This window comes from Camellia sinensis, chromosome 9 (assembly GCF_055761805.1).
Source record: "Camellia sinensis isolate YWXY chromosome 9, ASM5576180v1, whole genome shotgun sequence".
In the NCBI taxonomy this organism is placed as follows: domain Eukaryota; kingdom Viridiplantae; phylum Streptophyta; class Magnoliopsida; order Ericales; family Theaceae; genus Camellia; species Camellia sinensis.
The window spans coordinates 16,846,584-16,918,672 of record NC_138969.1 but is presented as its reverse complement, the minus strand read 5'-3'; the positions used below and the strand labels follow the sequence as shown (position 1 = coordinate 16,918,672).

At 40.6% G+C, this 72,089-nt stretch overlaps 3 protein-coding genes across 3 annotated transcripts in view; 1 reads left to right on the top strand and 2 right to left on the bottom strand.

The window, feature by feature from the left end:
- LOC145799259 (V-type proton ATPase subunit F-like) overlaps positions 1-1,052 on the top strand; it is a 2,554-nt gene extending 1,502 nt beyond the window's left edge. Inside the window, exons 5-6 of the mRNA XM_082888804.1 lie at positions 263-378; positions 606-1,052. Coding sequence (XP_082744930.1) covers positions 263-378; positions 606-612 — 123 coding nt within the window. The 3' untranslated portion in view covers positions 613-1,052. The remainder of the gene's footprint in view (positions 1-262; positions 379-605) is intronic.
- Positions 1,053-47,311: 46,259 nt separating this feature from the next.
- Positions 47,312-48,756, bottom strand: LOC145798497 (uncharacterized). Its single transcript, XM_082886247.1, has 3 exons — positions 48,410-48,756; positions 47,651-47,840; positions 47,312-47,535 (listed from the first exon to the last, which is right to left on the bottom strand). Exons 1-3 carry the CDS (start codon positions 48,635-48,637, stop codon positions 47,501-47,503), a joined length of 453 nt encoding a protein of 150 aa, XP_082742373.1. The 5' UTR covers positions 48,638-48,756; the 3' UTR covers positions 47,312-47,500.
- Positions 48,757-48,791: 35 nt separating this feature from the next.
- Positions 48,792-49,592, bottom strand: LOC145798496 (uncharacterized). The gene is made up of 2 exons (XM_082886246.1): positions 49,453-49,592; positions 48,792-49,315 (listed from the first exon to the last, which is right to left on the bottom strand). Exons 1-2 carry the CDS (start codon positions 49,523-49,525, stop codon positions 48,792-48,794), a joined length of 597 nt encoding a protein of 198 aa, XP_082742372.1. The 5' UTR covers positions 49,526-49,592.
- Positions 49,593-72,089: the final 22,497 nt, after the last annotated feature.

Genomic DNA, 72,089 nt, shown 5'->3' with positions numbered 1-72,089 from the left:
ATGAGTATGGGTCGTGTCACAGATTTAGCATGTTACATTAATGTTTTAGTCAATGGAAGTTTGGTGCTGAATTTACTAATGCTTCCTAAACTTCAAGTTAAACCTTTATTGCAACATTCATATAAATCACAATGTTCCACAATTATTATAGTCTGGTAGTAAGAGACGAATAAGTACATTGATTTTGTGGTGGTGTGATTTTTCATTTGTCATTTGATTTTGTGGATAAAACATTGTCTAATGTAACAATGTTCATCTTCAGGTTGCAAACGTGATAAAGTTTTTAGCAGATAGCTACAACAATCTAATTCCAGCAATTTTGGAGATTCCTTCCAAGGACCATCCTTACGATCCAACACATGATTCTGTTCTTTCAAAGTGAAGTACCTTTTCTTTGATTTTCCCATTTTACGTGTTGTATGCTTGAATGTTCTTTCTTTCTTTATTTATTTCTAATTTGGATTTGCAGATTCTAACAGTTTAGGCGTCACATGACCATTAATTTGTTATTAATGTAACATTTTTCAGGTTTTTATTTTTTTGGTCAAATTGATGAAATGAAATATTTGAAGCTTGACACTTCATCTGTCGATTTTGTGTTTCAGATGCTAGTTGATGATATTGGTGATGTAACAATTACTAATGATGGTGCTATAATACTCAAGATGTTAGATGTTGAGCATCCTGCTGTAAAGGTGGAATAATAAAGCATCCATTTGGCTGAGCTTCAAGACCGAGAAGTTGGAAATGGGGCAACTTCTGTGGTTATTATATCAGTCAAGTGATCCAGTAGATAATGATGCATGGAAAGATAGTGACCGAGAAGCTTGACACTTTTTTTTTTTCTCCCTAGCCCAGTTGAATGGCTCTGAAGAACATTAAGAGTTTCAAGCACAAGAAATGACAAAACAAATTAGAAATTCCTTCGTTAAGTTTATTTTTTAGTTTCTTGTTGATAATTCACTTGGATTTAATTTGTTCAATGTAGGCAGATTTTTTGAAAGATCATAAATCATAACGATGCACTATTTATAAATGTCATTGAAAACTATTTGCGACAGTAATAAGATGGTCGCTAATACATTGTAGGTAATTTTTGTCTTTCTTTTTTTGCGACGGCAAAACATCAGTTGCTATAAGTAGGTTAGGTGGTTGCAAATAATATGCGACTGCTGTTTTGCGGCCGCAAAAAGTATTTGCCACCCCCACATTTGCGACCCACATTTGCCGTCGCATGGGCCGTCGCAAAAAGTCTTTTGCGACTGTATTTTTATTATTTGCGACGGTTTGTAATGGTCGCAAAAAGTACCTTTTTTAGTAATGATATGACACGTTAACAAGACAAACTGAATATGACAGTTACAACACGATCACGATCACAACCAATATGATCCGATTTTCCCTTAACTGTAAAGTAAGACAGGAACAACAAATACGGTATAATGGTCGGACTTGGTTATAACCATAATACCGTTAGGCTTGAAAATGTGGATAATTCAGACTTCTTATTCAAGATGGGTCTGAAACATAACGACTGATTCTATCAACCCCACCAAGGGCATAGCAGGAAGAAGTCAGTGATGGATTAATCGATATGAATCTCCCTCTCCTAGTAAAGCCTAGTTAGACTTATACCCATTACATCCTACCCACCTCAAAAAAAAAAAAAAAACAAAAACAAAAAGCCCAAGGTGATAAACTCTATGACACACGACCACTACCCACGGATGGGAATGACAGAGACTTGACATAGGTATGATATAACGAAGAACAATGAAGATGAAGAAGATAATTATACTACAAATCATCCAATGGGACTCCAAATTTTGTGCGGTGCAAGTTGTTCAGTGGAATGGATCAATTTTTTGCCTATGCAACAATTCAAGATCTTTGTCATTTTACTTTTTAGGCGTAATCCATACTTGAATTTAGAAACTTGAAAGGGTGTAATGCAAATCTGACAAACTTGTTTTGGTTGATCGTCGTCGGAAACAGTCAAAAGATAAAAGTACCCTTCCCCGAAATCAGCCAAGTAGGCAAATGTTACATCAAGTGGGATTTCCAAGCCTTCCAACACTTGGGTATCCATTACCTTCCCACCAACCAATTTATAAGCAACAACCCCTTCAGATGGAACCAAGAAAATCAAAACATCCCCATCATACATTACAGCACCACCATCAAAATCGAATGGAAAACCACAACCTTGTCTGTCTTTTTCATTATTTAGAGGATATTTCATCCACTCAAAGTGAGTAGGGTATCGAATATCAATCCATGGACAACGACGAAGCTCTAGATGATGATCATCTTCATCAAACAAAGTGCAAGGTGTCCATTTCTTTGTTGCCGTATCAAAAGTAAAGGAAGAGCTAGAAGTCGATACCTGAATCTTATTACCAATGACAACATAGGCTCGGAATTGAGGGTCTTGGAAGAACTTAGAGTCGGGTCTAAGAAAAGGTGGACGAGGAAGTTTTTCCCAAGAGTTTGCTTTGGCAGCATAGAGACTGGTGTTGCAGCAAGGACATATAGCTTTCCTTCCACCACAATGATCAATGGAGAAGCCATCCCTGAAAGCATTTCACCAACTTGAGATGCCACATTGGTTTCAGAATTTGCAAGGTCAAGCGTGAAGACCTTTGGGTTGTAGTCATATAGACTATACCTGAAGAAATTATTCATTGTGTCAAATAATAAATGATTGGTGTATTGCTCCATAAATTATGGGATATGATTGAATTTGTGGATATTATTTTTGTTATTCAGTAGTGGCCGAGTATTGTGTATAGAAAATTTTACCTAACTTGTCTTTATTAAATACGTGAGAGACAATGTATGACCCATATAACGTATTTTGCAGTTCCTTATTTGTAGCATTACATAAACATTGTGAGTAGTAATTTGAGACTATATACTGATTTTTCTTCATCCTATAAATATTGGTGTTATTGATGTAAATAAATTATGTGTTAATTACACTTTTCTGCCCTATTTTTTTGTTTTTTAAATTCAATTCACTTTGGTCCCTATTATTTAATTTGAACAATTTGGTCCCTGGACTGTAAATCCAATTTCAATTTGGTTTTTCTTTCTAAATTTTTGTTAATTTTGCCTATGTATATACGTTAGAAAATTGAGAAATGTTCCAAAATGGCCTTGTTTGATTTGTGTTTCTCAAAAAATTTTGGGAAAAATTCTCTACAAATATGTTTTCAAAAGTAATCAAATCAAACAAATTTTCTCAAATTTTTTTTCCAAAACTTGTTCAATTTAAAATTATAAAGGCTAAAGTGCAATTTAAATAAAACTACAACCATCAAAAGGGTAACTTACTCTTTTTTTTTTTAATCAGCGAAAGTCAGTTGTTAGTTGCTAGATTTGTACATATGAGAGTTGGTATCCCTAAAGAGTGTTTGCTCCCTTAATTCAACTCCCCTACGTAGAGTTGAACCCACGACCTCCCCGTAAACAAGCACTTAAAAAAGTCTTGGTGATTAATTAGATTAGGCCTAGTTGGTCATACATTCTTTTTTTTTTTTAATTCTAAAATCTAGCACAATATAAGAAATTCCACTTAATAGACCGTATAAAACATTGCTTATAAGTTATAGGCTAAATTTCACTGACACCCCTTGAGGTTTATATTTATTACAGTTTCCCCCCTCACTTTTTGAAAATTACATCTCTCTCCCTGAGATTTAAAGTTTCACTACAGATTCCCCCCTTCAGCAATTTAATTTTTTTAAATACCAATTTTGCCGTCACTGGGTAAATTACATTGACACCCCTCACATTTCAAAAATTACAATCCCCTCCCTAAGGTTTAAAGTAGCATTACCAATTGTCCCCTCGGTTAGTATTAGTTGGAAAAAAAATCATTGGAAAAAAAAATTGATTAGAAAAAAAATTATTTGAAAAAAAAATTAATTGAAACAAAAATTTGTTAGTAAAATTTTAAAATTTCTGTTTAAAAATCAAAGTAAACTCATTTTTTGAATTTACGTTTTTTCCTCAAATTTATAAACTGAGACAACCATTTATAAACCAAAAAAATTATCAAACAAGTTTTTATGACAGTTTTTAAAACTTTTGTAAATATAAATTGAAAACTGAAAACGAAATAGTTACCAAACAGGCTTCAGATGGCAAAAACGTCGTAAAATTACAAATAATTAAATAAGTTACCAACGTAAAAAATAACTTATCAAAATATTCATAAGCTATGTATGGTTTGATTTTTAGAAATTTTTTTCAAAATTAAAAATTAATTTGGATAAGAAATAAAAAATAAAAAATAATTATCATTTTTATATAATTTTTATCTTTCGAGTGGCTAGAAATAATTTTTTACAAATTAAATTGAAATAGCCATACGTATGCATATAACCTGCCCAAAAGTTTAAATGATAATTATTTTTTACTCTTAAATGATAGTTATTTTTTATTTTTTATTTCTTAACCAAATTTATTTTTTATTTTTTTTTTAAATTCTAAAAATCAAACCATACATAACCTAAGAATCTTTTGATAAGCCATTTTTTACGCTAGTAACTTATTTAATTATTTGTTAATTTTATGACATTTTTACCATCTGAGGCCTGTTTGGTAACTATTTCGTTTTCAGTTTTCAATATTTACAAAAATTTAAAAAACTGTCATAAAAAGTTGTTTGATAATTTTTTTGGTTTATAAATTATTGTCTCAGTTTATAAATTTGAGGAAAAAACGTAAATTCAAAAACTGACTCTATGTTGGTTTTCAAACTGAAATTTAAAAATTTTACTAACAAAAAATTTTTTCAATTAATTTTTTTTCCAACTAATACTAACCGAGGAGGGCAATTGGTAATGCTACTTTAAACCTTGGGGAGGGGATTGTAATTTCTAAAATGTGAGGGGTGTCAATGTAATTTACCCAATGAGGGCAAAATTGGTATTTAAAAAAATTAAATTGCTGAGGAGGGAATCTGTAATGGAACTTTAAACCTCAGGGAGGGAGATGTAATTTTCAAAATGTGAGGGGAAAAACTGTAATAAATATAAACCTCAGGAGGTGTCTGTGTAATTTACCCTAAGTTATAACAACTAATAATTTTTATAAATATTTACTTAATAAGAAATTTCACTTAATAAACAGTATAAAACATTGCTTATAAGTTATAACAATCGAATAATAAGAAATTTATTTAATTCCGATTTCATATATAAATATTTATAAAAGAATATTAACATATATTGTTATAATCTCACAACTGTTGTCATCACTGTCACTGCAACCACTATCATCGCCATTACTACCTCAACCACCACCATCCACCACCCTTCCACGACCACCATCTTTATCACCATTGTCATTATTACACTTGGGTTTGATTTTTTTTAAAGCCATGCATTCTTAAATCCTTTCAACTATATATAGTTTTTCAAAATGAACTTTATAGTTTATCAAATTAAAGAAAAAAAAACTAGCCATCTTTTATGGTTTTACTTTTTTTTCAAATACTATTTTCATAATGTTAAGAACAAAAAAAAAATGTGATTTTAAATTCTAATGTTTTAGCAAATTAATTTCCACTGAGATTCTATATTGAAAAATATTTTGAACCAATTATTTACTAGCTATTTCCATGTAATGTTTTAGTATCTATTTTAATGATTTATATAAGGGAAAATTATTGATAAATCCCATTTAGAAGTGTTTTAACCCAAGAAGTCCATGAAGGAATTTTTTGACCCATTTAGTCCCATGTATGTATAGTTTTATTTCATAAAGTCTTTTTTCTTGATTTACACTATTTTCTTGGACACTTATGCCCTTATATTTAATTTTGACACCCTTATAAATATGTTTTAAACGGTTAGCAATTTTATGATGTGAACATTCATATTTTAAAATTCACATTGGTAGGAATATAAAATTGGTCCGTAGGCGGCCCGAACCCGCCTGCGAGCCGGGGCGGGCTCGACCCGTTGACAATGTGAATATTCACATTGACATGTTAAAATTCACATTAATAGGAATGTAAAATTGGCCTGCGTCCCGTGACGGAGCGAAACCCGCCCGCGACCCATGGGCGGCCCGGGACGGGCCCGGTTCGGGCCGTTAACAATGTGAATATTCACGTTGACATGTTAACATTCACATTAATAAGAGTATAAAATTGGTCGGCGGCCCATGGACGGCCAAAAGCCCGCCCGCCGCCCGGGGCGAGCCCGGTCCGGCCCGTTGACAATGTGAATATTCACATTGACATGTTAACATTCACATCGATAAAAGTATAAAATTGGCCAGCGTCCCGTGGGCGGGCCCGACCCGGCCCGTTGACAATGCGAATATTCACATTCACATATTAACATTCACATTGATAGGAGTGTAAAATTAGCCCGTGCCCCGTGGCTGCCTGAAACCCGCCTGCGGCCCGAGGCGGGCCCGGCCCGTTGACAATGTGAATTCTCAGTACCAATATTCACAGTAGTGATTTCATCCATTAATGGTTTAACAAATCTTTCCTGCTCTTGATCAATTAATCGTTGCAAAACTGGGGGAATTTCTTCCTCGCTGTTTTCATCAAAATTTTGAAAATCCTGATTTAAGCAATAAATCAAAGGCACAGAAAAATACTCGGAAACCACATCCACCTCATTCTCATTAAGTACTTCCAAGCCGTCAGATTCCTCTGTTACAACAGACTCAAAAGAAAAGGAAAAAGACGACCTAGACAGGACTGTGGTATCCGGGTTATCACCCCCAGGAATACCGGACTCAGACTCAGTCGAGCTGGAATCTGATTCTACCGCAGAAGATTCGGAAGAATCAGATTCCGGCTCACTACCTGACCCGGAACTGCTAGATAAAAAGCCTTCTTCATATTGCCAGATGAGAGAAGGTGCGATAGATGCATCCAAGATCGGCGCTGGAAAGCCCGCAGCTATTTCATCTCCAATCACAGAAACCGAAGAGTTATCCCCCAAGCACTCTTGGCCGATCGGAGGATCTGATAGTAGACTCGCCAGTGCTACCCCCATTTCCAACTCTGTGCTCTCAGGATCCACTGCTTCACATTGCTCAACCTCAGTTGGTGGGTCCGTCTGCGCTTCGGCAACGTCATCCCCAGATAATTGTATGTCGAAAAAGATTTCAAAACCAGGCACACGCCTCCCCTCCACGTTTAGCCATGGCTCCGGGAAGCCGCAGAATGGAAAATCTTCTCCCTCCCGGACGAAGCGTCCGTTTAGGGTACCCCAGATGGGCCTGTGCATTAAATCAAATGGCTTCCCGGCCTTCTTTGCCCTGGCCCTTCCGGCCATTTCCTTTCCTTTCCTCACCCAATCCTCTTTGGTGGGCAGATAGCCCAGTCCAAAGGCGTTGGGGGTTGTGTGGCACTTCGGCCAATACTGAGACGCCCTTCCGGCCACTTCTCCCTAATCCCATCCCAGGGGTATGTTTTAGCTTGTTCATGAGGTATATAGATTGAGCACTAACGTACATACCCTCATTCGCAGCCATGACATTCTGCACCACTTGAGCCTCGGCCAAAGTGAATCCCGACAAAAACACATCCTCCGTGCCGTGCTCGATCTCCAAGACAGGTGTGGACACTTCCGGCGGCGGATGGATTGATGAATTCCCAAAAACGATCGCTACCCCCTTCCCGTGAGGGTACTTTAGCATCTGATGAAGAGTGAAAGAGACTGCTTTGACCTGGTGCAACCACGGTCGCCCCAAAAGCAAGTTAAAGGTTGCGGGAACGTCCAAGATATGAAATTCGACATTGTGTTGTCCTGGACCAACCTTGGTTTGAATTTTAACAGTCCCCATCACTTCTCTGCTGGTATTGTCATATGCTCTGATCACTTGGGTGGTTGGGACGAAGTCCGCGGGTTTCAACCCGATTGCATATGTCGTTCTGGTTGGGCAGACATTAATCGCAGACCCGGTATCAACAAGTACCACCGGTATCCACTTATCTCTACATTCGACAGAGATATAGAGAGGTTTGTTATGACCTGTGCCCTCAGGCGGTAGCTCCTTGTCCGAAAAGGTTAATGCCGGGGAACCTCCTCCCGGAAAAACCAGCCCAACCAGCTGTTCAGGCGTGGTGTCTATGGAGAGTTTAGACTTGTCCATAGCAGATAGGACAGCTTCTCTGTGCACTCGTGATGCCATTAGCAGTCCCCAGATGGAGATGTCTGCCTGTATTTTCTTCAACTGTTTCAGCACAGCTTCATCTTCAATCTGCTTCTCCTTCTGTCTTTCTACTTCTCTGTCCTTCCCGGATGCCTCGGGTTGGTCCAGGTGTGGGGGCTTGAAGTACCGCCCACTTCTTGTCATATGGTCAACCTCATCAAGATACCAAGTATCATCCGGCTGGTTATTCCCCCAGTCTTCATCGGTGTGGGCAAGACACAAGTCGTCATCTTCCCACCACATTCCACTGGCAGCCAACAGACACCTGTCTGGCTCCGGTCCACTCGCACTCTCAGCGCTCTCTGTCCATATGCTCGCAGCATTGTCTGTTTTCGTGCACACAGCACTTTCGGTCCCCTCAGGGCCCTTTGCCTTTCTGGCTCTCTCAGTAGCCTCAAATTTTTCCTGTTCCAACTGCATCGGTACAACTGTTTGCTCAATAGTTCCTGTATCCCTAATGCCCGTGTCCTGAGCGGAATTCTTTACACCGGCGCTCTCCGGCGGTACAACTTGATCTTCGGCCGTTCCGGCCACAACTGATATTTCTGCCCCTGCCGGGCTCTGTTCTGATTGGGTTTCCCCCACTGCATCCGGTTGATCTTCGAGCCATCCCGTGGCCTCCTCTGATTCCTCATAGTCATACCAATTAACCGACGTATCCCCCAGTTCCTGGTCCTCGAGAAATTGTAAGTTAGCAAAGTCTTCTTCTACGGTTGTCGGCTCATCTGCCCATAGCCCAGATCTATCCCCCCGGATCATGCATAGTTCTCCTGTCTCTGGCAATTCTACACTTAGCCCAATTCGGCTCGTTGATAGGATGTACTTGCTTGGATCATAGGCTCCCTCAGCAAAATTCTGCCCAATCCCAGATTCAACAGACTCAGTCTCTCCCAAAATCTGCCCTGCCCTGTCTTCGACAGTCACCACCATCGGTTCCGGTTGGGTTTTGGAGATGTCCACCATGCACAAGAAATCAGTGCAATCGGGGAGGAGCACCTCCGGCTTGGGTAGGTGGGTGGGAGTGATATAGATGCTGGGATCGTAAGATGCGACCCCAGTCTGGATAAAGTTAATTCTTTTGGGAGGAGGAGCTTGGTTATGTGGTGGGAGAGGGTTGGTTGTGACATTGGGTTTATCAGGGGGCGCGATCACCTGTTTGTCAATAAGATCTTGAATCTCATGACGCAATCTATAACAACGGTCGGTGTCATGACCGTGTTGTTGGTGGTATGCGCAGTATCTTGACGGGTCGTAAGAGGGGGGGGAGTGGATTTGGTAATGGCTTTGGCTCTAGGGGTTTTAAATGATTTTTCCTGATCAATATTCCCAGAACTTTGGTCAGAGGCATATATAGTGGAGTAAAGGTTCTTTGGCCTCGGGGTTGGAATCGGCTGTTTTGGGAGTTGCTTCCGGACGCGCCGGAGAATGGTGTGGCAGTCATGGGCCTTGGAGGGGGAGGGGGAGTGGTGGTGACCATACTAACTTCCGAGGCCCTTGTATTTGCAGCGCCGCTCGGGCCTGCATTGTTGTTGCGATTGAAGGTCCTTCTCGGTTGTTCTCTGTCCTGGTCCAACAGACCTTGTCTCATAGCATCTTCTATTTGCACCCCCATATCATGTAGATCTGCGAAAGTAGGGAAGGGGACCACAATCATCCTTTGCATTAGCTTTGGGTGGAGATTGCGCACAATCATCCGAATTTGATCTCTGTCAGTGGGCCTTAAAGTCATCGTCGACGCCTTGGCCCTCCATCGGATCACAAAATCCGAGAAAGATTCTTTAGGCTCTTGCCTTGTCGTTTCAAGATCACGAGTTGTGATCTCGATCTGAGTGTTATACGAATATTGTGTGACAAAGGCCTCAGCCATCTCATCCCAATTCTTCTTCACTTCATCTGATAATCTTGCGTACCAATGGGAGGCCACACCCGACAAGGTTCGGCCGAATAATGAAAGCTTCTGTTGTCGTGTTAGGCCCATTGGCCGTAAAACATCTGCAAACAGTCGGATATGGACCATGGGGTCGCCGGTCCCGTCAAAACGGTCGATTTGTGGCATTTTGAACCTATCGGGGAGTGTTACGGCCTCCTCGGTATATCCATCTCCGATATCCGGCATAGCCTTGGCCCCTTGGGATTTTTTGAAAAGCTTCTCCAGTTTGTTCAATTTCAGAGTTGTTTGATCAACCTCGACCTCGGATGGAGAGTCCGGGTGATCGGGTGTATGGACTTTGGACAGTTGTGGTGGAATCGGGGGCGGAGCTGGCCCCGTTGGGAGACTTGTGTCCTCTTGCAGATTTTGGATAGTCGGTACAGTAGTCTGGGTGTTTGGAGGGACATCCTGAATAGCAGGAGCCTTCTCAGGTAATGGGGCTCCGGCCGGAGGGGGAATTGGGTGTGAAGCAGATGCTGTGCTCTGTTGTTGCAGTCGGGTGATAAGCTCAGCCTGTTGGGTCATAATCTCGGCTTGTTGCTTAGCAAGCTCATCCCGGCGGACAGCATCTTGCTGCATGGCCCGCATAGTTTCCTGCATTTGGCGTATCATTTCCTCAACTCCTGTCGGTGCTGTCATACTGTTCCAATTTGTCTCAACTACTGGCAGATTTGTCTCAATGGGGATCTCAGTCCAACTGTCCACTGGTGGGGGATACCACTGTTCTGGTGCTCTCAATTCAGATGTACTGCGCTTTCTTTGCTTCCTTCTTGTAACAGGGGGTAGAGAATGGAACACTGGCTGTCCGTCGATTAGATCCTCAGATCGATGGAGTCGACGACCTCGTGTCCAAGGTGCTTGGGGAATGCCTGTTGGGTCGGAAGCAATCGTGCTAAAACTGACCTAGCAAAAGATAAATAAAGCGAAAAGGAAATAAATAAACAGATAAACGGACAGCACAACAGCTTAAAATAAAATGCAAGACACACAGTCGGGCATAATCAACACATAATCAATAAGCTGAAATACACACTGCCCTCAAACACTGATTATTATCCCTGTATCACTATTCCCCAAAACAGAATCTGATATCCACGGATAGCTGATCCTCAAATACTGGCTGATGCCCGCAGGCCTGATACCCATAAGACTGTAACAAGCCCGCGGGGGACCTCGCTACAGCTCGGACTCTCGATGTTGTCACGGTTCTGAGTCTGAACCAAAGAGTCCAAATCTGGAAAATCGTGTTGAGAAACAGATTTTTGAAAAAGTAGTGCCAAACATGGACTGCTTTGCCAGATACAGAGTCGCCACCTAAATATTTTATTTTGGGAAATTTAGGAAACCCTGACTCGGTGCCAAAAGGCCACGTGTCCGTCATCACCAAAGTTGCCTCGGCTCGGGAACTTGGGTACGATTGGGGAAGGTCACTTCGTGAGCACCCCCGCTCGCCCGGTCATAGACCGGCCTCTACTAACCATGATATCAATTTTTGAAAACATTGCGAGTTCTTATTCCGGTTTATTAGCCTAGGTTACTATGTGGTGTCCACAGCACACAAGTATAGACTGGGTCGCCCAAATTGGAACAAAACATTTCACACTTGTTTTTGAAAACGGTTTGCTACCCGCAGGTAGGCTTTGAAACATTTGATGATTTATTCCAATTTAGATAACCCAACCTTCACCCACAGGCATTCAGGCAGTTATATCAGATAAGCACATAGCCTCATGGTAAGCATGCTATTCATGGCAGCACTCACACGCATGCAAGGATGCTAAAGCATAAAAACTTACCGGGTACTCCAAGCCAAAACAGAAAATATATTAGAAACCATGCATGATCCTAAGTATACAGAAATGCCTAATGCAACACATGCAAAATGCAACTATAGCAGGCTCGGCTATTCTAAGATGGTATATGAGATGCTACAACTACCATGTATTCAACTTGGAATTGAAAGTACGATGCAGTTAGTATGGTGCGCCGAGCCCGGTGCATGTAATACAGATGAATGATGCAAACATGCTGTCATACTGTATGCTAATTTAAATATGCCCTAATCTAACCATTATAAGCGGATAAATAAAAGGGAGAAAGACGTGGGGTTGGAAGACATACATCACACTCTCCCACACTTATTACAGTTGTGTCCTCACTCGGAGGGTCCGAATAAATATACAGTCCAAATATTACAGCCCAGAATGAAAGAATATTACAGTCCGAAATATTACAAAATTCTAATTAATAAATTAACTATGAAGGCAAATGAAACTGGCGTGCAAGCCAGGGACCGTCTTGCTTCTGATGGATGATGCATGTCCGGATTGTCTTGCGCGGAAATCCACCGGAATGCCCCAATTAGCCTCTGTTTACACCTGTTCTTGAAATTCGTGCCAAGTCTTGAAAAGTTACTGATCCTTCGTTTTGCTGCAACAGAGAGCAGGAAAGGGGCATAGCAATGTATTTGCACAAATATATGCATGTCTCGATCCTCGTGCCACCAATCACGCATACCGAGGCGTGGTGGCCGAGGAGTCGAAATGCACAACTCAATATGGGATGAATGCATATGAAACTACAGCTAAAACCTAACTCCATCATGGATAATCTGGAGTGTCGGTGACTGGGGAATTGAGACACATTCCGTCACTCGGAGTACGAAATGTACCTCGTTTCCCGTGCCCGGACTAACTCCTATTCCGGACACGATGCAATATGCATGATATGCATGAAGTGCAACTAAGATACAATCCTAATATACGCAATGCTATGAAATGAGATGCCTCGAAATGCGTACAAGCGGGCACGCAAATCGAGGCGATGATATGTGTCTCGAAATACGTGCACGCGGGCACGCAAACCGAGGAGATGATATGTGTCTCGGAATACGTGCACGCGGGCACGCAAACCGAGGCAATGATATGTGTCTTGAAATAGGTGCACGCGGGCACGCAAACCGAGGCGATGATATGTGTATCGAAATACATGCACGCGGGCACGCAAACTGAGGCGATGATATGCGTCTCGAAATACGTGTACGCGGGCACGCAAATCGAGGCGATGATATGAAATGGCATGGAAATGACAAATGGGCTTATACCAATATGAGTGAGCCTCAGCTACACTCACATCGGATGCCGGCGGATAAAAATGGAGTGCCTCGAAATGCGTGCACACGGGCACGCAAACCGAGGCAATGATGAAATGACATGAAATGACATGGAAATGACAAATGGGCTTATACCAACATGAGTGAGCCTCAGCCACACTCACATCGGATGCCGGCGGATAAAAATGGAGTGCCTCGAAATGCGTGCACACGGGCACGCAAACCGAGGCAATGATGAAATGACATGAAACATGGCAAAAATGATATGCAAGTATGCCAATGGAATTTCAGCAACAAAATATGAGGGAAAACAGTCCCGAAATGAAGCGAAATGACATGAAATGCAAGGAAATGTCCCGAAATGCAACATTAGGCACCCGAAATGGCCTATAGCCATGCTAAACATGCACAACATGGACATGCAATGCAAAGACAGAAGCTAGACAGTCCCAAAATAAGCACTTTTACAGTTGTAAACAAGGCCAAACAGCAAGCATAGGTAGGGGAAAAATAGCATGCAAGAATAGGGGCCAAAAGAGGGGTAATGAAACAAGTGGTATAAGAAAAACCCAAACTGAAAAATTTCCTTCTACAACACTGAAGATGGACCAAAAATATGAACATTTACAGTATATGGCAGCCTCAAAATCAGTATACAAACATGCTAAAAATATGATGCAAAATGAGGCTCAAAAGGTGCTAAAACATGAAGTATACAGAATAATCACCAAACAGAAAAAGAGTGTGAACGAAACATGAAGTATAGGCCAAAATAAGGCCACTTTCAGTTCGGAACAAGGTCCAAAAACAGAAGCAAAGAGGGCTATCAATTTATACAAAAATGGGGTCAAATAAGGGATTGAACTACAAGTGCCCCATGGAGACACCAAACAATGTTGAGCCCTTCTCCAATGTTGAAGAGGGGCTCAAAATATGCCTCATATCAGTTTACAACATGCTCGAAAATAAATTTCTCATGGGTCAAAAATAGCATGCAAAACTATGACATACAAGATGATCAATGAAGCAAGTGTATTATGGAGGGCTCAAACAGGGTTGAGCCCTTAATGAGAAGTGAAGATGAGTTCAAAATATGTCCCTTTTCAGTTAGGGCCGAAGCTTGAAACCAAAAATAAATGAGGCTTAGAAATAGATCAAGGAAAAGGGTCAAAAGGATCAAAGTGTAACTTACCCTTGAAGATCCAAGCTTTTGTTGCTTCTTGGGTTGATTTGCAGCTTCTTTAGCCTTCAAGAATCCTCCCTTGCTGCTGGAAATGAGATGGTGGTGGTAGAGCTTGGTGGTGTAGAAGGAATGAAGGTTAAGAAGTTAGGGTTTTTTGGAGAATTGAGAAGGATGACAATGGAGTTTAGGGTTTGTGCTTGGAGAGGAATTTTTCTAACCCTCAAGAAGAAGTCCCTCAACTGGTTATAAGGGCAAGAAAGGGGTGTAAAAGGGGGGTGAATTGGAGAGTATAACTCTCTCCCAAAATATCTCCCGGATACAGAAAATATCTGGGGGATATTGCCCCACAGCTGGAAAGGGTACAGTGCAAGGAAGCTGGCCGGCCTCTCACTTTTGTTGGAGGTGGCCGGCCGGCCACACCCCCTAGCCGGCCGGCTAGGGGTCAAAAGGGTCAATCACATTTTCTGGCCGGCCAGGTATTGGGGAGGTGCCCCTATGTGTGCACAACACAACCATGTAGTTAAAATTGCAAGAAAGTGGGTCCAAGGGGTTCAACAATGGCTCGGAAAGAGGGGTTCAAAAGGGTCAAGTTGAAATACTGGCCGGCCATGAACTTTTAGTGGCCTCCCAGATGTGTAGATCACAGATATGTGGTTCAAAGTTCGAGAAAAAAGGTCCAAGGGGTTCAACATTAGCCCGGAAGAAAGGGGTCAAAAGGGTCAGGTGACCTTAATGGCCGGCCACCAACTTTTAGTGGCCTCCCAGATGTGTAGATCACAGATATGTGGTTGAAAGTTGGCAACACTACCCCTAGGGTGTTCAACATTAGCCCGGAAGTTGGAAAAACGGGCGCCGGGAGGCTCCGGGGGAGAGATAACTGGCTGTGGCAACAATTGTTGGCCTCCCACCCTTCAGTGACCTTCCCTGTGATAAAACAGAGGTACCTGCCAAAAATGAGCGAAAACTGTTGCAAAACGAATGTGCCGGAGCCAAAACACGCAGTTCGGGGTCCCGAAAATGGGCTGTTAAGCACCGGAAATGGTATTCGACCTCGAAGTGGGTTTCTCAGCCCCCAGTGTCCCTCAAAATGGATGAAATAAGATGTATGCCAAAAATCAGAGCAATAGGAGATGGTTAAGCGGTCCCGAACCGAGGCACACGGCCTGACGGCTCCGAAAACCGAGAACCGGACTCCGACATGGGCAAAATGGCCTGCGGCCACAAAATGTAGCCTACGGACATTGAGAGATGGTCTACAGGACCTCTCCCTCCCCTCAGGAAAAGAAACAGAGAAAACCGAGTCTGGTTCGCAAACCGAGACAAGGCACAGAAAAGGGTTCGGAAGCCCGGAGGCAGGGCTCGCAGCCGCGACTCTGAAACTTCTGAACAAGCACATTATGCAACATCACCATGCGCTCAATCGGTGACGTCTGAGTCTTAAGGTCGGTCAAAAATGGGGTGTCTACAGTTGCCTCTCTTTGACAGAACTCGGAAGTCACAAGTGACGGGAGCGAATGTCAAAGCCCAGAGACGACCCATTTTTGACAAGGCCGAAGACTTAGACAAACAAACAGGATAAACAGAGATGTGCCCGCAGGCATGCCCGCAGGTAGGGGGCAAAATGCAAATGATATGCAAGAAGCCGAAGGTAACCCAATGATCGTGCAAATGCAGCAAGCTGTAATGAAGCAAGTATTCGCAAACAGATGCAACAGTTTTAAGCAAGAATGCAAAGCAACAACTACATTTCATGCAGTTAAGAATGCAGAGGATTATTCAATCCCCGCCACGTCTCACACGGAGAAGATACGATACCTGCGCGATTCGTCTGGTCGCATCAGCCTCAATTGAACCGTACATACAACATCGTGCCTGCAAAAGAGAGAATTTGCAACAAGCACAATATGCTAACAACATATATTTAGTGTGACTTCGAAAGTTCGACACGCGCAGTGCCGGTGAGTGAATGCATCGCAATGCAAGAACGGAATATGCGCGACAACGCACACTCAAGCATAGAAGTATGATTAACATCAAGAAACGTGCATGACAATATGAGTATGCTCATGAAAATGCAAGATAATGTGACATGAGCATGAATCAGGGCGCCCGTTTGTTACGAAACAACGAGTACGGAAATGTGCGTTTCGGCGAGGATAACTCGATCACGGCCTCCGATTTACTTCCCTGAAAGGTTACAACTCATTCAAGAAGGATACACTTTGATTTCGATGAATGATGATGAGACACAATGTCAGAACTTGAAACCGAAGTCCCGACGGAGCAATTTCGCGACCGGAAGTGTACGTTTCTTGAACTTTTTCAGGTCCCGGGAACTCCGATCTTCCTCAAAATTTGCGGAGAGCTAGGTGAATATGTGGGGATGATGGCCGGCCATTTACCTTCCCAAGGGGAGGTGGCCAACCATTTTCCATTAAAGTAGATGGCTGGCCGGCCATTTCTGCAAAAAGCAGATGGCTCGCCAGCTAGAAATAGAGGCCGGCCGGCCATGCCCTTTTCCCAGGGGCATTTTGGTCTTTTCCTCTCCTTTTTGCATGCCTTTTCACCCAAGGCTTGAAGCCTATAAATGGCAGCCGAACCTCACTTCATTTCTTGCCTCTTTCAAAGCTTTTCTCTCCAATTTTGAGTTTCACGCGCGTTTTCCAACGCCCCGCGCAAATTGTTTTCGCAAAAACACTCAGTTTCGAACACTTTGGAGCGATTAAATTCCGGCTTCGGAGCTTCTTTTTGCATTTTCACCACTTGAGGTAAGTTTATCTTAATATTTGGAATATTTTCCCGGGAGTTGACTTTTGTTGACTTTTGTTGACTTTTTCAAATTTTTGCTCATTTTGCTCATTTTTGCTCCCCTTTTGCAGATTCTTGAAAATGGCGGGCAATTCTCCTCACGGTGGAGGTTTTCCGGGTGCTGGTGATGATTTCGATCCTACGACTCTACCTCCGAGGACTCGCCCTTTTATTCCCGAGAGGTACTGTCCGGCAGTGCATGTCCTCCCGCGCGCTGTTTTCCGTCACTTTACCAGTTTTGACGAGAGAGCACCCGTGGATCTGCTTCTCAGAGAGCCGGAGCAGCATCTCTCTCACGACGCCCGAGAGGTATTTTCCTCATTTTCTGTATTTTGCATTTCGCACCTTTGCCATGCTTGAACATGTTGTTTAGCTTATGACATAGTACTTTGCTTACATCTTGAACATGTAGCTTCGATACTTGAATTCTTAAACACTCAGCTTATCAATTAATTGCGAACACACAGCCCACATTAGAACACACGGTTCAAACAGTGATTTGTCGAACACACAGCCCGAATTCGGAAGTGAACACACAACCCGCACTTTACATTTTTCTGAACACACAGCCCAGGTAGATAGTGAACACGCAGCCCACAAATTAACTGAAAGTTGAACACGCAGCCCAAATTTCAAATTCTCTGAACACGCAGCCCAGGTAGATAGTGAACACGCAGCCCACAAATTAACTGAAAGTTGAACACGCAGCCCAAATTTCAAATTCTCTGAACACGCAGCCCAGGTAGATAGTGAACACGCAGCCCACAAATTAACTGAAAGTTGAACACGCAGCCCAAAATTCAAATTTTCTGAACACGCAGCCCAGGTAGATAGTGAACACGCAGCCCACAAATTAACTGAAAGTTGAAGACGCAGCCCAAAATTCAAATTTTCTGAACACGCAGCCCAGGTAGATAGTGAACACGCAGCCCACAAATTAACTGAAAGTTGAACACGCAGCCCAAAATTCAAATTTTCTGAACACGCAGCCCAGGTAGATAGTGAACACGCAGCCCACAAATTAACTGAAAGTTGAACACGCAGCCCAAAATTCAAATTTTCTGAACACGCAGCCCAGGTAGATAGTGAACACGCAGCCCACAAATTAACTGAAAGTTGAACACGCAGCCCAAAATTCAAATTTTCTGAACACGCAGCCCAGGTAGATAGTGAACACGCAGCCCACAAATTAACTGAAAGTTGAACACGCAGCCCAAAATTCAAATTTTCTGAACACGCAGCCCAGGTAGATAGTGAACACGCAGCCCACAAATTAACTGAAAGTTGAACACGCAGCCCAAAATTCAAATTTTCTGAACACGTAGCCCAGGTAGATAGATTTGCATGTAGTTTACTTCACTTCATCGGCATACAGCCTATTTCATCTTTTTGGCACACAGCCCACTTTATCTCATTGGCACACAGCCCATTTCATTTCATTGGCACACAGCCCACTTTATCTCATTGGCACACAGCCCATTTCATTTCATTGGCACACAGCCCATTTCATTATTGACACATATATTCATTCTGAATGCAGGGTGGTTCCCGCAGTGTGTGAGGATATGGTTCCACCATGGCGCGGGATTGGTATGTTGAGCTCCCGGAGGGCGTCAGAGACTTAGTGGATCTGGCAGGATTTGGACCCTTCTGTACCGGGTTGTCACGTTGTCCTGCCAGGAGGACCTTGATGGCAGCTCTGGTAGAGAGATGGTGGGACACCACCAATTCCTTCCATTTCTCTGCTACCGGGGACATGACTATGACCCCTTTTGATTTCGCCGTATTGACCGGTTTGGATGTCGGAGGTTGGTCCATTCCCTACGACGAGGATATGGGCGAGTGGGAGGCCGCCTGGATGTATTTGTTGGGGGCTCGCCCACCTGTTGATAGGGTTTCAGGGAGAGTCAGATACACTTGGTTCTCCTCCCATTTCCGGCGGGCGGAGATGGTGCCTGAGAGTCCCGAGGAGACGGAGCAGTACGCCCGTGGTTTCCTGATGTTCCTCTTCGGGACTACCCTATTTGCCGACAGAGGGAACACCATTGGGCTATACTTGTTGAGCGCTCTAGTCGACCTATCACAGGTCCATAGATATGATTGGGGTGGCGCCGGCCTGGCTACCCTTTATTTTTACATGAGCGCGACCTCCCGCGGGCGGGGCGATTTGCTTGGCGGCTACTGGAGAGCTTGGGAGGTACTTTCTGTCCCCTCGATTTATATTTCTGCTTCTCATTACTTGTACATCACACACACGGCGCACTTTCACAGTCTGTATTTTGCTCTCAGCATTTCGTACTGACGTTCTGCACTGCTTTTCTCAGTTATGGGTGTATGTATACTTCCCATCATTAGCCCCAGAGCTGGAGGTGGTGGGGATTCCCGTGACCCCATATTCATTGATATTCGAGGGCCCGCACCGGCCGAGACCTCGAGAGACCCTCGTTCGCCTGCGACAGTATTTCGACACTGTGCGACATTCAGAGGTACTCCAGAGCTTTCAGTTCTTTTCATTTTCATCTTTGATTTGCACTGTATACCCTTGATTTTTGATCGGTTCATGCATTTATCATCCGCAGATTACATGGCAGCCTTGGGCGCCTCTGGGTGATGATCTCCGACTTCAGTATACCGGAGCATCCGGCATCTCCCAGTACAGGGTCCTGCTCGAAGGGCCGGTTGGCAGGGTCTGGTTCCTGGGGGAGCGCTTTCTGCGCCAGGTACGGGGGTATCTTTCTCAGGATGTTCCCGCAGTACCTCCAGCTAGTATGCGGACCGCTGACGGGCTCTCTTACTCAGAGGTAGTCGGCGCCATGCTGGGTACGGATGCTTTACTATACGTTGAGGAGGGGGACTACGCCACTTACCGTCATATATATTTGATGCCTCCATTGACAGAAGCTCGTATTCCGATGATGAGACCTGCCGGTATGTCATCCTCGGACCAGGCTCGGGCTCAAGCTACAGATATCCCTTCTTCTAGCAGGGCTGGCACATCTAGAGGTGGGAGTAGACCGTTTCCTCCGACCCCGTCGATTTATCCTCATCTGGGATGGCCAGATATGCCTACTGAGTTGATGGCGTGGCAGTATGGGGCTAGCTCTCTGACCCCGATTCCACTAGAGCCTCCGATGCCCAGTGATCGATATGCCATTGATCCGGACTCACCGCCGGTATGCTCCACTTTTCATTCATCATTCAGATGTTTAGACACCCTTCTGTTCACTGATGATTATGAGCTCATTTTTGCAGCCATCGCGAGGGTACATAGAGGAGATGGTTGGACTAGTGGCTACACTCGAGGGCATGGTCCTGCGCAGGGAGGCACAGTTGTCTGTTGCGGGCATTCAGGTACCTTTCAGTTTTCCTGGCATTTATCATACTTCTGATGACATGCTGATTTCTACTGCATTGATAGACTATTTGTGTAGAGCACATCTGACACACCCCACTTGTACACTGTATTTACATGCACCCACTTCATGTAGCCTTTGCTTGTATCTGCATCTGATGTATACATTTGGACTGATGTATTTGATTTGAACTCTTTGTTTTCAGATGCCTTCATGGTCCGGTCAGCCGCAGGCCAGGCCATCTGGGCCTCATTGGGGAGCTGGGCCATCTGAGCCTTTTCAGGGGGCGGGGTCATCTCGGCCTTCCCGAGGAGCCGGGCCATCTAGGCCTTATCGAGGAGCTCGAGGAGGGCCTGTCCGCAGGCGCAGGGCTCATGTTGTGGAGGTGGAGCCTGATGAGGAGGAGGAGGAGGAGGCTACCGACCGTCAGTTCGAGACATCTGTTGAGGAGGGAGGCTCCGGTTTTGGCTCGGGGAACAGAGGTGAGGCTGAGGAGGATCCTGAGGATGACAGCTCTGACTCAGATGGTGGTGTGGAGGTCGTCCCGCAAAAGAGGACGAGGCGTGCTTCTCGTTCCCGCTCCCGAGGATTTTGATGCTGCTATTTCCTGCTTTATTTTTCTTTTACTAGTAGTTTGTAGCACTTTGCACATTGTTAGGTAGTTTTATTTTTGTAAAACTTGCACCTTCGTTTGTTGTAAAACATGATGAAATGAAATAGCTTTTGAAAAGATGTTTGCATTTTGAACTTTTAGCATCGTATCGCATCAATTTATTTTGCACAAGAATGAAATTGAATGGTAATGCGCAATGTGTAGTCACCAAGTCAGGTAGTGAACCGACGCAACAAACTAAGCAACTCAACCTACTAAGATATAACAGAATCTTTAGTAAGTTTACAACTCGATAAGCAAAATGTAACAACGCAAATAAACAAGACTATTAACAAAATTGCTTAAACAGAGAGCAATGACTCAAAAACACAAAACACGTCCGCTCGACGAACAACTCGATAAGCAAAAACAACAACTCGATAAAACAAAACTCAGCAACAACAAAATGTACTTCTGATGATCTCGGCATCGAAACGCATCCGAAATGGAGAGGGATGGAGGCCTTTGACTTCCCCGTTGCATGGAAATGTTTGGAACTCTCCCTCGAAGGGTAGAACAGGGCCGAGGAGACACATTGCAGTATTGCCAGCCACCCCTGGGAGCTGGCCGGCCATTTTTGCAAAAAGTAAATGGCTGGCTAGCCATTTCTGCAGAAAGTAAATAGCTGGCCGGCCATTCAGTCCTGCAGCCACCAGATTTTTGACACGTGTCCCCGTGAATAGTGTTTTTCCTTCTATAAAAGCCTCAACTTCGGGAACATTCATTTCATCTTAGTTTTAGACAAAGATGGAGGCGTTTCTCGCAGAAAATGTCACATCTTGGATTTCTTCTCTAGATGGCTCGGAAAAGTTGAATTTCCGGGGCTTCGGCTTGAATGCACTATTCACGCTGAGTCGTACTCCGTTACATCTTCCTTTTCTCCATGCCGCGGCAAGGTTCTGGAATCCAGTGACGCATGTTTTTAGCTTTGGCGGCCAAGAGATGTGTCCCACTTTCGAAGACTTTCAGGTTTTGATGGAGTCCGAGTGCTCTGAAGTGATCTTGCCTCAACTCCGTTTTGGTCACGCCCAGGCTTTGGGGCGGATGTGTGGGCTCACGGCGCATGACGCTCGATCTCTGATTTGTAGTGGGGAACTGGACATCCTCGGCTTGATCCATCGTTTTTCCGACGCTGGTGACCGCAGCAACCATCATTGGCAGGGTTTCCGGCAACACGCCCTCTGCTTATGTTTGTTGTCTCACTTTCTGCTTTCCTCGGGCTTCGGCGGGGCTAGCATTCGCCTGATTGAAGTCGCCCAAGGTTTGAGAGAAGGGAAGAGCTGTATTGCCATGACCTTGGCCGAGACTCTGATGGGTTTAGATTCTGTCTATCGCCGGGAGGCGACTAGGTTTGCTGGAAGTCCACTGCTGCTGCAGGTAATGTTTCCCACCCAACCTTACATATATATATTTGCTCACATCACTCGACCCTCAGGCTCGGTTTTTCTCACAAAATCCTTGTCTTACTTTTCTCTCAACTTACACCTCTCTGTTCTTTATTCTCTCATTTTCCATCCCTCCCCTAGGTATGGTTAATGGATAAGTTGCAGGTTGTGGACTCTTGCCCAGCCTATTCAGCTCGAGGCTACTTCTTTCGGCAACGCCTAGTCAATGCTCTTGACGAAAGGTGGTGGTTCGATTGGATGTGCAATTTGTCCGCAGGCGGCATTGCTTGGCGTTGTCCTTGGCTCAATCTCCCGGCAATGAGCTACAGTATGTCTCGGTTGATTGGGATCCAACTGATTGGTCTAACCCACTGCGTATTCTACTTTCCGTTCCGGTTCCTGCGTCAGTTTGGCCATGATCAGATCTGCCCACCGGAGGGGATTGAGTATCCAGCTGCTTTCCCGGTCCGGGGGGCACAGCTTGCCCGATATGCCACGGCATGGAGGACTAGAGAGCTCCTGGCCCTTGCTTCTACTTTCAGTTGCACTTTGTCCGATGAGTGTGTGGATTGGCTCAATGAGGAGGCATAAGTTGGGCCCAGCTTGGCATCAGATGTTCCGTCCAGCTCTGGGAGGGGACGCAGAGATATTTGATTCAACTACGCCTCAAACTTATTGCTTATTTAGCATTTTCAAATTTTCTTTATGAATGTACTAAAATAAGCAACCTTGATTGTAATGCAAGAGCAGGAGAACTGTATTTTGAAATCGATGAAATTGAAAGTTATGGTACTGAAAATTTTCCACTTTTGGTCCGAAAATGGTCCAAATCGTAAAAAGATTGATTTGAACAAAGTCAACTTTTATTAAAACTTTTCAAAACTATTTTCGATGTGGATCAGAATTGGACATGCCGGAAATCTGTCATTGAGATGCACAACCCCAGATCCCCGCAACTGGAAAGTTCCTCCTAGTCTGAAGAACAATGCGGCACTGCAAAGCAACGGAAAGTTGCCCCTAGTCTGAGTAACTTTGCATCGTTGCGGCAACGGAAAGTTGCCCCTAGTTTGAACAGCACTGTACCGGAGATCATGATAAATGCTGATGGATAAAGATGACTGAGACGATCAAGATGGACAAAGTTGATCGGGGAAAAGTTTATGGCTGAACTTCAAGGTGAAGTTGCCTACGTATCCCAAAGATGGGAATCAAGCCTTACGTAGTTCAGGCTCAGGTTCGCTCGAGTATTTTCACTCTCCTTTTGCGCTCTAACTTTTGCCAAGGCCGCCCTTTGCGGGTTTTCAACCTTGCGAGCTCAGTTTTTATATTTTCTAATTTTGTGCTCTGGCTTTTGCCTAGGTCGCCCTTTCGGGTTTTCGGCCTAGCGAGCCTCTCAAGGATAGTATTTCTTCAACTTGTCCATATTGACCAGTTGTGAGAACTCCAAGCCATCTAGATCCATCAAAACCACAGCCCCACCTGACCAGATAGCTTTGATGATGTAAGGACCGGTCCAATTGGGTTTGAACTTGCCCCTTGGGTCGTGGATGGGAGCTCGGTTGTTTTTGAGCACCAAATCTCCTTCTTTCAGATTCCTGGACTTAACTTTCTTGTTGAAAGCCCGGGCGATTCTGCGTTGATAGCCTTGGATGTGGTACAGTGCTTTGAGCCTTCTTTCATCAAAGAGCATGAGTTCTTCGAATCTGCTTTGCTGCCAATCTGCTTCGGCTATCTGGCATTCAGCCAATACTCGTAACGATGGAACCTCAATCTCAATGGGTAGAACAGCCTCCATTCCATAGACCAATGAATATGGAGTTGCTCCAGTAGAAGTTCTGATTGAAGTCCTGTAGCCCCATAGAGCAAATGGCAGCTTGTCTGGCCAATCTCGATAGGTTTCCACCATCTTCTGTAGTATACGCTTGATATTCTTGTTGGCGGCCTCAACTGCTCCGTTGGTCTGCGGCCTGTAGGTAGATGACTTATGAAAAGCCACATTGTATTTTTCCAACAAATCTATCACTTCTTTTTTGAAGTGGGAACCATTATCTGAAATTATCTCATTTGGCACCCCGTAGCGACAGATGATGTTGCTCCTAATGAACTTTGCGACATGCAACGCCTTCAACACCGCGTATGATTGGGCCTCGACCCACTTTGTAAAATAATCTATCGCTACCAGGATAAACTCATGCCCGTTTGACCCCTTCGGGGTAACAGCTCCGATCACATCAATTCCCCAGACTAAAAAAGGCCATGGCGAAGTCATGTTGTACAGTTTTGATGGCGGGATGTTCATGCGATTTGCATGGATTTGGCATTTGTGGCATCGCCGAACAAAGCTAATACAATCCTCCTCCATGGTTGACCAGTAGTAGCCCTGTCTGAGGATCTTTCTGGCCAGCATCACTCCATTCATGTGTGCACCGCACTCTCCCCCATGGATGGCTTCCATCAGGCGTTTTGACTCTTCAGCTTCGACACAGAGTTTATGCATTCCCAGATGACCCCTTTTGTACAACTTTCCCCCGCAGATGCTAAACTGAGCAGCCATTCTTCTGACAGCCCTCTTATCTTTGGCATTTGCCCCTAGTGGGTATGTCTCCTTTTCCAAGAAGTTCCAGATGTCGTAGTACCAGGGGTTGCCGTCTTGAACCTCATCTATGGTAGAAATCGACTCGTATGCTGGCACGAACTTCTGATCAATGATAACCGGACGCATCCGGACTCCGGACGGGATGTCTATCATAGAAGATAGAGTTGCTAGTGAATCTGCGAACCTGTTGTTCTCTCTTACGAGATGGGTGAAATTTAGCTTCTCAAACCGAGGAATTAGCAGATCTAAGGTTTGGTGGTAGATTATCATCCTTTCCTCTTTGACCTTCCAATCTCCTTTTGCTTGAGACACAACAAGGTTCGAGTCCCCAATGACGTCCAGCCGTCTTGCCCCTAGTTCCAGGGCTGCTTCCAGGCCAGCAATACATGCTTCATACTCTGCTTCATTATTGGAAACTTTGAACCGGAGCTTGAATGCTAAAGGGATACGGGAATCATCAGGCGCTATCAGCAACACCCCTATCCCATACCCATACTGGTTTGACGCTCCGTCAAAGTACATTGTCCAGGTTTCATCTTCGACGTGCAGAATAGCTTCATCTGGGAATAGATACTCAACCGTTTCATCCCCCTCAACCGGGTGGTCGGCAAGGAACTTCGCTACCGCTCTGCCTTTTACTGACTTGCGCGTTACATACTTCAAATCAAATTCGGAAAGCAACAGCAACCAACGAGCTAGCCTACCCGTAAGTGCTGGTTTCTCGAAGAGATATTTGATGGGATCCAAACGGGAAACCAACATTACTGAGTGGGCTAACAGGTAGTGCCGCAGCTTCCTGGTTGCCCATACCAAGGCCAAACAAGCCTTCTCCAGCGGTGTATAGCGGGTCTCGTAATCCAGCATCTTTTTGCTCAGATAGTAGATGGCTCTTTCCACTTTGTCTTCTGACTCCTGCGCGAGCATGCAGCCCATGGTAGTCTCAGTTACCGAAAGGTACAGTATCAACGGTCTCCCCGGCTCTGGTGGTGACAACACGGGTGGGTTCTGTAGATACTCTTTGATTTGCTCAAAAGCTGCTTGACATCGGCCGTCCCATTGGAATTTCTTTCCTTTCTTCAGGAGACCAAAAAGTGGTTCACAAGTCAAGGTTAATTTAGAAATAAACCGTCTTATGAATTGCACTTTACCCAGAAAGCCTCGCACCTCCTTTTCAGTCCTTGGTGGTGGCATTTCTAAGATGGCCTTGATTTTGGAAGGGTCGACTTCGATGCCCCTTTGTGTGATCAGAAACCCTAGCATCTTCCCTGCTGTAACACCAAACGTGCATTTATGGGGATTTAGTCGCAGCCGAAACTCTTTGATCCGTTGAAAGAATTTTTGTAAGGCGGAGTAGTGGCCCTCTCTGTCTTTGGACTTGACAATCATGTCGTCCACGTACACTTCGACCTCCTTATGGATCATATCATGCAATATTGTAGTTGCTGCCCGTTGATACGTAGCTCCAGCATTTTTCAACCCGAATGGCATCACTCTATAACAATATGTCCCCCACGGGGTAGTGAACGCAGTCTTCTCCCGGTCTTCGGGTGCCATCACTATCTGATTATAGCCTGAGAAACCATCCATAAATGAAAGCAAGGCGTGTCCTGCCGTGAAATCCACCAATTCATCGATGTGCGGCAAGGGGAAATCGTCCTTCGGACTGGCCCTGTTCAAATCTCTGAAGTCCACACAGACCCGAATCTTACCATCCTTCTTTGGCACCGGAACTATGTTGGCCAACCAAGTTGGATATTCAGATACCAGCAGGAACCCTGCGTCAATTTGCTTGGTGACCTCTTCCTTAATCTTGAGGGCCCAGTCCGGGCGAATCCTTCTGAGTTTCTGTTTGACAGGGCGGGCCTCTGGATCAAGAGGGATCCGGTGCTGTACAATCTCAGGATCGATTCCAGGCATGTCTTCATAGGACCACGCGAAAACATCTTTGAAATCTTTTAATAAAGCGACTAGGCGCTCGCGCTCCTCTGAAGACAACGTGGACCCGATCTGGACCAGCCGCGGGTCCTTCTCAGTACCAATATTCACAGTAGTGATTTCATCCATTAATGGTTTAACAAATCTTTCCTGCTCTTGATCAATTAATCGTTGCAAAACTGGGGGAATTTCTTCCTCGCTGTTTTCATCAAAATTTTGAAAATCCTGATTTAAGCAATAAATCAAAGGCACAGAAAAATACTCGGAAACCACATCCACCTCATTCTCATTAAGTACTTCCAAGCCGTCAGATTCCTCTGTTACAACAGACTCAAAAGAAAAGGAAAAAGACGACCTAGACAGGACTGTGGTATCCGGGTTATCACCCCCAGGAATACCGGACTCAGAGTCAGTCGAGCTGGAATCTGATTCTACCGCAGAAGATTCGGAAGAATCAGATTCCGGCTCACTACCTGACCCGGAACTGCTAGATAAAAAGCCTTCTTCATATTGCCAGATGAGAGAAGGTGCGATAGATGCATCCAAGATCGGCGCTGGAAAGCCCGCAGCTATTTCATCTCCAATCACAGAAACCGAAGAGTTATCCCCCAAGCACTCTTGGCCGATCGGAGGATCTGATAGTAGACTCGCCAGTGCTACCCCCATTTCCAACTCTGTGCTCTCAGGATCCACTGCTTCACATTGCTCAACCTCAGTTGGTGGGTCCGTCTGCGCTTCGGCAACGTCATCCCCAGATAATTGTATGTCGAAGAAGATTTCAAAACCAGGCACACGCCTCCCCTCCGCGTTTAGCCATGGCTCCGGGAAGCCGCAGAATGGAAAATCTTCCCCCTCCCGGACGAAGCGTCCATTTAGGGTACCCCAGATGGGCCTGTGCATTAAATCAAATGGCTTCCCGGCCTTCTTTGCCTTGGCCCTTCTGGCCATTTCCTTTCCTTTCCTCACCCAATCCTCTTTGGTGGGCAGATAGCCCAGTCCAAAGGCGTGGGGGTTGTGTGGCACTTCGGCCAATACTGAGACGCCCTTCCGGCCACTTCTCCCTAATCCCATCCCAGGGGTATGTTTTAGCTTGTTCATGAGGTATATAGATTGAGCACTAACGTACATACCCTCATTCGCAGCCATGACATTCTGCACCACTTGAGCCTCGGCCAAAGTGAATCCCGACAAAAACACATCCTCCGTGCCGTGCTCGATCTCCAAGACAGGTGTGGACACTTCCGGCGGCGGATGGATTGATGAATTCCCAAAAACGATCGCTACCCCCTTCCCGTGAGGGTACTTTAGCATCTGATGAAGAGTGGAAGAGACTGCTTTGACCTGGTGCAACCACGGTCGCCCCAAAAGCAAGTTAAAGGTTGCGGGAACGTCCAAGATATGAAATTCGACATTGTGTTGTCCTGGACCAACCTTGGTTTGAATTTTAACAGTCCCCATCACTTCTCTGCTGGTATTGTCATATGCTCTGATCACTTGGGTGGTTGGGACGAAGTCCGCAGGTTTCAACCCGATTGCATATGCCGTTCTGGTTGGGCAGACATTAATCGCAGACCCGGTATCAACAAGTACCACCGGTATCCACTTATCTCTACATTCGACAGAGATATAGAGAGGTTTGTTATGACCTGTGCCCTCAGGCGGTAGCTCCTTGTCCGAAAAGGTTAATGCCGGGGAACCTCCTCCCGGAAAAACCAGCCCAACCAGCTGTTCAGGCGTGGTGTCTATGGAGAGTTTAGACTTGTCCATAGTAGATAGGACAGCTTCTCTGTGCACTCGTGATGCCATTAGCAGTCCCCAGATGGAGATGTCTGCCTGTATTTTCTTCAACTGTTTCAGCACAGCTTCATCTTCAATCTGCTTCTCCTTCTGTCTTTCTACTTCTCTGTCCTTCCCGGATGCCTCGGGTTGGTCCAGGTGTGGGGGCTTGAAGTACCGCCCACTTCTTGTCATATGGTCAACCTCATCAAGATACCAAGTATCATCCGGCTGGTTATTCCCCCAGTCTTCATCGGTGTGGGCAAGACACAAGTCGTCATCTTCCCACCACATTCCACTGGCAGCCAACAGACACCTGTCTGGCTCCGGTCCACTCGCACTCTCAGCGCTCTCTGTCCATATGCTCGCAGCATTGTCTGTTTTCGTGCACACAGCACTTTCGGTCCCCTCAGGGCCCTTTGCCTTTCTGGCTCTCTCAGTAGCCTCAAATTTTTCCTGTTCCAACTGCATCGGTACAACTGTTTGCTCAATAGTTCCTGTATCCCTAATGCCCGTGTCCTGAGCGGAATTCTTTACACCGGCGCTCTCCGGCGGTACAACTTGATCTTCGGCCGTTCCGGCCACAACTGATATTTCTGCCCCTGCCGGGCTCTGTTCTGATTGGGTTTCCCCCACTGCATCCGGTTGATCTTCGAGCCATCCCGTGGCCTCCTCTGATTCCTCATAGTCATACCAATTAACCGACGTATCCCCCAGTTCCTGGTCCTCGAGAAATTGTAAGTTAGCAAAGTCTTCTTCTACGGTTGTCGGCTCATCTGCCCATAGCCCAGATCTATCCCCCCGGATCATGCATAGTTCTCCTGTCTCTGGCAATTCTACACTTAGCCCAATTCGGCTCGTTGATAGGATGTACTTGCTTGGATCATAGGCTCCCTCAGCAAAATTCTGCCCAATCCCAGATTCAACAGACTCAGTCTCTCCCAAAATCTGCCCTGCCCTGTCTTCGACAGTCACCACCATCGGTTCCGGTTGGGTTTTGGAGATGTCCACCATGCACAAGAAATCAGTGCAATCGGGGAGGAGCACCTCCGGCTTGGGTAGGTGGGTGGGAGTGATATAGATGCTGGGATCGTAAGATGCGACCCCAGTCTGGATAAAGTTAATTCTTTTGGGAGGAGGAGCTTGGTTATGTGGTGGGAGAGGGTTGGTTGTGACATTGGGTTTATCAGGGGGCGCGATCACCTGTTTGTCAATAAGATCTTGAATCTCATGACGCAATCTATAACAACGGTCGGTGTCATGACCGTGTTGTTGGTGGTATGCGCAGTATCTTGACGGGTCGTAAGAGGGGGGGAGTGGATTTGGTAATGGCTTTGGCTCTAGGGGTTTTAAATGATTTTTCCTGATCAATATTCCCAGAACTTTGGTCAGAGGCATATATAGTGGAGTAAAGGTTCTTTGGCCTCGGGGTTGGAATCGGCTGTTTTGGGAGTTGCTTCCGGACGCGCCGGAGAATGGTGTGGCAGTCATGGGCCTTGGAGGGGGAGGGGGAGTGGTGGTGACCATACTAACTTCCGAGGCCCTTGTATTTGCAGCGCCGCTCGGGCCTGCATTGTTGTTGCGATTGAAGGTCCTTCTCGGTTGTTCTCTGTCCTGGTCCAACAGACCTTGTCTCATAGCATCTTCTATTTGCACCCCCATATCATGTAGATCTGCGAAAGTAGGGAAGGGGACCACAATCATCCTTTGCATTAGCTTTGGGTGGAGATTGCGCACAATCATCCGAATTTGATCTCTGTCAGTGGGCCTTAAAGTCATCGTCGACGCCTTGGCCCTCCATCGGATCACAAAATCCGAGAAAGATTCTTTAGGCTCTTGCCTTGTCGTTTCAAGATCACGAGTTGTGATCTCGATCTGAGTGTTATACGAATATTGTGTGACAAAGGCCTCAGCCATCTCATCCCAATTCTTCTTCACTTCATCTGATAATCTTGCGTACCAATGGGAGGCCACACCCGACAAGGTTCGGCCGAATAATGAAAGCTTCTGTTGTCGTGTTAGGCCCATTGGCCGTAAAACATCTGCAAACAGTCGGATATGGACCATGGGGTCGCCGGTCCCGTCAAAACGGTCGATTTGTGGCATTTTGAACCTATCGGGGAGTGTTACGGCCTCCTCGGTATATCCATCTCCGATATCCGGCATAGCCTTGGCCCCTTGGGATTTTTTGAAAAGCTTCTCCAGTTTGTTCAATTTCAGAGCTGTTTGATCAACCTCGACCTCGGATGGAGAGTCCGGGTGATCGGGTGTATGGACTTTGGACAGTTGTGGTGGAATCGGGGGCGGAGCTGGCCCCGTTGGGAGACTTGTGTCCTCTTGCAGATTTTGGATAGTCGGTACAGTAGTCTGGGTGTTTGGAGGGACATCCTGAATAGCAGGAGCCTTCTCAGGTAATGGGGCTCCGGCCGGAGGGGGAATTGGGTGTGAAGCAGATGCTGTGCTCTGTTGTTGCAGTCGGGTGATAAGCTCAGCCTGTTGGGTCATAATCTCGGCTTGTTGCTTAGCAAGCTCATCCCGGCGGACAGCATCTTGCTGCATGGCCCGCATAGTTTCCTGCATTTGGCGTATCATTTCCTCAACTCCTGTCGGTGCTGTCATACTGTTCCAATTTGTCTGAACTACTGGCAGATTTGTCTCAATGGGGATCTCAGTCCAACTGTCCACTGGTGGGGGATACCACTGTTCTGGTGCTCTCAATTCAGATGTACTGCGCTTTCTTTGCTTCCTTCTTGTAACAGGGGGTAGAGAATGGAACACTGGCTGTCCGTCGATTAGATCCTCAGATCGATGGAGTCGACGACCTCGTGTCCAAGGTGCTTGGGGAATGCCTGTTGGGTCGGAAGCAATCGTGCTAAAACTGACCTAGCAAAAGATAAATAAAGCGAAAAGGAAATAAATAAACAGATAAACGGATAGCACAACAGCTTAAAATAAAATGCAAGACACACAGTCGGGCATAATCAACACATAATCAATAAGCTGAAATACACACTGCCCTCAAACACTGATTATTATCCCTGTATCACTATTCCCCAAAACAGAATCTGATATCCACGGATAGCTGATCCTCAAATACTGGCTGATGCCCGCAGGCCTGATACCCATAAGACTGAACTGATGCCCGCAGGCTTAATGCTGACAATTCTGAACTGATGCCCGTAGGCTCGATACTGAAACTCACATACTGAACTGATGCCCGCAGGCTTGATACTCAAACTCATATATTGATACATGCATTCCTGTAGAGACGCACTCTAAAGCCCATAACAGATAAGTGAGAGCCAAAACACCCCTATCTTGGGGTAAGGTTTCCCTGTCCTATTTTGTCAGGGACTAGGGTTTCACTACGCACGCAGCGGTTTCAAACAACCTATAAACGGGTAAGCGACCTGTCCTAATTTGGAATGGTCACTATGGATCCGAATATGCACTAGGTCGAATGGTCAAAGAGGGTGCCCCGGTAAAACCGGGGTTTGTGTTCCCACACTGGCAGAGCCCACAATCGGTCAACCTTATGGTCATGCCTTGACAAGACAAGCCTCCGGCAAACCGTTCAGGAATAGCAGATGGCAAACACGGTGTCCTAGGCGCACCAATGCAAATGCAATGCAAAGAAACACACAAGTGTAGTCAAAAACAGATATCATGAGTTCGAGTCAAGCTCTCTAAATCCCCAGCAGAGTCGCCAGAAACTGTAACAAGCCCGCGGGGGACCTCGCTACAGCTCGGACTCTCGATGTTGTCACGGTTCTGAGTCTGAACCAAAGAGTCCAAATCTGGAAAATCGTGTTGAGAAACAGATTTTTGAAAAAGTAGTGCCAAACATGGACTGCTTTGCCAGATACAGAGTCGCCACCTAAATATTTTATTTTGGGAAATTTAGGAAACCCTGACTCGGTGCCAAAAGGCCACGTGTCCGTCATCACCAAAGTTGCCTCGGCTCGGGAACTTGGGTACGATTGGGGAAGGTCACTTCGTGAGCACCCCCGCTCGCCCGGTCATAGACCGGCCTCTACTAACCATGATATCAATTTTTGAAAACATTGCAAGTTCTTATTCCGGTTTATTAGCCTAGGTTACTATGTGGTGTCCACAGCACACAAGTATAGACTGGGTCGCCCAAATTGGAACAAAACATTTCACACTTGTTTTTGAAAACGGTTTGCTACCCGCAGGTAGGCTTTGAAACATTTGATGATTTATTCCAATTTAGATAACCCAACCTTCACCCACAGGCATTCAGGCAGTTATATCAGATAAGCACATAGCCTCATGGTAAGCATGCTATTCATGGCAGCACTCACACGCATGCAAGGATGCTAAAGCATAAAAACTTACCGGGTACTCCAAGCCAAAACAGAAAATATATTAGAAACCATGCATGATCCTAAGTATACAGAAATGCCTAATGCAACACATGCAAAATGCAACTATAGCAGGCTCGGCTATTCTAAGATGGTATATGAGATGCTACAACTACCATGTATTCAACTTGGAATTGAAAGTACGATGCAGTTAGTATGGTGCGCCGAGCCCGGTGCATGTAATACAGATGAATGATGCAAACATGCTGTCATACTGTATGCTAATTTAAATATGCCCTAATCTAACCATTATAAGCGGATAAATAAAAGGGAGAAAGACGTGGGGTTGGAAGACATACATCACACTCTCCCACACTTATTACAGTTGTGTCCTCACTCGGAGGGTCCGAATAAATATACAGTCCAAATATTACAGCCCAGAATGAAAGAATATTACAGTCCGAAATATTACAAAATTCTAATTAATAAATTAACTATGAAGGCAAATGAAACTGGCGTGCAAGCCAGGGACCGTCTTGCTTCTGATGGATGATGCATGTCCGGATTGTCTTGCGCGGAAATCCACCGGAATGCCCCAATTAGCCTCTGTTTACACCTGTTCTTGAAATTCGTGCCAAGTCCCGAAAAGTTGCTGATCCTTCGTTTTGCTGCAACAGAGAGCAGGAAAGGGGCATAGCAATGTATTTGCACAAATATATGCATGTCTCGATCCTCGTGCCACCAATCACGCATACCGAGGCGTGGTGGCCGAGGAGTCGAAATGCACAACTCAATATGGGATGAATGCACATGAAACTACAGCTAAAACCTAACTCCATCATGGATAATCCGGAGTGTCGGTGACTGGGGAATTGAGACACATTCCGTCACTCGGAGTACGAAATGTACCTCGTTTCCCGTGCCCGGACTAACTCCTATTCCGGACACGATGCAATATGCATGATATGCATGAAGTGCAACTAAGATACAATCCTAATATACGCAATGCTATGAAATAAGATGCCTCGAAATGCGTGCAAGCGGGCACGCAAACCGAGGCGATGATATGTGTCTCGAAATACGTGCACGCGGGCACGCAAACCGAGGCGATGATATGTGTCTCGGAATACATGCACGCGGGCACGCAAACCGAGGCAATGATATGTGTCTCGAAATACGTGCACGCGGGCACGCAAATCGAGGTGATGATATGAAATGGCATGGAAATGACAAATGGGCTTATACCAATATGAGTGAGCCTCAGCCACACTCACATCGGATGCCGGCGGATAAAAATGGAGTGCCTCGAAATGCGTGCACACGGGCACGCAAACCGAGGCAATGATGAAATGACATGAAATGACATGGAAATGACAAATGGGCTTATACCAACATGAGTGAGCCTCAGCCACACTCACATCGGATGCCGGCGGATAAAAATGGAGTGCCTCGAAATGCGTGCACACGGGCACGCAAACCGAGGCAATGATGAAATGACATGAAACATGGCAAAAATGATATGCAAGTATGCCAATGGAATTTCAGCAACAAAATATGAGGGAAAACAGTCCCGAAATGAAGCGAAATGACATGAAATGCAAGGAAATGTCCCGAAATGCAACATTAGGCACCCGAAATGGCCTATAGCCATGCTAAACATGCACAACATGGACATGCAATGCAAAGACAGAAGCTAGACAGTCCCAAAATAAGCACTTTTACAGTTGTAAACAAGGCCAAACAGCAAGCATAGGTAGGGGAAAAATAGCATGCAAGAATAGGGGCCAAAAGAGGGGTAATGAAACAAGTGGTATAAGCAAAACCCAAACTGAAAAATTTCCTTCTACAACACTGAATATGGACCAAAAATATGAACATTTACAGTATATGGAAGCCTCAAAATCAGTATACAAACATGCTAAAAATATGATGCAAAATGAGGCTCAAAAGGTGCTAAAACATGAAGTATACAGAATAATCACCAAAAAGAAAAAGAGTGTGAACGAAACATGAATTATAGGCCAAAATAAGGCCACTTTCAGTTCGGACCAAGGTCCAAAAACAGAAGCAAAGAGGGCTATCAATTTATACAAAAATGGGGTCAAATAAGGGATTGAACTACAAGTGCCCCATGGAGACACCAAACAATGTTGAGCCCTTCTCCAATGTTGAAGAGGGGCTCAAAATATGCCTCATATCAGTTTACAACATGCTCGAAAATAAATTTCTCATGGGTCAAAAATAGCATGCAAAACTATGACATACAAGATGATCAATGAAGCAAGTGTATTATGGAGGGCTCAAACAGGGTTGAGCCCTTAATGTGAAGTGAAGATGAGCTCAAAATATGGCCCTTTTCAGTTAGGGCCGAAGCTTGAAACCAAAAAGAAATGAGGCTTAGAAATAGATCAAGGAAAAGGGTCAAAAGGATCAAAGTGTAACTTACCCTTGAAGATCCAAGCTTTTGTTGCTTCTTGGGTTGATTTGCAGCTTCTTTAGCCTTCAAGAATCCTCCCTTGCTGCTGGAAATGAGATGGTGGTGGTAGAGCTTGGTGGTGTAGAAGGAATGAAGGTTAAGAAGTTAGGGTTTTTTGGAGAATTGAGAAGGATGACAATGGAGTTTAGGGTTTGTGCTTGGAGAGGAATTTTTCTAACCCTCAAGAAGAAGACCCTCAGCTGGTTATAAGGGCAAGAAAGGGGTGTAAAAGGGGGGTGAATTGGAGAGTATAACTCTCTCCCAAAATATCCCCCGGATACAGAAAATATCTGGGGGATATTGCCCCACAGCTGGAAAGGGTACAGTGCAAGGAAGCTGGCCGGCCTCTCACTTTTGTTGGAGGTGGCCGGCCGGCCACACCCCCTAGCCGGCCGGCTAGGGGTCAAAAGGGTCAATCACATTTTCTGGCCGGCCAGGTATTGGGGAGGTGCCCCTATGTGTGCACAACACAACCATGTAGTTAAAATTGCAAGAAAGTGGGTCCAAGGGGTTCAACAATGGCTCGGAAAGAGGGGTTCAAAAGGGTCAAGTTGAAATACTGGCCGGCCATGAACTTTTAGTGGCCTCCCAGATGTGTAGATCACAGATATGTGGTTCAAAGTTCGAGAAAAAAGGTCCAAGGGGTTCAACATTAGCCCGGAAGAAAGGGGTCAAAAGGGTCAGGTGACCTTAATGGCCGGCCACCAACTTTTAGTGGCCTCCCAGATGTGTAGATCACAGATATGTGGTTGAAAGTTGGCAACACTACCCCTAGGGTGTTCAACATTAGCCCGGAAGTTGGAAAAACGGGCGCCGGGAGGCTCCGGGGGAGAGATAACTGGCTGTGGCAACAATTGCTGGCCTCCCACCCTTCAGTGACCTTCCCTGTGATAAAAAAGGGGTACCTGCCAAAAATGAGCAAAAACTGTTGCAAAACGAATGTTCCGGAGCCAAAACACGCAGTTCGGGGTCCCGAAAATGGGCTGTTAAGCACCGGAAATGGTATTCGACCTCGAAGTGGGTTTCTCAGCCCCCAGTGTCCCTCAAAATGGATGAAATAAGATGTATGCCAAAAATCAGAGCAATAGGAGATGGTTAAGCGGTCCCGAACCGAGGCACACGGCCTGACGGCTCCGAAAACCGAGAACCGGACTCCGACATGGGCAAAATGGCCTGCGGCCACAAAATGTAGCCTACGGACATTGAGAGATGGTCTACAAGACCTCTCCCTCCCCTCAGGAAAAGAAACAGAGAAAACCGAGTCTGGTTCGCAAACCGAGACAAGGCACAGAAAAGGGTTCGGAAGCCCGGAGGCAGGGCTCGCAGCCGCGACTCTGAAACTTCTGAACAAGCACATTATGCAACATCACCATGCGCTCAATCGGTGACGTCTGAGTCTTAAGGTCGGTCAAAAATGGGGTGTCTACACATTGACATGTTAATATTCACATTGATAAGAGTATAAAATTGGCCCACGCCGCGTGGCTGCCCAAAACCCGCCCACGGCCCGTAGGCAGCCCGGGGCGGGGCCGGCCTGTCCTGTTGACAATGTGAATATTCACATTAACATGTTAACATTCACATTGATAAGAGTATAAAATTGGCCCGTGCCCCGTGGCTGCCCGAAACCCGCCCATAGCCCGTGGGTGGCCCGGGGCGGGCCCGTCCCGGCCTGTTGACAATGTGAATATTCATATTGACATGTCAACATTCACATTGATAAGAGTATAAAATTGGCCCGCGGCCCATGGGCGGTCAAAAGCCCGCCCGCAGTCCGGGATAGGCCCGGCCCGGCCCATTGACAATGTGAATATTCACATTGACATGTTAACATTCACATTGATAAGAGTGTAAAATTAGCCCGCAGCCCGAGGCGGGCTTGCCCCGACCCGTGACAATGTGAATATTCACATTGACATGTTAACATTGACATTGATAGGAGTGTAAAATTTGCCCCCTGCCCGAAGCTCGCTCACGGCCCGGGGTAGGCCTGGCCCGGCCCGTTGACAATGTGAATATTCACATTGACATGTTAACATGCACATTGAGAGGAATGTAGAATTGGCCCGCCGCCCGTAGGCTGCTTGAAGCCCGCCTACGACCCGGGGCAGGCTCGTTTGGGTCCAAGCCCAAGCATGTCCGAGACCCTAGGTTAGGGCCTAGGCTATCACTTTGAAGCCCGGCCCGGCCCATCGGTCCGCTTAAGGCCCATTCATGGCTCGGTCCGAGGCCCAGCCCGCTTGAGGCACAATGTCTTTTTTTGTGGAAAATAATAAAATTTTGGTAGAAAAAATTAAAAAGAATTAAAAAAAAATGGCCAGGCCCGCCCAAGGCCGGCCTAAGCTCGAGCCTAAGCCTAGGCCCACCGGCTCGACCCGAGGCTGTCGTCTTCGGGCCGCGGGCTAATTTTACACTCCAATCAATGTGAATGTTAATATGTCAATGTGAATATTCACATTGTCACGGGCCGGGCCGGGCCCGCCCCGGGCAGCGGGCGGGCTTCGGGCCGCCCACAGGCCGTGGACCAATTTTACAATCCTATCAATGTGAATGTTAATATGTCAATGTGAATATTCACATTGTCACGGGCCGGACCCGGCTCGCCTCGGGCCGCCCACAGGCCGCGGGCTAATTTTACACTCCTATCAATGTGAATGTTAACATGTCAATGTAAATATTCACATTGTACATGTGCCGGGCCCCTACACATTGACAATATGAACATTCGCATTGACGGTGTGGACATTCACATTAAGGGTATTTTGGTAAATATGTCACACATAGGACTTATTGAAACATAAAAAAATAATATGAACTAAATAGAATATAAGTAGATGAAAAGGGTATTTCGGTCTTCTTATCTCAAATAGGACCTAATGGAATAGTCAAAAAGAATATGAATTAGATGGAACATAAGTAATTAAAGATGGATTTATGGAAAAAGCTCCCTTTATATAATTATGATTATATTATAAGAGATGATTAAATGAAGTTTTATTGCACTTAAGACGTACTTCAGATTTTTTTTTCTACAAAATTTGAAATTATTGCTCATAATAAATATTTGTAGGATTTCCTGGTACTTTGAAGGAACAGTATGACGTATATGTAGTTTTTCCAAATATATTACTTTTTATATATTGTTATTTTTTATACATTATATATATATATATATATATATCATGTTTAATGACAGTTCTTACTACATCTCCAATGGGTCCAAGTGTCATATATGTTATAATTCAGTTGGTCAAATGTTTTGCATTTTTTCTCTCCAATGGATGGGTTAGAGCATTGACAGTGGACTTTCTAAAATGGATTAACCCATGATATTTTTATAATTTAAATTGTTGCCAACACCGACACATGATTCTAACCATGGGGGTAACCAAATATTTTGAAATAAATGCAACATCAATTCTTATTAACACAAAATATGAAAAATATCATTTTATTAGATATTTTTATTCAATTCATATGATTACAAAAATATATGCTGTACGAAAAAACATATGATCAAAATATAATAAGAAGAGAATATGTGACTAGATAGTTTGTTCAAAAATTATCCATCATCCTATTTTTTCTAGCACTTTGCACAACTCAAAAATTGTTGACAATCTTTAAAATTAAGATGTTTGATGCCTTAAATCTCTTAGTTCTCCAATTGTATTCCATTCAGATCTTTGGAGGTCGGCATTGGGCCGATAAGGCATCAAACATCTTAATTGGAGAACTACGAGATCTAAGGCATCAAACATCTTAATTTTAAAGATTGTCAACAATTTTTGAGTTGTGCAAAGTGTTAGTAAAAATAGGATGATGGATAATTTTTGAACAAACTATCTAGTCACATATTCTCTTATTATATTTTGATCATATATTTTCTTTTTTATGGATAAAAAAAAGATTTTAAAAATACAGTTAATTATAATTATAGAGTAAACTATTAATAAGTCCTAATAGTTGGACTTAATTCCCATCAAATCCTATTGAAAATAAGTATTGGTAAAATTGTCCCTAAAAATAATTTTTTTGTGACAATTTTTTATATATGTCGCTAAAAATTGACAATTAGTGACTTTTTTTGTCATGATTTTTATAAATTGTCGCTAAAACTTACAATTAGTGACCTTTTTATGACAAATTTTTTCCATATGATCTATTAGACAATAAATCCATTTATTAGGACCTACACATACGTACTTTGACATAATTACATTAATCTCTCTTTTTGTATGGATAAAACGACCGAAACTAACACCAATGATGGGTAGACACTAAAATAAAAGGTTTTAGTATAAAAGAGATAGTAAAATTATTTTTCCATCATACAACTAATGAATTATTGATAAAATATAGACTAAGTATTATATAAATTAAAACTTTAAAGACGTCAATATAATTATGTCAACGTATTGAGTTAACTATATTTTTTTTCAACTTCAGGAAGGTAAGTGTAATTTACCCTAATTATATTTATTATTCTTTTTAGTAGCTCCTTGTTTCCATCCTCTTTTTAAAAACTTGTTGCCATCATCAAGAACACAAATTCTCTTTCTTTGTGTGTGTTGCCATCATCAAGAACACAAATTCTCTTTCTTTGTGTGTGTTGCCATCATCAAGAACACAAATTCTCTTTCTTTGTGTGTGTGTGTGTGTGTGTGTGTTTGGGTGTGTGTGTGAAGCCAATTCCAATTATCATATCCCATGTTGGCCTCCAGTAGAGAATGCAGGTCACAAAAATCAACCCCAGTGGTGACCCTTACATCTGCACAGAAGCAACTTTAGTTCCAAAAATTCAAAAGAATCAAACAATCTGAATTTCAGCCAGAGGCAACAACAAAGAAACAATGCAAAACAGACAGGAGTCAAGAAGAGTTGCCAAAAAAAATTCTAGTGCTGTGTTTGGCAAGCTATGGTGGTTCTTCTGTATCCTAATCTGTCCTGCCACTCGTATCAATTGGTTCATCAGATCAATCCTTGCAATTACAAGAAATTCAATTCCCTTCTAGTGATGATGGTGACTGCTTTGGGATGGCTTGTGAAGTTGTTGGGTCAAACTTTTATTTTCTTGGTAGCCAAAGGAGAGAGAAGGAATCTTCATATTCAGGCACCAAAGGCAAACATGCAGCTCTCTTAGCCAGGTATGTCTATCAAAAAAAGAAAATGGCTTAGAAAGAAAATTGTTATGCAAAATTTATTACAAAAAATAATTTGACAGTCGTATTTTTAAAAATCGAAGTCAATCATTCTGGATAAGCTTTTCCTCTGAGTGTTTTCTTGGTTTGTATAGCACTACTTATAGAAGAAAGGAAAATGTTAGGAGACTCTTCCCCATTTTCCTTTTTGTCTTTTTTTTTTTTGCTAACTATTTGTTCATAGTTAATATACAAATTGATATGGCTCCATTTGGGAAGGGAGGGTTTGGGCTTTTTTGCCTAAAATAACCACAAAAAAAATAAAATAGATTTTTTAGCCTAATAAGACAAAACATGATATCTAACCCATAATTATTACATTCTTTCTCTCACAAAAAAATCAAAAAGCCAAAAAAGCCAAAAGTTCTTCTCAAACGAAACTTTTTAGCCCCAGGCTAAAATAGTCAAAAAAACTAAAAAGTCAAAAAATCAACCCACTTTCCAAAACAAACATGACCTTAGTGCAACAATTAGCATCTCCAATGTGATGACTAACTTTATATATTAACCTACAAAATTGAGAAATTCTGCAACAATTGGCATCTCCAATGTGATGACTAAATTTATATATTAACTTACAAAATTGAGAAATTTTGAATTGAATTTGTGTATCAAGTGACTCTCCCCCACTCTTCAACTCCAGACGTGCTTATCTCTCTCTCAATCTTCTTCTTTGTTGTGGTTCTCCATCTTCTATTCTTTTCCTTTTGTTGCTTCAATTTTTCCTTTTTTTTTTCTTTTGGTTTGATTCTCTCTTCAATTTAATTCTCATTTTCAGTTTTTTCTTTCTCTTATCCATATCTATTACAAAACTTCTTCTACTTTAGTTCACCATCTTATTTCTATGGTTCCGCTTTCTCTTGTGTTTGTGTACGGTTTTTTTCTTTTAATAAACCTGAATCCCCCACAGTTTTCCCACCCAGATGTGCTTTGTTTTGTTGCTGTTGATCATTATTTTTGGTGTTTGGGTGCACGTTGTTGGATGCTAATTGGGGTTTTCATATTAGATCCACCAATCACGGGGGTTTTCGTATAGAGGAGTTTTGTATTCCACGTGGGGTGTTCGGGACAGGGGTTAAAGTAGAGGGCACTCCTATGCGAATGGGAGTTGAGGAGTGGATTCCGTTCAGATTTTTGGAGGTTGGCGTTGGGCCGATAAAGCGAACAATGTTTTGGAGCTTCATTCAGCGACTCCTTTGCGAGTGGGAGTTTGAGGGGTGAACTCTATTCAGGTCTATGGAGGTCAGCGATTTGTTTCAGCTAAAAGAAGGGCATTCGGATCAGGGTCTTTGGGTTGCGTGGTTTGATTTGTGGGGATTCATGTCTTGTATTTTTAGAGTAAAGTCCTACATTTTTTTTTTACCTTTTTTTCTGTTTATTGTTTTCTTGATTTTTTATTTTTTGTTTTTAAATCGTGAGACCGATGGGTTGGTTGTATGAGTGTAAATAGCAGTAATAGAGATAGTTTATACTTTCTGAATCTCTATCAATGCATATCATCTTTTTATACCTCTAATTATATATTTTTTATAAATTTTTTACTTCATTGATAAAAACAATCTTATTTCTATGATTCAATATTTTTCTTCTTTTTCTTTTTCTTCAAGAATTGAATAATCAATTTAAGGAGAATGTGATAGAGTTACTTGTTTTGAGATTCGCTTCAGCTTGGCTCCAAATCCTATAGATGGTTATAATTTCAAAATTGAAGATTTGCAAGCATCCTAGTAAATTTTATTTAAACGAGTTCACATAGAAAAAAAAATATATTTTACAAAAAACTACAATTGAATTCAATTGGAGAACTACGAGATTTAAAGCATCAAACATCTTAATTTTAAAGATTGTCAACAATTTTTGAGTTGTGCAAAGTGCTAGTAAAAATAGGATGATGGATAATTTTTGAACAAACTATCTAGTCACATATTCTCTTATTATATTTTGATCATATATTTTTTTGTACACACATATTTTTGTAATCATATGAGTTGAATAAAAATATCTAATAATATGATATTTTTCATATTTTGTGTTAATAAGAATTGATATTGCATTTATTTCAAAATATTTGGTTACCCCCATGGTTAGAATCATGTGTCGGTGTTGGCAACAATTTAAATTATAAAAATATCATGGGTTAATCCATTTTAGAAAGTCCACTGTCAATGCTCTAACCCATCCATTGGAGAAAAAAAATGCAAAACATTTTACGAATTATAACATATATGACACTTGGACCCATTGGAGATGTAGTAAGAACTGTCATTAAACTTGATATATATATATATATATATATAATGTATAAAATATATATAAAAAGTAATATATTTGGAAAAACTACATATACGTCCTACTTTTCCTTCAAAGTACCAGGAAATCCTGTAAATATTTATTATGAGCAATAATTTGAAATTTTGGAGAAAAAAAATTCTGAAGTACGTCTTAAATGCAATAAAACTTCATTTAATTATCTCTTATAATATAATTATAATTATATAAATCATTAAAATAGATACTAAAACATTACATGGAAATAGCTAGTAAATTGGTTCAAAATATTTTGCAATATAGAATCCTAGTGGAAATTAATTTGCTAAAACATTAGAATTAAAAATCACATTTTTTTTTTGTTCTTAACATTATGAAAATAGTATTTGAAAAAAGTAAAAACATAAAAGATGGCTAGTTTTTTTTCTTTAATTTGATAAACTATAAAGTTCATTTTGAAAAACTATATATAGTTGAAAGGATTTAAGAATGCATGGCTTAAAAAAAAAATCAAACCCAAGTGTAATAATGACAATGGTGATAAAAGATGGTGGTCGTGGTAGGGTGGTGGATGGTGGTCGTTGAGGTAGTAATGGCGATAAGAGTGGTTGCAGTGACAGTGATGGCAACAGTTGTGAGATTATAACAGTATATGTAAATATTCTTTCATAAATATTTATATATGAAACCGGAATTAAGTAAATTTCTTGTTACTCGATTGTTATAACTTATAAGCAATGTTTTATACTGTTTATTAAGTGAAATTTCTTATTATGTAAATATTTATAAAAATTATTAGTTGTTATAACTTAGGGTAAATTACACTGACACCACCTGAGGTTTATATTTATTACAGTTTTCCCCCTCACATTTTGAAAATTACATCTCCCTCCCTGAGGTTTAAAGTTTCATTACAGATTCCCCCCTCAGCAATTTAATTTTTTTAAATACCAATTTTGCCCTCATTGGGTAAATTACATTGACACCCCTCACATTTTAGAAATTACAATCCCCTCCCCAAGGTTTAAAGTAACATTACCAATTGCCCCCCCTCGTTTAGTATTAGTTGGAAAAAAAATTAATTGAAAAAAAAATTTGTTAGTAAAATTTTTAAATTTCTGTTGAAAAACCAACGTAAACTCATTTTTTGAATTTACTTTTTTTCCTCAAATTTATAAACTGAGAAAATAATTTAAAAATTATCAAACAAGATTTTATGACAGTTTTTTAAATTTTTGTAAATATTAAAAACTGAAAATGAAATAGTTACCAAACAGGCCTCAGATGGTAAAAATGTCGTAAAATTAACAAATAATTAAATAAGTTACTAACGTAAAAAATGACTTATCAAAAGATTCTTAGGTTATGTATGGTTTGATTTTTAGAATTTTTTTAACAAAATAAAAAACAAATTTGGTTAAAAAATAAAAAATAAAAAATAATTATCATTTAAGAGTAAAAAATAATTATCATTTAAACTTTTGGGCAGGTTATATGCATACGTATGACTGTTTCAATTTAATTTGTAAAAAATTATTTCTAGCCACTCGAAAGATAAAAATTATATAAAAATGACAATTATTTTTTATTTTTTATTTCTTATCCAAATTAATTTTTAATTTTTAAAAAAAAATTTTCTAAAAATCAAACCATACATAGCCTATGAATCTTTTGATAAGTAATTTCTTATGTTGGTAACTTATTTAATTATTTGTTAATTTTAGGACATTTTTACCATCTGAAACCTGTTTGGTAACCATTTCGTTTTCAGTTTTAAATTTATATTTCAAAAATTTTTAAAACTGTCAGAAAAACTTGTTTGATAATTTTTTTGGTTTATAAATGGTTGTCTCAGATTATAAATTTGAGGAAAAATCGTAAATTCAAAAAATGAGTTTAGGTTGGTTTTTAAATAGAAATTTAAAAATTTCACAAACAAAAAATTTTTTCAATTAATTTTTTTTTCAAATAATTTTTTTTCCAATGAATTTTTTTTCCAACTAATACTAACTGAGGGGACAATTGGTAATGCTACTTTAAACCTTAGGGAGGGGATTGTAATTTCTAAAATGTGAGGGGTGTCAATGTAATTTACCCAGTGACGGCAAAATTAGCATTTAAAAAAATTAAATTGCTGAAGGGGGAATCTGTAATGAAACTTTAAACCTCAGGGAGAGAGATGTAATTTTCAAAAAGTGAGGGGAGGAACTGTAATAAACATAAACCTCAAGGGGTGTCAGTGAAATTTAGCCTATAACTTATATGGTCTATTAAGTGGAATTTCTTATATTGTGCTAGATTTTAGAATAAAAAAAATAGAATGTAGGACCAACTAGGCCTAATCTAATTAATCACCAAGACTTTTTTAAGTGCTTCCTTACAGGGAGGTCATGGGTTCAACTCTACTTAGGGGAGTTGAATTAAGGGAGCAAACACTCTTTAGGAGTACCAACTCTCATATGTACAAATATAACAACTAACAACTGACTTTCGTTGATTAAAAAAAATAAGAGTTAGTTACCCTTTTGATGGTTGTAGTTTTATTTAAACTGCACTTTAGCCTTTATAATTTTAAATTGAATATTTTAGTTCTTACATTTTAAGTGTAGTTTCAATTTGGTCATTTCATCCAAATTGAAGGTTAAAATTAATAATTTTGGAACATTTCTCAATTTTCTAACGTATATACATAGGCAAAATTAACAAAAATTTTGAAAGAAAGACCAAATTGAAATTGGATTTACAGTCTAGAGACCAAATTGTTCAAATTAAATAATAGGGACCAAAGTTAATTGAATTTAAAACAAAAAAAAAAAAAATAGGGCAGAAAAATGTAATTAACACATAATTTATTTACATCAATAACACCAATATTTATAGGATGAAGAAAAATCAGTATATAGTCTCAAATTACTACTCACAATGTTTATGTAATGCTACAAATAAGGAACTGCAAAATACGTTATATGGGTCATACATTGTCTCTCACGTATTTAATAAAGACAAGTTAGGTAAAATTTTCTATACACAATACTCGGCCACTACTGAATAACAAAAATAATATCCACAAATTCAATCATATCCCATAATTTATGGAGCAATACACAAGTCATTTATTATTTGACACAATGAATAATTTCTTCAGGTATAGTCTATACACTACAAGAATTAACACTTTTGCCGACCAAAAAATTGGTCGCTAAAAGCCCATTTTTGGTCGGCAAAAGTTATCCGCGACCAATTTTTTTGGTCGCTACTTTGGTCGCCAATTGAGGGTCGGCAAAAGTAATTCGCGACCAAAATTTTAGTTGGTCGGGAAAAGTTGGATTTGCCGACTAAATTTTTGGTCGCTAAATATATCATTACCGCGACTAATTTATTTAGTCGCTAAAATACTTTGGTCGCGAAAAGTGATATTTTTCCGACCAAATATCTTAGTCGCCAATTGACACATTTTGCGACCAAAATTTTTGGTCGTCAATTATCACATTCAACGACCAAAAAGTTTGGTCGCCAATTGTGACATTCCACGACCAAAAATTTTGGTTGCCAATTGTGACATTCCGCGACCAAAAAATTTTGGTCGCCAATTGTCACATTCCGCGACCAAATTGTTTAGTCGCTAATTGTCACATTCCGTGACCAAAAATGTTTTGCGCAACTAAAACTTTAGTTGGCAATAGACCTATTCGCGACCAAATCCTTTGGTTGTTAAAATTAATAATTTTAATGACTAATTATTTAGTCGCCAAATGTGCTTGGTGATACACCGACTACTTTATTTAGTTGGCAAAAGTATAACTTACTGGGCCACGAGTGCCCTTACTAGTTTTGAGGCTTTGATTAGCAAAAGCTATTGAGAATTTGGGACAAAAGTACAACATTTCACACTCAGTTGCCATGGAATGCAAAAGATCGGAACATTTCCCCATCAATCATAAACATTACAACACAACTTAATTTCTTTACAATCGTGTCAAGTACAAAGAGAGACAGACACAGAGAGAGAACATAATCAACTTAACCTTCCCCACCAAAAAAATAGCAAGATTGTCTGCAAGATAACAAAGTAAAAACTACGTACTAAACTTTACATTATATCTCAACTAATATCTCAACTCATCAGTCAAACCCAAGTAATATCTCAACTCATCTTACTATGCCCAGTCCTCCCAACAGTATCAGTGCTAATAGGACTTCTGACACTATTTTCAGCCACCACTGCCAGATTTTCATTATACCTCGTTTTGGTAACTTCACCAGACAAGCTGGAAACGTTTGGTTGTGAATTCGATTTCTCTTCTGCCAATTTAGCTGATGTGGTGACAGAAAAAGCACCTCTTTCCTGTGAGCACGTCAATTGTCTATCAGAAAAAGATGCTGTACTGGAATTTATGACAGAACTCTGTAACATTTTTCTGTTAGAACCTCTAATCAGAGGCTCCAATTTAAATCAATACCTGAAATGCATTTTGTACAGTTTCCTCCACTAATAGGAAGTGATGGTGCAGTACATTCTGTGGTTCGCTTGATAAAATCAGAGGCATCCATAGCTGTGCAAATAGGCTTTACAAGCTCATTATTGCGCCGCTTTTTACTGAAGCGTTCCCTCCTCAAGTTTAAGCTTGGAGTATTAAAGACGTTGCCAGTCTGCAAAAATTAGACAAGTAGTTAAGTAAATACCATGTGAAGAAACTTGTGTATGCTCTGGTTCAAGGAAGGAGAAAAAATAAAAAAGCATAAGATATCGAAATCTAATCACTTGCAAAGAATACAAAAATAGGATGAATAAGTGCTCAACACATAACTAAAGTATTTAAAGTTGAAACTATATATTCTCAGGTTGCAAAACTTGACTGACAGTAGCTACATATGAATAGCATTATTTATAATCTTCAACCAAATAACTATCTCCAAATATTTATTAAAATACATATACAAGCAAGTCCATGATGAATTATAAGAGCATAAGCCCTGATTGGATTACTCACCCATCAGATTAAAAGCTAAATAGCCATCAGTCAAATACCTATGTACTCAATTAACTTGCTTCTGAGTAAACTCAACCAAAATATTGTCCAATAAAAAACACTAGAAACCTGTATGCTATAGACTATTATTGATAAATGACATCACTGTACCTATCAAATAATCAACAAAAATTTAATTCAAGTATGTTCAGATAGTTTAAATGAATAATAAGCAAAAGAGAAACCGACCTTTACCAGGTCATCACTACCTTCACCCCAATGTGAGAAGTAGTTATTTAGTACATCCAGGCGATGTGAAAATTGAACAAAACCCTGCCTTAAGCAACATAGTTCTTGTTGTAGTATATTATTACGATATATTTTGAACTCATCAACTTTTTTTGCATGTTTTACTTGCTTCTTTTTAAACTTCAGTTTTTTTCTCTGCAACTTCATTATAGCAATTTCACAATTCATATTTTTATCAGGCAGAACAGCAGGAGCCTCAACCGATGTTCTAGAGGACACAAGTTCCAATATCTCTTTCTATAGTTCCTCTATTCTTCACTTATTATCCTCTAATTGCTGAGCTAACTGATTCGCACGATGTCTTTCTTCTATGGCCGCCTTCTTATTTGTTTCTGCAACCTTTCTCCGCTCTTCCATGAGCTAACTGAATCTTTTTGTTTGCCTCTTCAGACTTGAATGCCTCCAAAACCAAGTTTGATCTTGCTTCATCGGCTTCACTCTTTAACTTCTCCAACTGAATTCGATTTTCCTCAACCTTAATTCGTTCAGTATCAGCAAGTCTCCTTTCTTCAGCAGCCCTACTTTTTTCTGCCTTCATAATTTTCCGTGCTTCATTAGCTTCCTTCCTCTCAACATCAGCTTTTCTCCTCTCAGAATCTGTTTCCATTCTCTCTTTCTTGACAAGCTCCTCGAACCGTTTTATTTCCATTTCCATTTCAGAAAGGCGTGTTCGAAGAAGAATTACTTCCCCATCCACATCTTGAGCGAGTGAGCCCCCTCTCTGATGCAATGAAAGTATCTCAGACTTCAGAAAGGATATCTCATTCTCCAATGAAACTCGAATAGCTGACTCGTTTGCTTTCTCCTGCCTTTCAGCATCAGCCTGCACCCTTTCCTCCTCATATGCTGGAAAAGAAATGACACAATAAAGAAAAGGAAAATGTTATTAATCTACTAGTATAAATTTCCTTCGATTTCTGTATCTGCAAAAATATGGTAAATTTACACATCACATGTAAACCCAAGCATAAAAATCAACATACATACGCTCACAGATTTCATTGCATCAAAATTGGCATTTCTCTTCCATATATATTGTACTTCTGAACTTTCCATGCAAAAACACAATGGGGATCAGTATTATGTCAACATGTCACAGCAAGACGTTATCTCAATTGTATAAGTTCATGTAACTTAAGAGGATAGATAACATTACAAACAGACAGGTGAGACGATGAATTTTATTTTATTATTAAAGATGAAACTGAAGACAGTAACTCATCAGAAAATAAGTTCAAAGTTTTTTAGACAATATCAAGTGGAAGTCAACGTCACTCACCAATTACTATGGATGAAGCTTTTTCTAGGGATGTGCATCCCTATATGCATTTGACCATCATAAACTCATTGACTTTACATCAAGAAATATCACACACAAGTGCGTGCACACAGATATATAAATATATATATATATAGGCAGAACATTGGTTTTCCTATGGAACCATCACAAAGCTAGAAAAACAGAGGTTGTACAGATTTGCTACAAGTAGCAGATTGACCAATAATGGTTGGAGCACGCAAAGGTTTACTTAAAGGATGAACATTGTATCTTATTGTAATGAACTAGTGAAATTCAAGGTCACCTTAACAGTAGGTGGAGGGTGCAAGAAAAATTAATATTTTGGCACCTTCAAATTTAGATTCTTGATTTCATATGGTATTTACAGGTCATAAGCTGGTGTGATAACAAGTGCTATCCACCCTAGAGCTATGGCGAATTAGCCTCTCCCTAAAAAAGTGGGGTAAGGCTACATACCTACTCTTGCCCAAATCTAACTGTAAGCAGAAGCCTCAGGTACCATATGACCTTAATTTCACGAGGCATTACCATAAAAAATTTAAGGGGATTGACAGAATTTAAGATGGATTGTTCCACTAAAGCTTTGTTCAGAGCTTGGAATTGCTAAGAGAAAAAGAAAACCCATTTACCTTCATGTTTACATCCCAACTTTGTAAAACAACAGATTAAAACAAATTCTATGAAATCACGAAAAAGGGAAGGAGAAATGATATCTAAAAAGAAATAAAAAATTTCCACATACTTCAATCATATTTTCCTATTCACCATCCGTTTTATGGTAACCAAACAAAAAATAAAGAGCATTCCTTTGTTAAAATTGAGGCTTTCCTTTTGAAGTTTATCAATGAGTTCATTTTGAATCTTTACAGCTTGTCAAAGAGCATTCCGTGAGGCTTCCAGCTTTGAGTATTTCTCTTTCAACTGCATATACAAAACACATTAAAAAAAAATAACTACAAAAATGGTATGACCAGAATTAAAAATAAATCAATACCACAACACAGCATGGATTCACAGCCTGAGGTTTCGCCACTATCTCTGCTTCCATCGCTGCAAAAAAGCACAGGAAAACAATTAGGTTAAGACACCAGTATATACATGAATACGGAGTGATTGAGAAGTAGAAAGAGGTAAAGGTACTGTTTAGTTCCTTGAAAAAGTGAGGGAGAAAGAGAAGAAAAAACTCACACTTCTAGGCATTTTGCCTAAGCACACAAAAAATTGCACTCTCTATTTTGCCAAACAACTCTAGCTGATGTGTACCCACATATACTTTTCCTCTTGTTTCAGTTTCTCTTCTCTCAAGGCCTTCTTCTCCTGCATGAACAGCAACTCTCAGATTGATAAATTTTAAAAGTACATAAATATCACTCAAAATATTTTCTGAATGAATCAGGCAATTACAGACAAATCACTGCACAAGTACAAATAATAGTTATCCTGTAAAACTGTTGGATCAGAAACTGAATCTACCTCAAAGCAGTGGTAGATTAGGGAGTAAGTATGCCACAGATGTCATTATATTATATTGAGCAAAACTCAGAGCAAATAAATATTTCGAGAGTAAAATCAAATTGGATCTTGAAAATAAGGATTAGATTAATTGGATCTTTGAAGTAGTTATCTTTATTTTATGGTGTAGATGACCTTAGAGAATTTTTTTGTTTATGGTAGATGACCTATGCTTAAGTGCAAATTTATTACCCAAATTGTGTTAAAACACTTGAGGATGCACTTAAACCCTCTTTAGTGGTTAGACTATTAGTCCAAGTTGCCTCTGAACAGTCAATTTCATCCCTCCGTTCTTGTTCTAGCAACATTTTTCTAGTAATTTTGGGTCAGACGATTGTAACTTTTGGTCATCTAGAGCTTAAGACAACTTCATGTCCCAAGAGTGAGGGGCCAAACACTATGCCAGCCTGCTAGGCACAAGTAAAATTGTTAGTTCAATCATGTAGTTGAATGTGTTTTGACCAAATTTACAAGGATAAATCATGGTTTTAAATAATGGTAACCATATTATGTATCATTATTGCCGATATGTCGGCTAATATCGACCTATATATTGACAAATAATGGCATTTGAATTCTAAAATTCATATGTAATAGATGATATGGTACATAAGGATCTATATTTAACATGTGAAATAAACAGTTCTACATTTTAATAACTAACTAGTATGCCTTTCTTTTTAACTGAATTACATAGCCTATTTTGATTAATTAGTCCTAGAGGGTTTGATGCAATTGAAAATGGATGAGAATCCTTACTATAAGTGGGATTCCTGTGTATTAAGTACGATTTTTTTAGCAACTTTTTTAGTTTCTCATAGAAAATCGCTGTTAATAATAAAGATATCATAAACAGCTAACAGGGATTTGAGCCAGCCTCAAATATTTTTAGCAAAGGTTATTGAGTGAGTTAAGTCAAGCTTCAACTTAATTTATAAAGCTATTTGGCTGTGGTGAGTTTCAACCCTGTAAAATCATATTGAGTATTATCTCATTGTGAAAATACAAATATTCTTTCCTCTTGCTTGATGAAAAACTTAATTTATGCTATCTGATTGGTTTGGTTATCCTTAGAAAATCCTATTGAGTATTATTCCATTGTGAAAATACTAATATTCTTTCATCTTGTTTGAAAACTTAATTCTGTGCTATTTAATTGGGATTTGTTAGCGATATTACTACTCACTTTGTGAGTGTCTTTTCTATTTCTCCTTGAACTATAAATAAAAGTTTATGTATCCTCTAAACCATGAGATCTCAAAACCCACAAAACCTTTCATTCTCAACAATAATCAATCAAGAAATTGACCAAAAAATGGAATCAATTCATCAGAGCTCAAATCTCTCTCTCTGTACTAAAATTCGCCGCATTATATATATATATATATATATATATATATAGAGGGAGAGAGACCAAGGGCAAAGGCTAGAGAGGGAGACAACGAGAAATAGAGAGAGACAGACAGACAGACAGACGGAGAGTGAGAGAGAACCTGTGAGGATCTGGCGGTGGCGCTAGCGGTGGCGGTGGAGCTAGCAATGGCGTGCGACGCTGGTCTGCGATGAGGTGAGATTGGGTGAGGATCCCCCAGAAATGAGGAGTCCATTAGACAGAGGGCGATGGCGATTTGCAGCGGTGGTGTTCAGTGTGCACGATGCAGAGATTCAGTGTGTAGAGATGCAGCAGTGGCGTACGCTGCTTGCCATTCAGTGTGCACGATGCAGAGATGTTCATCTCTCTCCTACTTCGGGGAGCTAGAGAGAGTGGGCACCCATTGAGAGAGAGAACACAGAGAGAGGGAGAGGGCGGACCAACATAGAGAGACACAGATTAGGGCTTTTTTTTAGATAGAGATAAGGGAGGTTAGGGCTTTTATTTTTTTTCAGAAATTCAATTCCCGCCCCACGTTTCAAATTTTCTTCCCAAACTTTTGGCAACCAAAAATCAAATTAGTCGCAAAAACAGATTCTTTCACCGACAAAAAATTTTAGTCGCCAAATCTCAATCAACGGCGACTAAAATATTAGTCGCGAAAAGTACTAATTTGGCGACTAATTTTTTTTGGTTGCTGAAAATAAGTTTTTCGCAACCAAATTTTTGGTCGCCAAAAAATATGTGACCTTCCGCGACCAAATTTGTAGTTGGTCGGCAAAAGTATACCACTTTCTGCGACCAACATATTTTTTGGTCGCCAAAATATAACCTTCTGCGACCAATAATATTTGGTCGTCAAAAATAATGATCATTCGCGACTAATTAATATTTGGTCGCCAAATGTCATTTTTTTGCGACCAAAATTTTTTTGGTCGGCAAAAGTGGTCGGCAAATGTGTGAATTCTTGTAGTGATATGACTACAACCCAAAGGTCTTCACGCTTGACCTTGCAAATTCTGAAACCAATGTGGCATCTCAAGTTGGTGAAATGCTTTCAGGGATGGCTTCTCCATTGATCATTTTTTGTGTTAATGACAATCTCTACTTTAACCCCTGTTCCGAACACCCCACGTGGAATACAAAACTTTTCTATACGAAAACCCCCGAGATTGGCAGATCTAATATGAAAACCCCAATGAACATCCAACAACGTGCACCGAAGCACCAAAAATAAAGACCAACAGCAACAAAACAAAGCACATCTGGGTGGGAAAACTGTGGGGGATTCAAGTTTATTAAAAGGAAAAAACCATACACAAACACAAGAGAAAGCGAAAACATAGAAATAAGATGGTGAACTAAAGTAGAAGAAGTTTTGTAATAGATATGGATAAGAGAAAGAAAAAACTGAAAATGAGAATTAAATTGAAGAGAGAATCGAACCAAAAGAAAAAAAAAAAAAAAAGGAAAAATTGAAGCAACAAAAGGAAAAGAATAGAAGATGGAGAACCACAACAAAGAAGAAGATTGAGAGAGAGATAAGCACATCTGTAGTTGAAGAGTGGGGGAGAGTCACTTGATACAAAAATTCAATTCAAAATTTCTCAATTTTCTAGGTTAATATATAAATTTAGTCATCACATTGGAGATGCTAATTGTTGCAGAATTTCTCAATTTTGTAGGTTAATATATAAAGTTAGTCATCACATTGGAGATGCTAATTGCTGCATTAAGGTCATGTTCGTTTCGGAAAGTGGGTTGGTTTTTTGACTTTTTAGCTTTTTTGACTATTTTAACCTAGAGCTAAAAAGTCTCGTTTGAGAAGAATTTTTGACTTTTTTGATTTTTTTGTGAAAGAAATAATATAATGATTATGGGTTAGATGTGATGTTTTGTCTTATTAGGCTAAAAAATCTATTTTATTTTTTGTTGCTATTTTAGGCAAAAAAAGCCCAAACCCTCCCTTCCCAAACGGAGCCATATCAATCTGTATATTAACTATGAAGAAATAGTTAGCAAAAAAAAAAAAAAAAAAAGACAAAAAAGAAAATGGGGAAGAGTCTCCTAACATTTTCCTTTCTTCTATAAGTAGTGCTATACAAACCAAGAAAACACTCAGAGGAAAAGCTTATCCAGAATGATTGACTTCGATTTTTAAAAATAAGACTGCCAAATTATTTTTTTGTAATAAATTTTGCATAACAATTTTCTAAGTCATTTTCTTTTTTTGATAGACATACCTAGGTAACAGAGCTGCATGTTTGCCTTTGGTGCCTGAATATGAAGATTCCTTCTCTCTCCTTTGGCCACCAAGAAAATATAAGTTTGACCCAACAACTCCACAAGCCATCCCAAAGCAGTCACCATCATCACTAGAAGGGAATTGAATTTCTTGTAATTGCAAGGATTGATCTGATGAACCAATTGATACGAGTGGCAGGACAGAGTAGGATACAGAAGAACCACCATAGCTTGCCAAACACAGCACTAGAATTTTTTTTGACAACTCTTCTTGACACCTGTCTGTTTTGCATTGTTTCTTTGTTGTTGCCTCAGGCTGAAATTTAGATTGATTGATTCTTTTGAATTTTTGGAACTGAAGTTGCTTCTGTGCAGATGTAAGGGTCACCACTGGGGTTGATTTTTGTGACCTGCGTTCTCTACTGGAGGCCAACATGGGATATGATAATTGGAATTGGCTTCACACACACACCCAAACACACACACAAAGAAAGAGAATTTGTGTTCTTGATGATGGCAACAAGTTTTTAAAAAGACGATGGAAACAAGGAGCTACTAAAAAGAATAATAAATATAATTATGGTAAATTACACTTACCTTCCTGAAGTTGAAAAAAATATATAGTTTTTTTTTTTTTTTTTTGATCAGCAAAAGAAAGATTTTATTGATGATAAACACATACAGAGTATGATAAATTACATTAATAAAGAGGAGCTTGGAGCTAAAAAACCTCCAACCTTCTAGTTGGTGAGAGACCAACGAAGAAAAACAAAAACCAGAGGAAAACAACAAAAAGGGTGTAACTCAAAAGTCCAACCACGCAAAAAGGCATAGCAGGACAGTAGAGTATGCTCCAAACCACCTCACAATAAGGCATAGCAGAGCGACAGAATGTGCTCCAACCCAGCATGAACAAGAGAGTGTAGCTGCAAACCATCTTCAACCCATACACCAAACAGCATAGCATCCAAACAGCATCACACACAGCAGACCAAACAGAAATACAGACAATACGAGCAGACCAAACAGCAATACAGCAATATAGCAATACAGCATCACAAACAGCAGCCTCAATGTAGTGCAGGGCAGAGACAGGAAGGAGCTCCAAATAGCCCAAATAAACCAGTAGACCAGTCTGCCAAGAAGCAAGCAGAACTCAGCGGCGGGCAGAGGCAAGCAGAACTCAGCAGCAACCTGAAGCATAACGAAGCTGTGTTGCCTTCAAAAGCTGTTGACAAATAAGCATTACAGCCTCCCACCCAAGCATAATCTAATTTGCACCAGATTATACACAAAATCAGTGATGGGAAAGTGGAAATCCCTTGAAGTCAAGGTTCTGAAAAGCGGTTGCGGTCGCCGTAACGGTGGCGGTGACGCGGTTGCGGTTGCGGGGTGTAAAGGCCGTAGTGTAACGGTTGCAGTAACCGGAACCGTGGATTTTTTTATTTTTCGCACAATTTGAAAAAAACTTACCGATACGCATATTTTTTTTCCATGATCATATTTATTGGGTTAAAAATAAATATTGATCAATTTTTGTAAATTTTTTAGTATGATCTAATATATTTCATATTTTTAAATCACTATAAACTGAGTTTTTTACATTTTATTTTAATAATTAATGACTTTATATTTTACAAAAGATCATTCACTAACTATTATATATAAGATAAATAATGACAAAAGTAAGCGAATAAATAAGAGCCTAAATATATATATATATATATATAAATATTTTAACAAAGCCAAATAAATAATGACCACACTTATTATTATTATTATTATTTTCGAACAATAAATAGATAGACACGCACAAACAAAATAGTTTAGTGATAGCAGCTGAATAGAATAGCATAAGTCTTATAGTTTCAACAAATCAATAACATGTTCTTCATCTTCCCTCTTCTCTCTCTCTCTCTCTCTATCTCTTGCTCCTCTATTTTCTCTCTTTATCTTCCTTCTTCTCTCTATCCCTTTCCCCTCATTTTCAGCTTTTTTTTGTGTTTTTTTCGAAAGAAACAGTTTGGAACCGTTACGTAACGGTGCGTAACAGGCCGTTATGGCTGTTACGGCACCGTTACGACCACTACGGCCGACACGCTTGTGAATCTCAATCACACTGCAAAAGCGGCCGTAACGAATAGCGGTAGCCGCCAAAACCGTTACGTAACGGCGTTACGTAACGGTTGCGGCCGCTTTTTAAAACCTTGCTTGAAGTAGATTTCAGCCAAATTGCAATCCTAATAGCGATAGTTTCATGTAGCTCTTCCAAGTTTGGTTGAATATCACTATAACAAAAAACGCATTTGGCGACCTAAAAATTGGTCGCCAAAAGTACAAATTTTGTCGCCAAACGAATCGGCGACAAGTATACAATTGGTCGCCAAAGGCTTGTCACTAAAAGTATTGGCGACAAAATCACATTTAGCGACAAGCAAAATTGGTCACTAAAAATCATATATTTTGTCGCTATAAAATTACAATTTGTCGCTAAAAGGTTAAAATTTAGATAGGCTATGTAGTTTTAGCGACAAAAAAATGCGTTGCCAAAAGTACTATTTAATGACAAAATTAATTTGGTCACTAAAAATCACGTTTTTAGCGACAAGTAAGTTTTGGTTGCTAAAAGTTCTTGGAATAACCACTAACTTTTAGCGACAAAAACAATATGTTGTCGCCAAATATATTAACAGCGACCAAAATACCACCTGTCACTAAAAATTCACTACACAAATTTTGATTTTAATAATTTTCGTGTTCAAAATAATCCAAAACACCTGTTTTCCTGTGCACGATATATACACAAATGTAATGTAAATAATAATACACCTGTGCAAGATATTCATACTAATTTAAAATTAATAGCAATGAAAAATCCCAATAAACATAATTACAATTCTCTGACAATCTAAAATATGCATATCAAAGTACTTACAAACTACTTAGATCAAACCCATAAATACATTACCAAATCCTATGTCAAAATATTTTCAAAAACACAAAACCAAATATTTTGATGCTAAACATTAATCCATAAATCATTTACCAAAATCATATGTCAAAATATTTCCAAAAACACAAAATCAAATCTTCTGATGCAACTGTTTTCCACCATTGCCAATATGTCACATGAAAAAAGAAAAAACAATATTAGATTGACAAAAAAAAAAAAAACATCGATATGAATTTCACAATTTTGATTTTAATTTTGTAACGGGAACTCCAACTGGGTGTTGTTTTCTCATACAAGTTTGCTCATACAAGTCTATTTAGGCTTGAACAAGTTGCCCGTGCCAAGTTTCGGTGGTTTCGGTGGTCATTTTGCAATTTCGACCCCCAAACGGGTCTTTTAAGTCTTGTGTTTTACATTTTTTCTTGTAATTTTGCTAACCGGAAATCCAATCGACGTCACGTTTGTTCCTACAAGTCTATTTAGGATTGAACAAGCTGTCTGTGCCAAGTTTTGGTGGTTTCGGTGGTCATTTCGCAATTTCGGCCCCCGAACGGGCCTTTTAAGTCTTGTGTTTTACAATTTTCCTTCTAATTTTCTAACCGAAGATCCAATCGAGGTCCCGTTTGTTCCTACAAGTCTATTTAGGCTTGAACAAGCTGTCCGTGCCAAGTTTCGGTGGTTTCGGTGGTCATTTCGCAATTTCGGCCGCCGAATGGGCTTTTTAAGTCTTGTGTTTTACAATTTTCCTTCTAATTTTCTAACTAGATATCCAATCGACGTCCCATTTGTTCCTACAAGTCTATTTAGGCTTTAACAAGCTATCCGTGCCAAGTTTCGGTGGTTTCGGTGGTCATTTCGCAATTTCGGCCCTCGAACGGGCCTTTTAAGTCTTGTGTTTTACAATTTTCCTTCTAATTTTCTAACCGGAGATCCAATCGAGGTCCCGTTTGTTCCTACAAGTCTATTTAGGCTTGAACAAGCTGTCCGCGCCAAGTTTCGGTGGTTTCGGTGGTCATTTCGCAATTTCGGCCCCCGAACGGGCCTTTTAAGTTTTGTGTTTTACAATTTTCCTTCTAATTTTCTAACCGGAAATCCAATCGATGTCCCGCTTGTTGCTACAAGTCTGTTTAGGTTTGAACAAGCTGTCTGTGCCAAGTTTCTGTGGTTTCAATGGTCATTTCGCAATTTCGGCCCCCAAACGGGCCTTTTAAGTCTTGGGTTTTACATTTTTCCTTCTAATTTTTTAACTGAAAATGCAATCGAGGTCCCGTTTGTTCCTACAAGTCTATTTAGGCTTGAACAAGCTGTCCATGCCATGTTTTGGTGGTTTCGGTGGTCATTTCGCAATTTTGGCCCCCGAACGGCCTTTTAAGTCTTATGTTTTGCAATTTTCCTTCTAATTTTCTAACCAGAGATCCAATCGAGGTCCCATTTGTTCCTACAAGTCTATTTAGGTTTGAACAAGCTGTCTGTGCCAAGTTTCGGTGGTTTCGGTGGTCGTTTCGCAATTTCGGCCCCCAAATGGGCATTTAAGTCTTGTGTTTTACAATTTTCCTTCTAACTTTCTAACCGGAGATCCAATCGAGGTTCCGTTTGTTCTTACAAGTCTATTTAGGCTTGAACAAGCTGTCCGTGCCAAGTTTTTGGTGGTTTCGGTGGTCATTTCGCAATTTCGGCTCCCGAACGGTCCTTTTAAGTCTTGTGTTTTACAATTTTCTTTCAAATTTTCTAACCAAAGATCCAATAGATGTCCCGTTTGTTCCTACAAGTCTATTTAGACTTGAAAAGGCTATCCGTGCCAAGTTTCAATGGTCATTTCAAAATTTCGGCCCCCGAACGAGCCTTTCATGTTTTGTGCTTTACAATTTTCCTTCTAATTTTCTAACCCAAAATTCAATCGAGGTCCCGTTTGTTCATGTCACGACCCAAACCCAGCCCTATGGGTTTAGCACCGTAACCGGCCAGTAATCCGAGATTACCGAAGGCCTGCAGAACAGTAGTACAGTAAAACATAGTACAGGGCCTGGCGGAAGCCAATACAGTAAAGAAACAATGCCCAATGAGCTGTGACAGTCTGTATGCACAAAGACTTTTCATACATTCATACATAAACGGTACAGAACAGTATGTACAATATTTACAATCATTCAGCCTAGGGACTTAATCCCCGCATAACAGTACGATAAACATTCAGTCTATACAGAACAGTAAGACAGTACAGAAGGGGAAAATTCTAAAACACCCCTAAGCGTCAACAGATAGGCTCGGAACCTCGCAGTGAGGCACATAGGCTGGCTTGACAAAACTGGAGTAACCCTGACGCTCCTAGCCGCGGTCTGGTGCCTGTACACCTACATATATATATAAGCAGTGAGCAAAAGTCCAGTGAATAACATAGTGCGTAAAGAGGTTAAGAATGAATGTCCTTACAGTATGAAAACAGTTCATTTCAATCAGTCTTTCAGTCGTTCAGTACAGTAAACAGTCATATGTGGTACATCCGTTAGCATAACAGTAAACAGTAGGTCTAGAAGACCGAACAGTAATGATGGCCATCAGTCAGTAAACAGTAGTGGTTCCAACAAGGGAACCGACAGAGATCTCTGTAACAGTAACAGTAACAGTAGGTGCTAAGGATGCCACAATACAGTTCAGAATATAGGACATACATTCATTCAGTTAACAGTAATCAGTTCAGTTGTTTAGAAAATAATCATTTGTGAACATATCTTTACACAATTATTACTCACAGAGTTCGGGCTACAGTATGCTAGAGCGTGCCTCCCCAGTCGCCAACCCTACACAGTTAACAGATTTAACACACTAAGCTACACAGCTGGGAAAGATAATAACTTAATCCCTAAGTTGCCTCGATGTGTTCTACATCTCTATCCTCAATAAAATGTCTTAAACTAGGCCTAAGAATGCCTAGAATGGGATGAGGATGCAAAGATGTACTCGAAAAATAGTTTCAGAAAAACAGAGTCCCGCTCGAGCGCAGGTATCCCCGCTCGAGCGGACATGAAACAAAGGTACACGCTCGAGCGTCAACTTTCCTGCTCGAGCGTACTGTAAAAGTACTGGATGGGTGAAATCTCCGCTCGACGAACGCTCGACGCCCGCTCGAGCTTGAGACACAAGACTCCGCTCGAGCGCCCAGTCCTCCGCTCGAGCGGATTGTAAAACAGTGCAGAGATGCTGGATGCTCGAATTCCCCGCTCGAGCGCCACTTCCCCCGCTCGAGCGGGAGTGCAAAATCTGGAAATCCCAGATTGCACCTCCAAGCTCAAACTCAAGTTTTAACAACTCAAAACTCGACCTCTTGGGCTGAATTTCCAGAAAACATTTGTAAACACATAGTTAAACATGATTCAAAGTTCAATTTGAGAAATCAAAGCCCAAGGGTGTTTAATTCAAACCCAATTTCAAACCATTTTCATGAACATGGAGAACATGCAAACATGCATGAATTCAAATCACTTCGAAGTTCCAATTTGATGCTCTAAGGAGCCAATTGATCCAAAAACAAGTTGGAAACATGGACCATTACAAAATTATGAACATGCATGTACCATTTTACCATGAATTCAACTCAAAACTCAACATTACAAACATGCATGCATGAATTATGCTCTATTTCAACATTCTAGAACTAATCCATGGCTCAAGTCTTAATTTTGACATGAATCATGCAAGAACAGGATAAACAAGAGGGTAATTACTCTACCTTAGGTCTCCAATGTAAAACTAGGAGCTCAATTACAATCCATACCTCAATTAGCAAGCAATTCAAGATGAACTCCAAATCCTCAAGTCTCTCCCTCTCAAGGTCGGTTGTAGGCTCAAAATGTGGCTGAAGGAGTGTTTTGATCCAGGTGTATAATAAGGCTCAAGTATATGTATTGAGTGGGCCACTCATGTGGCAAATTGGTAAATAAATCAAACTATGCAATTGATCGATATTTAATCTAATTTAATCATACCTAACAGTTTTCAAGTAATTATACCATAAAATCACATGAATTCTAAGGATCATAGAACACTAACCAAATCGTGGTTCGGCCGCCGATAAGGCCTTCAATTAGCAGTTTAAACGGAAAACACGAACAGATCAAATAATCAATCAAACAGATAGAATACAAATTAACATACACACTCAGTCAATTCAGTTCCATTTTTCGGTCAGTCAGTTCAGTACTTTAACCAGTCCAATTATCAGTCATAATCAGTTCAGTTTAACGGTAATCAATATTTATCGGTAATCAATCAGTCATAAATCGGTAAACAGTATGAGGGTTGTTACAGTTCAACACAACCAGACGTATTAAATGAAATGCTTGTAGTGATTTGAAAAGTAAATTATGAAAAATATACTTACAAAATTGTTTGTCAATAAGATTCCTTTGATGGATAATCATTTTCATCCACCTGCATGCCTGCCCGATCCTTGGTCATCCTCATAAACTTCTCAATCTCTTCAAATCTTTTGTTTTTCATTTCAATCATTTAAACTTGTTCTTGTGCTACCAGGTTCTGGGCTGCAATTTGTTCTTACTGGACCTCGAACAAATTCTTCAATGACTTTAGTTCTTTTTGTAGGCTTGAAACCACCTCAATATGTGCTTGTACAGTAACAGAAGATCTGGATGATGATGGTTTTGGACCAACTCCAAAGCCTTTTAAGTATCTTGATTTCTTTCCAAGAATCTCAATTGACAGCTGCTCCTGAGTTAAAGGTACAGCCCCAGGCTCTAAAGGCTCTTTACGTCACTTTTTCGAAGCTTCCTATCAATTTGTAAACAACTTCAACAAATACCACCATTTACATAAATATGTAAATCTATTAATTGGCATACTTACATGTAATTGACCACATATTGGGGCTACCCAATTTGACTTTCTTTTGCTCTAATGGGAATCTTTGTAAAAGTCTACAAAGTCAGTCTTCTCAGTACCCTAATTCCATTTAAAAGTAAGCATACATAATTAATTTTCACACTTTTAAATATAATAAATGCATCACCTGTTTATACATTGCAGCTTGAAATGACTTGAAGCCCATTCTATGATTATATGGTAACCTCGCTCGACTATCCCTTGCTTTTTTAGCCAAGTTCTTGAAAATTAATTAATTAGTAAAATTAAATTGAAATTACAACATAATTCTTTAAATTAGGAAATTTTACCTGATAATCGTCATCAAGCCATACATGATCAATCATGTATACCCAAGCCTCAGAATCGACCCCTTGTATGGTTTACTATAAGGGTCAACACTAGCGTCTACCAACTTCGAGTAATGAGTCTTCATCTTGTTATGCCAACTTTTGTAAAGAGTTTTACACTTTGTATTGACTCCTTTCTGAACCTCTTCATCCTCATCATAATCAACAATCTCTAATTTATCCTGCAAATATAATGAATGCTTTTATTAATATCGAAATGCAAGTAATGGTGATAATCTAATTATCTGAAAAGTAGCAAATACATGTACCCGAACTGCTTGAATGATGGGGGCTTCAAGAATCTCATCAATCTTGTCCCACTTTTTTATACCAATGATTGGAGCAGCCATCCTTATTATTAAGCCAAGTTCATTTGCAAATGGAGTGGCATAAGGCCCTACTGGCAACTTTGCATCTGCAGGGATCCAAACAAGAAGTTTTTCACCACCATTGTTAGCTATGAGACGTGCTATACTCTTTTCTCGAGTCTGACCCCTTAACTTGTCTAGAACGAGTACGCAAACTAGTGGTAGATGGTGCATCCTGGGCAATAATTGCATTTGTAGATGGTGCAACCTGAGTAGTAGTTGCATTTGTAGATGGTGCAGCCTGGGTTGTAGTTGCATTTGTAGATGGTGCAACCTGGGTAGTAGTTGCATTTGTCAGTGGTGTAGGCTGGATACGTAGAGCATTTGTAGATGGTACACTCTGAGTAGATGGGGTTAAATTAGGTGGGACAAGCCAAATAACCTTTCGTACTCTATCCTGACAAGTTGCCATATGCAAGAAAGTCATTAATTGTCCACATAATAGCTGCATGCATTTGAAAACTTAATTCAGTTGAGGCATCATACGTAAGCACACCATCTTTCCACAACTCCTTCAACTCATAAATTAATGGTCGCATGCAAACATCGATATCTCTCCTTGGTCCTTGTGGTCCAGGGATAAGCAATGACAACATACTAAATGATTTTTTCATATGTTTCCAAGGACGCAAGTTGTAAGGCATAACAATCACAGGCTACATACTGTACAAGTTGCTCATGTTTCCAAAAGGATTGAAACCATCAGTGCCCAACCCTAACCTCACATTTCGACTTTCTTGGGAAAACAAAGGATGTTGCCTATCAAAATCCTTCCATGCCTCACCATTAGCCGGGTGTCTCAATGTCCCATCATCTACTCATTTTTCTTTATGCCATCTCATATCTATTGCTATTTTTCTTGACATATATAATCTCTGCAACCTTGATGTCAACAGGAAGTATGTTAAGGTCTTGTGAGGAATTTTTTTACCTTTTCCATCATTCAACTTGTATCTAGACTGTTGAAAAATCGGACAATTCTCTAAATTTGCATTCTCTTTCCGGAAAAGTGCACAATCATACTTGCATGCATGAATCGTCACATATCCTAAGCCTAAGTCACGTAAGAATTTTTTGGCTTCATAAAGGGTCCATGGAATCACTTGATCACTTACTGGTATAAGGTCCTTTAATATCCCCAACAACATGTTGAAAGACTTACTGCTCCACTTGTTCAAGACCTTCACATGAAGCATCTTAACAACAAATGATAAAAGAGAAAACTTACAACACCCAGGGTACAACTCTCTTTGAGCATCATTCAACAATTTGTTAAAGTTGGGCATGCACTCTTTTTCAACATTGTTAGCCACATCATCGTCATTGTCATTGTCATTGTCTTGATCTTCCTCATCCTCTTTATTTTCATCATCATTTATGGTAGTTCCCATGTAAACACCTTCTAACAAATTTAGGATTTCATCTTGATCTTCGCCTATCGTTGCTTCCATTCTATCCCCAACACTTCCAAAGTCATTGTGGTTGTCATCATTCAATGCATGAGATGGATTCATGGGAACAGATTCCCCATGATACTCCCAAGTCTTATAAGAAGGGGACATCCCCTTCACAACTAAATGATACTCCACAATTTTACTAGTATGTCATTCACAATTCAAACAATCCATACAAGGGCAACGGATCTTATCATTTGGCCCTACATTCATCATTGCAAATTGAACAAAAGCCTTCACCCCATCTCGATACTGGGAACTCATCATATTCTTAAGTAACATCCAACTCCTGTCCATATTTAGTCACCTACAAAGCCATGGCTATGTGAAATTCCTTTGAATTAGAGAATTTACAAGATTATGGTTCCATATCTTTTGGTGACCCACAAGATTATGGTTCCACATCCCTTTCATGAACAAATGATACATCACAATAGTAAGTGATAAACAAGAATTACTATTCAAGTAAAATATGCAATTTAGAGTAAAGGGTGAAAAACAAAATTATATAGTAAGTGATGAAATTGATATATAGATTACAATTGCTATATAAATTGTGGTCTTCAAATTGTTACATATTAGTTTAGTAATTCTTGGAAAAGCATATTCATCTATTTTAGCTATTTGACGTATTTCTTTGTTGAGTTAGACATGAAATTGAGATTTTGAAACCAAACACAACAGTCATCCCTAATCATCGCATTTGGTCTTATTTTGTTTACATGTCAAATAGTTCCTTGAGTCATCTAAGTGTTTGTCATATCATAAATGCTCAAAACATTAGGTAAAAAATGTGAAGCTTCTAACAGCCACAAATTTAATAAAAAAAAGTGCCAAAATTCTCTAAGTAAATTAAAAATTCCCTAAAATATAGTCAAAGCTTACTTGATGTAGTAATTGCCCTCAACGAAAGATTGCAGCTTTTTTATCTCTTCGCATTAGCCAGTAACCTATAACATTTGAATTGTAAATCTAAGTTTAAATTAAAATCACACTATACATGAAATTAATGGAGAGTTGGCATGAAATAAATGTCAAATAACATATAAGGATACTCATGTCCTATCTTCATTTTTTTTTATACATAAATGAAAAAGGAAGAAGAAACTATGTTATCACCATCTTACTAATCATAAAATCTGATTCAATGGTTAAATTTTTAATTTTATTTATTTATTAGAAATTCAAAATTGTGAAACTAATATATATTCAAAACATTAGAGAACAGCCCATACAGAATCAGACTGAGCAACAACCAATCGGACAACAGCAGTGATGAGACCAGAGCATACATCAGCAGATTAGCACACAACACCAGCACCAAAGAAAGAATTCTTAAATATTTCCAAATCACTGGTGATAACAAATCCCAAACTACAAATTCTATTGATAGTGAATAATTTCAGTAATCAAAATTTATGACTAAAAGTAAGTAATTTATCCATGTCACAAAAAAAGAGTCAAATCAAATCTAAAGATGTTTCCCTCAAACAATTTCAACAATAAACAAGAGAACCTCCACTCAAAAACCAACAAAAACTTCATACAAAACTAGCATTGGAAAGACAGAACTAGCACGTTTCAAACATACAACATTGTCATATAACACAAACTTCATTAAAACCAACACTAAAAAGGCAATAGACTGGCTGTATTTTTCCCTACAGACCAACATTTTTCTTAGTTGTAGCCAATTTCAAAATTGCAATAAAGTTTGATACTTTCTTGTAAAAATTTATAGAGTAAATACCCAAGAAGGTAAATAAATTTGTTTCTATTTAGATCAGTACCAATGCTGATTGCCAACTTGATCATGAGAAGAAGTATACTACTATAATTTCTTAACTATAGCCTATAGGCAAAATTTAGAACAAGATCAATAAAGGCCCAGGAACTTGAAACACCAAAATGATTTATGTGTATATATGTCATTCGAACTGTAGAATGTGATTTCAAAGGGACCACCTAGTTCACATAGTAGTTCTTCTCCCTTGTTCCCACTTCCAACTATTCATCCATACTAGTAATTTTTATGAACTCATAATCCTTAAGATTACTTCTTTAATCATTTAAAAAATATATATATTTATGAAAATACATATGACACGAAATAGAAAAAACTTAATTAATACATAAATGAGCACAACATCCTTAATTAATAGAAGGAAGATGAGCACAAAATCCTCAAAACAGTAGGAGCCACAGGCCTACATTTAGATGGATATTACTTCGTTCAATGATCAAAACAATTATGTTAAGTCTTCTGTATTCCCAAGTTCTAATCAAATTCAGTTACATTGCTTCAAGAGCATTGAAGTGCAGTGGTATCTCCAACCACAAAAGTTAAATTCTCACTCATGATCATTTAAATCTCCTAGAGGATACATGTCTTCTCAGTCCTAGTTAATTGCATTACAACATACATAAATAGGATAATTCTGGTACAAACAATACAATGGGTTCACTCACAAGATCACTCCATGCTTGAAGAAAAATTGATCAATTTCAAATTCATTGTTGATAAAAGTGCATTTAGTTAAAAATTTAAAAGAGCAACATATTCCAGTGAAAGGGGGAAAAAATTTAAACAGCTAGCTGCCTGTTTGGATGGGATGATTTGAAGAGAAAATAAAAAGGAAAACAAAAAGACTCTACTTAGAAAATTACACAGAAATTTCATTAACCGATTAACAAGCAATTTCATTAAATTTCATTAATCGATTAACAAACAAAACACACAAAAACAAAAACACAAACATAATCTGTCTCTACTCATATATATATCTACATTGTAGCCTTTTATTTATCATATATTCAATGTAGAATTGCAATCCCAAAATATATTTATCAATCCTAAAATCTGTCTCTACTCATATTTGAAAGACAGATTTTAGGACTACAATCTATCATATATTTATCATATACTCATATATATATATATATATATAAATCCTTGAAGACAGATTTTAGGACTACAATCTATCATATATTTATCGTATACTCATATATATATAAATATATATGTCTTCAAAATATCAGAGAGAGAGAGAAGTGAATGCCGTTGGTGGAAATCAATCGGTGGTGAGAGAGAGCGAGAGGAAGAGAGACGAAGATGAAAATGAGGAAGAGGAGGCGGTGTGAGAGAGTGAGAGGGAGAGGGAGAGGGAGAGGGAGACATACCTCTGTTTTGTTGTGCGCCGCTTGAGTCAGTGGATTGAGAGAGAATGAGATGAACAATGGTTAGAGCTTATTTGTTTATTTAGTAAAAGGGTCGGTCCAGTCTTAAAAAATAAATAAATTGAAATATGCAAAACGACGTAGTTTCGTTTGCTAATTTATTGGCGACAAAAATCCTTCAGTCGCCATAAGTACCGTTCATCTTTTCCTCGACTATTTCATTTCTGTCGCCAAAACTTTACAATCGGGGACCAAAATTTCGTCGCTATATGTTAATTTGGTCACGAAAATATTTTTGGCGCTCCCGCCCAAAAAATTAAGTTGGCGCCAAACCTTTTGGAGACTAAAAATCTTAACTCGTCGCCAATAGTGTAATTTTTGGCGACTAACAATTATATTGTCGCCAATTATATAAAATTGGCAACTAATTTCAATTTGGTTGCTAAAAAACATCGCCAAAAATGTTTTTGTTGTAGTGTATCTTGAAAAAGGCATTCATTCCTGTGCTTCCAGATAGACCACAGAGCCACCAGAGGGATTGCATTCCAGATTCTCCTTTCAACTTTGGTGAAGTTATTCCCAACCCAACACTGCAATAGTCCTTCAACAGATCTAGGTGTCACCCACTGAGCTCCCCACTACTGCAGAAGACCTGCCCAAACTCTCCATACCTTAGGACAAAAGATAAATTGATGTTCTACAGTTTCCTAGGCTTCCTTGCAGAAAAAGCATATAGTTTCAGTACTAGCATTCAGCACTCCAATTCTGTACAGAAAAACAGAAGTTTTAACCTTATGTTTCCAAGCAAGCTAACCAAAAAATTGGACTTTAGGGGGGAGGTACTTAACCCACACCAATCTGCAAGAACTCTTTAATTCTCTATGTTGTAAATCAGTGTATTTATACAGGGTTGAGACAAAGGATTGCCCTGGTTTAGCTGCTAACCAAACTGCCTTGTCTGGAGTGTGGAAAGTCAATATAGGACCTAGTGTGATAGATTCATTAAGTGTGTTAAGCTCCTCTTGTTCCCATTGGAATAAAGCCCTCCTCAAGCTAAACACCCAATTATCAGAGTTGCCTTTTCTAACAACATAGGCCCTGAGAGACTCATCCTTGTCATTAGACAATTTAAATAGTCTAGGGAATAAATCTTTAAGGCTGACTGTTCCATTCCAGTAGTCATGCCAAAAGCATACTCTACACCCATTTTCCACTTTAATCTGAAGATTATTGACATAAAATTGTAGGAGGCTCACCCTTTGAGTTGCTACTGCCAAAATATCTCCCCAAATCTTGGAACATCTGCTGGCTGCTTGAGGCTCTGGGAACCATTTCCCACCTTTAGCTTTGTATGTGCTACAAATCACCTTCTTCCACAAGGATGTTTCCTCATTGGCAAACCTCCACCACCATTTAATTAGTAAACACACATTCATGTCTCTGATTCTTCTAATACCCAACCCCCCTTGCTTGGTGCTTTTTGTTACCTCATCCTATTTTACTAAATGAACCTTCCTCTTTAACTCAAATCCACCCCATAAGAATGAGGCTTGTAGTTGTTCAATTTCTTTTGCTATCCCTTCTAGTGCCTTGAACAAAGAGAGGTAATACACAGCAGGCTTGAAAGCACTGCCTTAATTAGAGTTAGCCTACTGTAGACGCGCCCGAATGTCCCGAGAAGAATCCCGTTTTGTTCATTGGGCTCACTACAGTTCGGACTCAAATGTCAAGGTTCTGAATCTAATCTCGCAAAGTGCAATGCGAGACCGATAAATCAGCAAAGAGTCCAAATCTGGCAAATCGTTTTGAAAAACTGATTTTTAGAAAGAAGTGTCAAACATGGACTGCTTTGCCAGATACAGAGTCGCCACCTAAATATTTTTTTTTGGGGGAATTTAGGAAACCCTGACTCGTTGCCTAAGGCCACGTGTCTTTCATCACCAAAGTTGCCTCGGCTCGGGAACTTGGGTACGATTGGGGAAGGTCAGCTATGAGCACGCCCGCTCGCTCGATCAAAGATCGGCCACTACTAAACATGATATCGAGTGTTTGAAAACACATGCATTCTTATTTCGATTTATTAGCCCAAAATTACTACGTGTTGCGCACAGCAAAACAAGTATAGACTGGATTGCCTAAGTTGGAACAAAGCATCACATATCCGTTTGTTTTAAAAATGGATTGAAGTTTGCTACTCGCAAGTAGGCTAAAACACGAGTTTCAACGAATTATTCCAACCCAAGCAACCCAACCATCACCCACAGGCATTCAGGCAGTTATATCACATAAGCAATTAGCCTCATGGTAAACATGCTCTCATGTTAACACTCACATACATGCAAGATGCTAAAACATAAACATTCACAGTGTACTCCGAGCCAAAACAAAGAACATGTTAGTAATCAAATGTATGATCCAAGTCCATGTTAAGATGGCTAATGCAACACATACGAAATGCAACTAGAGTAGGCTCGACTAATATAAGATGGCATATGATATGCGGCAATTTGACACACGTACTCAAGTCGGAATTGAAATACTATGCAGTTAGTATGATGCGCCGAGCCCGGTGCATGCAATACAAATGAATGAATGCAAACATGCATAACATAAGGTATGCTAAATCAAATATGCCCTAAAACTAACTATCATAAGCGGTTAAATAAAAGGGAGAAAGAAATGGAGGTTTGGAAGACATGCATCACACACACGCACTCTTATTACAACAATTGGCTCTCTCGAAGGAGAGACCGAAAGAATAATACAAATTAATTAAATATTACACAATACTTAATTAATTAAATGAATCAATTAAGCTAAGAAAGCAGTAAAGAAGCCTCGGGAAGAGGGATGAATGCGTGCACGCTCGGCTCTGCTCGGAAATCCATCACCATACTCATGTTGCCTCTGTTTACTCTGCTCTGCACCTCTGAACACTGCACAAGTCTCAATGTTGCTTCTGAAATGCTCCCTGAGGGTTATGGGAGGTCACCGACCAATAGGTGAGGCCACTGGCCATTGGGAACTGGTCATCGACCATTTGTGGGGACATCAGCCAATAATTCATGGCCGGCCGGCATTGAAGATGGCCGACCGACCATCTCTTCCTGCAGAATCCTATTTTGCTGCAGCAGAGGACAAACAGAGCATGGCAATGCATTTTCAAAGCAATGTTTGCACCACTACCCTCCCCATCATGTCATGAGCTCAAGGGAGTATGGCTTTCGACTCTCGGGCCATCAATCACACATCTTGATGCATGATGGCCAAAGGAGTCAAATGTGCATTAAATATCAAATGAAATGCACACAACACAAAAGGGGCCCCCAACCTCTATCATGGCTGATCAAGGGACAAGGGATGTAAACATGCAAGCAAAACCAATGCAACGTGAGCATGTTAATGGCAATGCCATACAAGGCAATTAGCATATAAAAATATGCAAAGACGAGCATGCAAACAAGCATGTAACTTAACAAGCATACAAAGGATGACTTAAGCATGCAAATATGCAAGGCATATAACAACATTCGAGCATATAACAACATATGAGGTAAACATGTAACAACATGTTAAGCAATGTAAAACCAAAAGAATGCATGCCAAATGCACTATCGCTTAGGCATGCAACAACATATCAATAGGCCAAGTATGCGACAACATGCAAGGCAAGCATGCAACAACATGCGGGAATGGTCTTAAACCAAAATGGCCAGCTCTCAAATAAACCCAAATCAGTGGTCAAAATGCTAAGGACATGAGGGCCAATGCACATACAAACATGCATGCTAAATGGTCCAATACTTAAGCATGAAAAGGCAACTTTTAAGAACACTTAAAAAGAATGGAAAGCATGCAAATGTGACAACATTACATGCCCTAAAATGAAGCTAGGAGTGATGCCAAATCACATAAACAAGTCAAGTATGGCATGCTCAAGATTGAAGCTTAAGACTAGTCGAGGGACTTGAACCAAAACTACACAAAACAAAGAGCATATGGCAAGTATGACCCA

What these genes read in the sequence shown, in the direction of transcription:
- LOC145798497 (XM_082886247.1), bottom strand. Translation starts at nt 48,637, where the DNA reads ATGAATTGTGAAATTGCTATAATGAAGTTGCAGAGAAAAAAACTGAAG. An exon ending in GTAGTGATGACCTGGTAAAG is followed by an intron (nt 47,841 to 48,409) that starts GTCGGTTTCTCT and finishes TAATTTTTGCAG; the next exon opens with ACTGGCAACGTCTTTAATAC. An exon ending in CTGTACAAAATGCATTTCAG is followed by an intron (nt 47,536 to 47,650) that starts GTATTGATTTAA and finishes ACGTGCTCACAG; the next exon opens with GAAAGAGGTGCTTTTTCTGT.
- LOC145798496 (XM_082886246.1), bottom strand. Translation starts at nt 49,525, where the DNA reads ATGGAAAGTTCAGAAGTACAATATATATGGAAGAGAAATGCCAATTTT. An exon ending in AATGAAATCTGTGAGCGTAT is followed by an intron (nt 49,316 to 49,452) that starts GTATGTTGATTT and finishes TTTCTTTTCCAG; the next exon opens with CATATGAGGAGGAAAGGGTG.